The sequence below is a fragment of the Pleurodeles waltl genome, chromosome 1_1, assembly GCF_031143425.1.
Source record: "Pleurodeles waltl isolate 20211129_DDA chromosome 1_1, aPleWal1.hap1.20221129, whole genome shotgun sequence".
In the NCBI taxonomy this organism is placed as follows: Eukaryota; Metazoa; Chordata; class Amphibia; order Caudata; family Salamandridae; genus Pleurodeles; species Pleurodeles waltl.
The window spans coordinates 991213555-991285643 of record NC_090436.1 but is presented as its reverse complement, the minus strand read 5'-3'; positions in this window follow the sequence as shown (position 1 = coordinate 991285643).

Sequence of the window (72089 nt, the reverse complement as noted above, 5' to 3'; positions counted from 1 at the left end):
CTCTCCATAAAAATGGTACCTCACTTGTGTGGGTAGGCCTAGCGCCCACGAAAGGAAATGGCCCAAAACACAACGTGGACACAACATATTTTTTCACAGAAAACAGAGGTGTTTTTTGCAAAGTGCCTACATGTGGATTTTGGCCTCTAGCTCAGCCGGGCCAGGGGGGGGGAAATGCCCTAAAATAAAGTTGACCCCCCACCCCCCCAAACCCCCCCTGCCCAGGTGCGACCCTTGCCTACGGGGTCGCTACCCCTGCGTGACATTGGCGCCAAAAAACAAATTCCCGGTGCCTAGTGGTTTCTGCCCCCTTGGGGGCAGATTGACCTAAAATCGACCAATCTGCCCCCAAAGGGGGCAGAAATGCTCTAAATACAGTTTGCCCCCCAGGGAAGCGACCCTTGTCTGATGGGTCGCTCCCCATCTCTAAAAAAACAAACAAACAAAAAACAACAAAAAAAAAAAAACATTTGCCCTGGCGCCTAGAGGTTTCTGCCCCCCCTGGGGGCAGATCGGCCTAATAATAGGCCGATCTGCCCCCAGGGGGGGGCAGAAATGGCCTAAAATAAATTTGCCCCCCCCAAACCCCTCCCACCCCCCCCACCTCGGAGCGACCCTTGCCTACTGGGTCGCTCCCCCTGCGTGACATTGGCGCCAAAAAACGAATCCCCGGTGCCTAGTGGTTGCAGATTGACCTAAAATCGACCAATTGTCTGATGGGTCGCTCCCCATCTCTAAAAAAAAACAAACAAAAAAAAACCATTTGCTCTGGCAACAAGAGGTTTCTGCCCCCCCTGGGGGCAGATCGCCCTAATAATAGGCCGATCTGCCCCCAGGGGGGGCAGAAATGGCCTAAAATAAATTTGCCCCCTGAACCCCCACCCCCCCTCCCGGAGCGACCCTTGCCTACGGGGTCGCTCCCCCTGCGTGACATTGGCGCCAAAAAACAAATCCCGGTGCCTAGTGGTTTCTGCCCCCTTGGGGCAGATTGACCTAAAATCGACCAATCTGCCCCCAAGGGGGGCAGAAATGGTCTAAACACAGTTTGCCCCCCAGGGGAGCGACCCTTGTCTGATGGGTCGCTCCCCATCTCTAAAAAAACAAACAAACTAAAAAAAAAACACACAAAAAAATTTGCCCTGGCAACAACACGTTTCTGCCCCCCCTGGGGGCAGATCGGCCTAATAATAGGCCGATCTGCCCCCAGGGGGGGCAGAATTGGCCTAAAATAAATTTGCCCCCGAACACCCCCCCCGTCCCCCCCCCCCGGAGCGACCCTTGCCTACGGGGTCGCTCCCCCTGCGTGACATTGGCGCCAAAAAACAAATCCCCGGTGCCTAGTGGTTTCTGCCCCTTTGGGGCCGATTGACCTAAAATCGACCAATCTGCCCCCAAGGGGGGCAGAAATGGTCTAAACACAATTTGCCCCCCAGGGGAGCGACCCTTGTCTGATGGGTCGCTCCCCATCTCTAAAAAAACAAACAAACTAAAAAAAAAAGACTAAAAAAAATTTGCCCTGGCAACAAGAGGTTTCTGCCCCCCCTGGGGGCAGATCGGCCTAATAATAGTCCGATCTGCCCCCAGGGGGTGCAGAAATGGCCTAAAATAAATTTGCCCCCGAACACCCCCCCTGTTCCCCCCCCCCGGAGCGACCCTTGCCTATGGGGTCGCTCCCCCTGCGTGACATTGGCGCCAAAAAACAAATCCCCGGTGCCTAGTGGTTTCTGCCCCCTTGGGGCAGATTGACCTAAAATTGACCAATCTGCCCCCAAGGGGGGCAGAAATGGTCTAAACACAGTTTGCCCCCCAGGGGAGCGACCCTTGTCTGATGGGTCGCTCCCCATCTCTAAAAAAACAAACAAAAAAAAACAAAATAATTGCCCTGGCGCCTACAGGTTTCTGCCCCCCCCTGGGGGCAGATCGGCCTAAAAATAGGCCGATCTGCCCCCAGGGGGGGCAGAAATGGCCTAAAATAAATTTGCCCCCGAACAACCACCCCCCCGCCCCCCGGAGCGACCCTTGCCTACGGGGTCGCTCCCCTTGCGTGACATTAGCGCCAAAAAACAAATCCCCGGTGCCTAGTGGTTTCTGCCTCCTTGGGGCAGATTGACCTAAAATCGACCAATCTGTCCCCGAGGGGGGCAGAAATGGTCTAAATACAATTTGCCCCCCAGGGGAGCGACCCTTGCCTGATGGGTTGCTGCCCATCTCTAAAAAATAAAAAAAAACACAAAAAAAACACAAAAAAAAAATTTGCCCTGGCGCCTAGAGGTTTCTGCCCCCCCTGGGGGTAGATCGGCCTAATACCAATAGGGCGATCTGCCCCCAGGGGGGGCAGAGATAGCCTAAAATAATTTGCCCCCCCCACCCCCCACCCCCCTGGGGAGCGACCCTTGACTACAAGGTCGCTCCCCTTGTGTGACGGCGCAAAAAAAAGATCCCTGGTGCCTAGTGGTTTCTGACCCCCTTGGGGGCAGATTGACCTAAAATCGGCCGATCTGCCCCCAAAGCGGGCAGAAATGGCCTAAATACATTTTGCCCCTCCAGGGGAGCGACCCTTGTCCAAGGGGGTCGCTCCCCATCTGTAAAACAGAAAAACAAAAAAATCCCTGGTGCCTAGTGGTTTCTGCCCCCCTTGGGGGCAGATCAGCCGAATCAAAATAGGCTGATCTACCCCCCCAGGGGGGCAGAAATGGCCTAAAATAATCCCCCCCCCCCCCAGGGAGCGACCCTTGCCTAAGGGGTCGCTCCCCTTGCGTGAAATTCACGCAAAAAAAAAAACTCCCTGGTGTCTAATGGTTTCTGCCCCCCTTGGGGGCAGATTGGCCTCATCAAAATAGGCCAATCTGCCCCCAAGGGCGGCAGAAATGGCCTAAATATAATTTGCCCCCTAGGGGAGCGACCCTTGCCTAAGGGGTCGCTCCCCACCTAAAAAAAAAAGAAAACATAACAAAAAGAAAAAGAAAAAAAAAGATCCCTGGTGCCTAGAGGTTTCTGCCCCCCCTGGGGGCAGATCGGCCTAATAATAGGCCGATCTGTCCCCAGGGGGGGCAGAAAAGGCCTTCCCATAAAAATGCCCCCCCTGGGAGCGACCCTTGCCAAAGGGGTCGCTCCCGTTGCGTGCTCTGCTTCCAGCGTGATGGGGGAGACCCTGTGACTAATCAGCACGCGCTCGCGCGCTGACGTCACAGGGGGGGTTGGGGGGGTCGGGGGTGGGAGGGGAAGGGCTTCCCCTTCCATCCCTGACTTGGGGGGGTGGGGGGGAACCCCACAGAGGGAGCGAGAGCGCTCCCTCTGGGCTCTGTGCACAGGACGTAATGGTTACGTCCTGGGCACAGCAGCACTGTGCCTCAGGACGTAACCATTACGTCCTGGGCACAGAAGGGGTTAATGGAAGAGCAGATTCAATACCATTGTGTCGCCTACCAAGAGTGATGTTTTTATATATTATTTCAGCTACCACTACGATTCAGACACAGAAATTGTATAATAAAAGTACAATATACATTATGTTATTTAAGAAATATAGGTAAAAGAGTTAGGTAAATATTCGTAGAGAGTGTGATGCATAGTAATGTTAATATGAAATAACTTACTATGTACGTATGTTTTTTTTTAACAGTCTATAACTGTTTTTCACCCCACTGTTCAGTGAGGAGTATCTATACACACTTCTTTTATATTGCAAAAGTATAGATGCTGAAAATGGCAGAAAAGGGACCATAACATGGTTAAATTATATAACTGATATACAATGATATCAATTTGTTGTTCCTGCTTTGTTGCCCCTATCTCCTGGTGGGACTGGCTGTCCCAGGAGACATCTGCTTTCTCGAAGGGGCTGGACTCGGACGTGGGCGCTTATAACTCGCCACGCCGCCTGCTGTCGGTTTTTCCTGCTTTGTTGCCCCTATCTCCTGGTGGGACTCGCTGTTCCAGGAGACATCTGCTTTCTCGAGGGGGCTGGACTCGGACACGGGTGCTCATAGCGCGCTGTGCCACCCCTCTGCCAATTGTTCCTGCTTTGTTGCCCCTATCTCCTGGTGGGACTCGCTGTCCCAGGAGACATCTGCTTTCTCGAGGGGGCTGGACTTGGACGCGGGCGCTTATAACGCGCCACGCCGCCCTGCTGCCGAGGGTGGGCCCGTCAAAGACCGTCAGAGGCCGGGCTGGGCAACCACTCTGAATTCCTCGTGGCAATACTAAGCGGGTCAAGAATTTAATTTTTACCACCATGAGTTATGTGATATGCCGGGAAGGAGCTGTCGATTAATATACTTACCTGGGAGGGGTTGGGCTGGACGCACCCTGTGATTTTTCTGCAAATTGTATCACTGTTTCCGGCAAGAGGATTCGATTTGATCTCAGGGCTCGTGCACCATTGTCACCGCCCACAAAAGGCTAGGTAGGGCTAACCAACTCGGTTGCAGGAGAACATACTACGCAAGTAAGGAAAACTGTACAATTGTATCTCGTGGACTTTTGACATTTTGTGATTGCTTGTGTCTGCTTGTGCAACATGGGGAAAAGAAAGGCCACATATATACCAGCCCCAGCTAAGGGAACTAAGAAAGCTAAAAATCGCTTAGGCAAATCCTTGAATCCAGTCTCTTTGAGTGGGCCCAATTCATTTGATGCAATCGACCTCCTCCTTGAGGAGGTCGAACCTATACTAAGTATTAATCCAACAGTCAGAGGCTTCCAGAGAAGGACTCCTCCAGGGATAGGAAAGTTCCTGAAAGATTTGTTAAAAAGGGAAAAAGACCAACTCCTGATACCCTATTAGAGCCTGATCAAAGTGAGGGGTTCCACACTCACAGGCACTTTGTTGTAGCACCTACGCCGCCCTCATCCTGCAGTATATCCTGTCCTCCAATACCCCGAAAGGGGCTTTCCTCTGAGGGAACTAAGCCATCTTTTCTACCACTGAGTCCGGTGATTAAGGTGGCCTCCCCATTATTATGTAACAATCGTTTCGAGCCAATGTCAGGAAAAGGGGATCAGCTTATGTCCATGGGTATGCCTCAATCTCTGCCTGGTTCTGTTATCCCGGTTGCCAGTCTACCTCCCCCGTGCGATTTGAAAGGCCATGAGTCACCAGACAGTAGTATTAATCTGGCCTCAGTCCTCCGGAGAGTGGAGGAAGTCAGGGATCTGGTTTTAGCATTAACAAGATTAATGAAGGAAAAACCCTTGCATTATTGCGGATGTAAATGTCAAGGGGCTAGTGGGGAGGTAAGGGTAAGTAAAGCCCCCACTTGGGTTAGACCATCAACGGGGCCTGTGGAAAGGGGGGTTATGGCCTCCTCTGATGGTGGGAAATTGCACCATATAGGCAGAGAGGGTCACTATCCGACCTATACCAAAGACAATTGGAGACATAGAGGAGTGACCGATAGAGCACCCAGACGCAGAGATCATTCAGGGATCAGGACAAGCAATTCTGACCCTCCTGATGTCAATAGTGAAAGGGCTAGGGGAGATAACTCCCCGAAAATAGTTGGTCAGGAGGGCAGATTTTTATCACTGTCATTTAGGACATCCGAACCTCCCCATACAAGAAAGACCCCTTTATGTAATGATTTTGGTGGCTCAGTCAACAAGGAACAGGACACCGGCATGGAAGGTGGAGATAACATAATTTACCTGTCCAATGTCCCAAAATTGTCACCAGGACTAGTCGAGAGCCATGATTCTTTAATCAACAAGGTAATACACTGGTTACGTTCCAGACGGCACTGCCTTTCTGTCATTTGCTCAGATATATTAGCAGTAGCTAGAAGCGGTATTCCAGATACTAATTTCAACACAATTTCTATCCACCTTGTAGACAAGACATTGGTGACTCAACTTATGGATTTTGACACCCGTACCCATTTGAACAAAGTATTGAATGGGGGGGGGGATAAGGCTTACATTGAATCCATTTCGCCCCTGACAAGATATAGGTTTTGGTGGTTCAAACTGCCCCCGGGGAGGTGCTACATCTAAGGTATTTATTAATTCCTGCCAGCTGCCTGACACTGTGTGACTGGCCACCGACCTGGCAGCTAGTCTGGAGTCCAGCCCTGAGGATCTACATACTAAGGAGAGTGATAGGGTGCCGTTGCTGGGTATTTGTGGTAATGATATGGATATGAGGGATCCAGGTAGTTCGATTCTTGAAAACAACCCAGTTAAAAGTTCATTGTCTTTATTGTCATGGAATATAGCTGGACTAGACAAGAAATTGGTCGATCCAGAATGGGTTGCTTATATTAAAAACATGGACATCTGCCTGTTCCAGGAAGCTTGGGCTGAGGGTCCCAATAATATAGATGGATTCTTCTCATTTTGTGTTCCTGCACTACCTTCAGAGAAGGGACGGGGCCGTGCCAAAGGCGGGTTGTTGTTACTTTTAAATCTGAAATTGCAATGTGACTTTATGTTATTGAATATTGATTCTGCTGACCTAATGGGTATACAAATTAAGTCTAAACAGGATTTTACAATTGTTATTATTAATGTGTATATTTGTTCTGTTTCACGAGGTTCAGAGTCCCAGACATTGGTTTTATTGTCCGACTTTTTGGACAGTCTCCAACCTTCGACTCTCCTAATTATTGCTGGCGACATTATGCTATCCTTAACAGCATTATAGATAGATATGAGGAAGACATAATACAGAGGAAGAACAGGAAGTTTCGCAGAGACCTATTTGATTATCAACACGGGAGAGTGTACACGTTTAGTAAGAAATATGACAACATAAAAGATTCAAACCACCCGTTGGATCTTAAAATCAGTCATGATACTCCTTCCTCATCTGAAGTTGAGTCAACAGATGATTCTTTAACTTGTACTCTGTCCAGACCACAAGTGAATTTTTTAGAGGAGGCAAGACGCCATTGCCTGGGAACTTTAAAGGACTCAAGAGTGAAATCACCAGATATTACTCAAGCAATCCCAAGTACCTCAGGCATACAAACTAGAGCTCGGAGCAAAACAACTCTACCTCGACTATAGAAAACCTGACTGTGAATTTATCCACGTATGAGTTATCTACAATTGATCAATCTATCCTAAATCGGGGATTGTCCTTTTGCCCTACTCACTCTTGGGACATTACTCAAACAAAAATTGACATGTTCAAATTCATTCGACACCTTAAACTTAAATCCTTTTTTGCATCTTTACCCACAACCTCTAGTTCATCACCCTCTATAAATCCTTCTCACGACATTACATTCCAAGATCTATCTTATATCTCTCTTCTCTGCAATCTCTCTAACATTACTGAACCAGATGTTACACCATCTTTCATTGCTCAAGAACTTGATTTCAATACTTGTCAATATGTTTCTTCTGATCTTCGTACTAAATCCACATTTACTCCTGTTCCTCCGGCGGGAAACTCAATTGACTTATTTTCAAAAGCAGTATTATGTGATCTTGACCGTGAGTAGGCTGTTTCTTTCTTTTTGCGCCATTATATTGGATGTTGCTTTCGCCAAAGGAAATGAAGTGACTCTTTTGGAACGTTTGGAAATATATGTTGGAACAAGCAATATAATAAACTTTGAATTTGATAATTTCAAGAACTTTTGAGTGGGACTTTACCTCTTTTAGACATTGCATTGCTGGCGACATGAACTGCACTTTCGAACCTTCCCCCTTGCTTAGTAGTTTAATTGATGAAGAAGATGAGCTATGGGGGATACCACAGTTAACTAGCTCATGGTTCTCTGCATGTTCTCGAATGGCTACACAACTGGCCACATTATTTTTAAAATATGGACTCAGGGCTTGTAATGGTAGAACATCTTCTGATTTAAACACCGCACTGACTTTCAAACTGGGTATGTCTCCAAGTACCATTGATTATTTTCTTGTGGATGTTAGGCTGTGGCCTCCTTGAGGGATATGAGAATGGAAGTGAGATCCGAGAGTGATCATTTTCCATTGCTTCTCACATTGTCCGGGTAGATGTTTAGGAGGACTTTAAACAATCTACATATAGCGGTTCCATTACCTTGCTGGAACAATAATTTTACGAAGGTTGCCTGGCCCAAAGTGATGTCCAACGGCCATTTGCTAAAAGGGATCTACCAAGCATTTTTAGATAATTTGTCGGCATATGAGGACCAGGCTGTTGACAACATTCCAATTCTCAATATACATGACAGTCTGGCCAACCAATTGCAGAGTTTTTTTCTCTGCAATAAGGCTGGCCCTAGGCATAGTGGGAGGAAAGCAGTTGGAAAGGGATTGTTTTGATGAGAGTTGCTCAAGGGCAAAGTCCGGGCTAAAAGCAGCGGTTATCTTAGGCTCCCAGGGGGAGGTTCAACAAGCTAGACGCATATACAAAGACACCATAACACAAGCAAAAAGGTTGTGGGAGGACCACTTGTGGCAGGAATTATTACATGCCTCAAGATCAAATAATAACAAGTACTTTTGGGAACTTTTGACCAAAAGACAAAATGGTGGTAGGAATGCTCCTGATAATTATATACAACCCGGAAAGCTGGGTGGAGCATTTTTCCAACCTCTATGCTCCGCCAGCAGATTTGATGGCATACGATGAAGATTATTCCCAAACAGTAAGTCCAAACTTACGCTCTAGTCTGTCTCTATCCGGGGGAGGTGCCAATGCCGCTGATGATTGCATTTTTTTCACCATCAAAGAAACTCTTAATGCTATTAATTCTCTAAAACCCGGCAAAGCCCCTGGGCCGGTTAAGCTCCCAGGAGATCTTTATAAATCAGAACCAAAAATATGGTCCTGGTATATAAATGCAATCTCAAACAGAATAGCTGTGGGGGGGGGGCAAATTCCTGACACATGGAAGGGGGCTGAAATTATACCAACTTATAAAAAAGGCAATGTAAACCTTCCCACCAACTATAGACCGATTTGCCTCATCGATAATTTACAAAAGATTTTTGCTAAACAACTATTGCAGAGGCTAACCAGCTGGGTCGAAGACCACCAGATTCTTTCCCCACTTCAGGCTGGTTTTCGTTTGAAAACAAGCAAGGTGGATCAGGTCTTCAGGCTGGCTGTTTTGTATTGGAAACATGCCGTTCTTTCTAAACAGCCCCTATATGTAGCATTTATAGATTTACGATCTGCCTTTGAGCTGGTACCCAGGGCTAAACTGTGGGAAGTGTTAGGTAGACTGAGGGTTCCAGCCGACATTCTACTTTTGCTAAAGCAACTCCACGAAAATACCTACGCACAAATGAGATGGAGCAAGCAAGTTGAGTTGACTGGAAAAATCCCCGTAAAAAGGGTAGTTCGTCAAGGTTGAGTGCTGGCCCCTCTATTATTTACTCTTTTCATCATTGAGGTGGTTAAGGATTTAACTACATGCCAGAATGATGCCCCATCTCTGGATGCACAAAAGATCCCTAATCTCATTTTTGCAGGTGACTCATTTCTCATTTCAAAGACACCAAGGGGGTTGCAAACTCTAGTTGACAGATTCAATTTATTCTGTGGAGAACACGGGTTGGAGGTAAACATTGGTAAAACCAAATTGATGGTGCTTTGTACAGGTACCAGTAAAAGATGCACTATCAACATTGGTGGACTCCCCTTGAACAAGGTTAGCTCTATAGATTATTTGGGTGTTAGGCTAACCAGTAAATTATCTTGGGAAAATCAGATCTCGAAGAGTGCGGGGTTGCTACAATATAGAACTGCGCCCATACTGCGTTTTTATCGACGTTCTACAACAAAGGCAGTATCCCCTGCAATTAATATTTATATAGCTAAAGCACAGAGTGCAGCCCTGTATGGGGCAGAAGTATGGGGATATTGCAATTGCAGTAAGATATAAGTGGGCAAAAATAATTTTGCGAGGGCTCTAATTGCATTTCCCTGCAGCACACCTCTGATTCCTTTTTTTTTTTTACTTGGGGATAAATCGAGCAGCCGACATAGTTGTTTTAAGAACTCTTCTATACTAGATAAGAATATGGACTACCCCTGAGTTGGAAATATACAAGGTTTCATTACTTGATCTACTAAAAAGCCAAAATGTTGCTACAATTCCATGAATTAGACATGTGTCCCATTTGTTCCGTTTGTTGGGACTGGGTGATTATTGGGAAAATCCTCATAATCTAGAGAGACGCCACAAAAATGTTTTAAAATCAGTTTATTGGACTTATGTAAGGGACAATCATATAATCTGTAAACCACATGGCTGCTTGACGAAACTCTACATCGATTTCAAATGGCTTCCGCAATATGAACCTTATTTAGATATCATATACGACTTGAAGGGTAAGGGCTTGTATGCAAGATTTCGGTTTGGAACCCTGCCATTGTTGTCCTTAACCAATAGCATTACTTCTGATATATGTCCTGTCTGTGGAGGTGCCTCGGAAACTGTTGATTATTTTATGTATTTTTGTCCTGCATATTTTACCCCACGGTCAAAATGGATTTGAAAAATTTGCAGAGATATGGGATTAAATAATTGTACTTCTGCACTAAGGATTTTAAAAAGTCACAGCTCATATGATCTTATTCTTGCAGTCAGTAAGTTTTTAGTGGCTGCGTGGCATATACATCGATGTTTTTTAAAAATCAAGGATTTATGATGTTGATTCAGATGTAATTTTTAGGTGTATTTTGAACTTATTCATATGTATCAATGTTTTTATTAGATTATAGATGATTGTATGTAATTGTGATTATTTATTGTACTGTGCTGCTTTGATGGTCAATGGACGAAATAAAGCCTCTCTCTCTCTCAAATTTGTTGCAATTTCTTATTAACAATAACTTTTTTATTACAGATTGTAAAGCTTTTTTAATATGAAAAAGTTTGAAACTTTAACTTTAATTTATATTTTCTCTCTTTCAACATAGGTTAAAGAATGTCCTTTTTATACTGTAATATAGGTAACAAATGTTATCTTCCTTGATTGATTCATGATCCGTACATAGAATTTTGTGAAAACAGTTAATAATAGTATAACAGCAATACATACCAAATAAACACACACTAGCATACAAATATAAATAAACTGACACACCTAGACACACACCAGTGCAGAAACTTAGTCAACTGGCCAAACACTGACACACCCAAGCACACACTGATGTGTACACTGCCACACCCAGTCACACACTAATGACACACTGACATACCCAGACACACACTGATGCATACACTGATACATATGTACACATACTGATGGACACTCTGACACACCCAGGCACACACTGAGGTATACACTCAGACACCTAGGCACACACTTATTCATATACTGGCACACCCAAACAGACACTGATGGATACACTGACACACCTAGGGACACACTGATATATGGACTAAATCAAACCCAGACACAAACTGATGCATACGCTCAGACACCTAGGCACACACTGATTCGTACACTGACACACCCAGGCAGATACTGACGTATACTTGACACACCTAGGGACACATTAATGCATACACTGACACACCGAGGCACACATTGATGCACGTACTCACACGCCCTGCTGCACACTGATACATACATTGAGACCCCTAGGGACACATTGATACAAACACTGACACATCTAGGGACACATTGCTGCACACACTGACACACCCAGGCACAATGACACACTGAAACAACCAAGCACACACTGATGCATACACAGACACACCTAGGTACACAGTAATGCATGCTCTCAGCCACCTAGGAACACACTGATTCATACAGTGGCATACCCAGGTAGACACTGACATATACATTCACACATCTAACAACACACAGATGCATACATTGACACACTGACACACCCAGGCACACATTAATGCATACACTGACACACATAGGGATACACTGATGCATACACTGACACATCCAGGCATACACTAATGACACACTGACACAAACAGACACACATTGGTGTAAACACTGACACACCCAGGCACACACTAATACATACACTGACTCACCTAGGGACACACTCATGGATAGACTTACACACCTAGGGGCACACTGATGGATAGACTGACACACCTAAGGGCACACTGATATATAGACAGACACACCCAGACACACACTGATACATACACTCAGATACTTAGGCTCCCACTTATTCATCCACTGACACACCCCAGCAGATACTGACATATACATTGACCCACCTAGGGACTCACTGATGCATTCACTAACATACGCAGGCACACACTGAGGTACACACTGACACACTCATGCACACCCTTATGCATACACTGACACACCCAGAAACACACTGATGCATACAATAAGACACCCAGGCACACACTGATACACACGCTTACACACCCAAGCACAGACTGATGCACACATTGACACACTTATGGATACAACCATGCATACACTGACACACCCCAGCACATGCTGACATACACAGGGACACACTGATGCATACACTGACACAGCTACACACACACTGATGCATACACTGACATACTCAGGTACACAATAATACACATGCTAACACACTCAGGCACACAATGATACATATACTGCCACAGCCAGGCACACAGATGCACACATTGACACACCCAGGCACACACAAATGAATACACTGGCACGCCTAGGGGCACACTGATGAATACACTGACACACAAAGGGGAACTGACATATAGACTGACACACAAAGACGCACACTGAGGCATACACACAGACACTTTGGCACACACTGATTCATACACTGACATACCTAGGCAGACACTGATGTATACATTGACACAAGTAGGGACACACTGATGCATACACTGACACACCGAGCCACATACCGACACACCCAGGCACACTCTAATACATACACTATACACCTAGGGACACACTGAAGGATACACTGACACACCTAGGGGCACACTGATATATGGGCTGACACACCCAGACACATACTCATTCACCTAGGCACATACTGATTCATACACTGACAGACCGGGGCATACACTGACATATACATTGACACACCTAGGGACACACTAATTCATACACTGACACACCAAGGCACACACTGATGCACATAGTCACACACCCAGGCACACACTGATGCATATGCTATCACACCTAGGGGCACATTGATGGAAACACTGACACATCTAGGGACACACTTATGCATACACAGACACACCCAGAGACACACTGATGCATACACAGACAGACCCGGGGACACAATGATGCATACTCTCAGACACCTAGGGACACACTGATTCATACACTGACACACTGATGCACCCAGGCAGACACTGACATATACATTCACACATCTAGGGACACACTGACACATACACTGATACACTCAGGCACACAGTGATGTACACACTGACACACCCAGTGACACACTGATGCATACACTGATACACCTATGTGCACACGGATGCATACACTGACACACCCAGGTACACATTGATACACACTCTAACCCACCCATGCACACACTGAAACATATGCTGCCACATCAACTCACAAACTAATGACACACTGACACACCCAGACACATACTTGTGCAGACACTGACACACCCAGGCACACATTAATGCATACACTGACACACCTAGGGACACACTGATGGATAGACTAACACACCTAGGGGCACACTGATATATAGTCTGACACACCCAGACACATACTGCTACATACACTCAGACACGTAGGCACACACTCATACACTGACACACCCAGGCAGACACTGACATATACATTGACACACCTAGGGACACACTGATGCATACCCTAACACACCCAGGCACACACTGATGCACACACTGACACACTCATGCAGACACTAATGTATACACTGACACACCTAGAGACATCAAAGCAGCACAAACTTACAAAATACAATTATATTTTGTAAGTTTGCGCCGCTTTTGCATCACAAAAATGGCGTACATGCAGTGCAAAAAAGTATAAATATGGGCCCTTATTTATTGGAAAATCGATGGATCAGACTCCGTGACCTTTTTTCAAACCAACACATGATCAGAAAAGAAACATAGAATTTGGTAATGCGACAATCTGCGGGTCTGCAGAAACTCCGCAGCTCCATTTTTTTTTTTAAATAACACATTAATTAATTAATGTACAGTGTAAATTATCTATTTTATATTATTATTGTACCTATCAAATTGTTTCTCTTCCTTTACATTTTGCCCTCATTCTCAATTTTTAGATTTCCATATTTTAACACCACTTGCTATACATTATACTAGCTGTTTTCACATTAGTACTCATTTTTCATTAGGGACATAAATTAATATATAACAATTCACAAAGGTTTTCTTAAAAAAAAGTAGAAATTCACTGTAAAAAAAACAAAGGTTACTAGAGCGTTCTAAGTAGGATATAGAATTAAAAAACCTTGGAAATTCACTGAAAAAAACATAAGTCACAGGGGCGTTATTTTTGCCTCACATTTCACTCGTACAAAGCCATTAAAATTCAGCATTTATAGTTATCTAACCTAGCTATTACTTAGGCCCCAGCAATGCACTGAATATGACCTCACATAATGCATCACTCATGATATCGTCAGTGACAACACTGATGATCACTTATGGCATCTCAAATGACATCACTGATGACATCATTGATGGCTTCATCCCCAGAGGCACTTACACACCCACTCATAACCCTATACACCCTCTCATACAAGCAATCACCTACCCACACAACCATTACATACCCATTCACAGACCCATACAAGAACTTATTCAACCACATACTCATCCATAGAGCCACTGAGTCCAGGCCCTGTGGCCAACCCCTATAGCAACGCAACTCCATGCTGTGCATGGGTTTTAGCCATGTGCAGTGGGGGTTGGCCACAGTTGCACGTGCACCCCTCCTCTGGCCAATTTCAGCCCCGGGAACCCCATCCCCTGGGGGCCCAACCTTCTGAAACCTCTGCTCACATGAAGTGAGAGCTGTTTGACAGCTCTCACTTCATCCGACCAGAGTGTTTGCTGTGACTTGGTGTGAACTGACAGCAAACAGCTATGTCCCGGGAGTGGGCACCTGGGTACATACCAGGAACTGGCCTTGAGGGGTGGTGGTCCCAGGGCCATTAATGGCTCCTTGGGGAGCCTGTGCGGCCCCCTCCAACATCTAAATAGCACCATGAAGGTGGTGGTCCCCAGGGCTGCGGGCTTCTGCAACAGACTCCCTCTCTCTTTTTAAATTAGCCCTGGGGAGGTGGCAGTCTGTGTGTGGCAGGGAGGCCAGGCATATCCCCCTCATCCACTTCAAAACATGTGCCCTGGGGAGGTGGTGGTCCTTGGGACTGCGGGGGGAGAGGTGACTCCCCCCCCCACATTAACTTTAAAACATTTGCCCCCAGGAGGTGGCAGTTTCTTGGGGCTGCAGGGGGCCGAGTGACCCCCGCATTTAATTTGTTTAAAGCCCTTTGGAGGTGGAGGTCCCAGGGGCTGTGGGGGGCCCGGTGCCCCGGGTGTGAGATTTGTTTAAAAATCCAGGGAGGTGATGGTCCCTGGGGATATGGGGGACCAGGAAGCTCCTGCATTTTATTTGTTTGAAGCCCTGGGGAGGTGGCAGTCCCCGGGTCAACAGTGGGTCTAGGAAGCCTCCCATGTGACATTGCTTAAAGCCCCAGATAGGTGGCAGTCCCCAGTTCTACGGAGGGCTGGGCGGCCCCCCTCCTATAATTTGTTTAAAGCTCTCTGAGACCCCACACCAGAACTAAGGGGTCAAGGTCTCCCTACCCTGGTCTCTTGTCTTATTTGTTAATTTTTCTCATGACTGCCAACACTTTCTGGTTGAAGTGTTGGCAGTCAATCATAGCTGTGCATTTCTCTGCACAAGCTTGTTTTTATTTGCAAATTGTAATTCCATTCAGCAGTTTTGACTGTAGTTATTTTCAAAATCCCTATGTGAGTTAACAAGGCAAATGCCAACTTTTTGACCCCTCCTTTTTGTCAGCCCCCACTTTACAAATCACCCTGAAACTTCCCATGTACAAAAAGAATCTTAGGAACACCTTTTTTGGACATTTTTGCGTGAAGATTCATCAATTGGTATCAAAGATATTGGCAAGTCAAAAAGCATGGTTCTAACTATCACGATATATATTTATATATATATATATAGATATATATATATATATATATATATATATATATATATATATATATATATATATTTATATTGAGTATTGAGTGTCCAAAACAGGATTGTTAGTTTGGAACCGAGGAGAGTGGAGTAGAATGCCAGAGAGCAGAAATGGTGGTGGACTGAGCAATGGTGAGACAGAGAGGTTGGAGGCTTCACAGCACTCTTCAATGAAAGTGACAATGTGATAAGTGGAAGCCGTGCGGATGGCGCTTCGATAAATACAACAGGCATTCTATCTTTAAAACAGAACATGTTTGCCATGGTTAAGTTCATGAAAAAAGAAATTAGTAAATGGTGGGAGTTGGCTTCACTGAATAGACAGATTTAAGTGAAAGAGGTTATTAGGGGACTCCGTATTTCCATGTTTTTGACTTATGAGAATCCACATCCTGGATTATTGGGCAGACTTCACTGCAAAATCCAATAAAGGCATGATGCAGATTTTGTTCAAATATGCAGAATTAGACCTCCAATGTATACATGATGAGATAAAAGAGGCTAAAAAGGTTTTATAAGTTGATACAGATAGGGAACAAATAAAGGAATTAATATAGAAAGTGAAGGCGTGGCTGGGGAAACATGAGGAAGCAGTAAAATTGAAATAGCAATCGAAGTTTCAATGTGATAAACGTGGCTATGCTGAAGGGAGAATCTTGACATTTTCTCACAAATATGATGTTTATAGGAAGGAGATGAGACAGGAGTATCTACAGAAAAAAAAGGATGTGATTTCAATGGGATCGAGTTTGGGTGTGAGCATAGACAGTGATGATTCATATGGAAAAGACAAAATAGGAGAAAGGTCAGGATTTCAAGACAAATGCCACCTGCAACGTCAGGTGGAAACAGTGAGATTGAACAATATCCCTCCCAAAAGTGGGGGAAGGGGAGTAGGAAAAGGTTCAAACATAGGAAGAGAAATAGAAGAGGTGGATGGAGGGGGCCCACAAGGAAGCAGATCCAACCATCAGAACAAGAAGAATTGACATTGAGGCTGATAGTTTTGAACTTATCAAATTGAAAGTAGACCAAAGTTGAGACCTCGCTCCTTGAGTTGGGACTTTCCTTTTGTCCTACAATCGATTAGAACTATGCACAGACCAGAATCAATCTGTATTTATTTGTTAGAAAACGGAAACTTATGAAATCACACAAGCCCTTGAAAATGAGAATTCACAGGGCCAGTTCAAGGTTCCCCTATCTGACGATTGCGGACATCAACGGTTTGCTGGCATTGGAATCCCTGCAAAAAGCTAGTGGGAGGTTCTAATTTGGGTGTAATGAATATGCTGGAGACTAGGTGTGGATACTAGTGTACCAAGTGGTAGTGTGTTCAAACCCAAATCAAAAGTGATTCCCTCTCTTCCACATGATAATATTGATGTTTTTCATGATATTATGGTTAAGGAATTGGTGGTGCTGAGGAGTAAACTGCAGAGCCATTATAATAATTTCAAAGTTCCACCAAGGGAAGTTCTTGGGGCATTGCAAACAGATGCCAATATAGTGATTAAACCTTCGGATAAGGGGGATAATGTGGTTGTTATGGATGTGAATATGTATGAGAAGGAGGTTTTGAGACAACTTAACTAAACAGAACGTTATGAAGTTATCAGATAGATATAATCATGGGGGTATCAACATATCAGAATTTATGAACAGATTGGAGAGACAAAGGTGTCTTAAATGACAATGAATATGCCTTTCCTAGAAAAGATCACCCTAGACTTCCAGCTTTTTTTGTACTATCAATAGTTCCCAAAAGTATGTCTGACCCCTGGGTCGTCCCATTGTCTCCCCAAATGAAAGCTTCCTAGAGAATATGGCCTTGTATATTGGCCATTTTGTTACCCCCATTAGTGAGAGCCATACCCTCATATTGTAGGGATAGTGGTGATTTTTTGACCAAAATCTATAATGTTAATTGAGATGAGACGTTCCTGATGATTACTGTGGATGTGGTGTCATTGTAGACCTGCATTGACCATGAATTTGGACTCTATACCCGTAAGCATTTTTTACATATTAGATCAATGAGTTTGTTAGAACACAATCGTGGACTTCTTGAGATGATATAAATTTGCCTCAGGGAAAATATTTTCATATATGATGAAACCCTATACCCCCAGAAGATTGCTACCCCCATGGACACCTGCTTCACCCTCATTTTCACCAATCTGGTGATAAATTTGTGGGAGGACCAGGTGACCTGGGTGGCGGACAACTCAGAGTACATGCAACATGTTTTAATTTGGACCATATGTATTGATGACTTGTTCCTATTGTGGTATGGCCCAAGGCAGAAAGCAAAGTCCTTTGTTCAGAAATGAAATGATAATCCATTTAACCTGAGGTTCACCATGACAATTAGTGACAGAGAGATTATTTTCTAGATGTGAGATTGTGGGTAGACAAGGGGAAAGTACAGACTACTATTCATCGGAAAACCAATGAGGGCAATAGTATCTTCCATTATGATATTCACCACCCGAGTCCTCAAGAATAGTATATCCTATGGGAAATATTATGTTTCAAGAGGGTATGTAGCACTGATGTGGAGTTAAAGAATCAGCTAATGCAAATGAGAAGTAGGCCACGTAATAAGGGGTACAAACCCAAGATTCTAGACGGGGCTGAGAAGAAAGCGGGCACTTTAATGAGAGCAACTGCCATACCCTAATATAAGTTCTAGGCAGAGAGACACTGTGCATACGTTTTATAACCACATTTAGTGTCACCTTAGATAGAATAAGGAATTTGTTGTCTAAGCATTGGGGTATTTTCAAAAAAGACTCTGTCATGGGTCTAGAACTATCTACCCACCCAGCTATTACTTCCAGGAAAGGGAGGACCTTGGTGGATTCCCTTACACATAGTTACCTTGTAGGAGTACATGCTGGCACCGTATGGTTGCCGAGACGTAATGGATTTTGTTGTTGTTCCCATTGTATGGCATGTAAACATATAGCCAACACCTCTGAGTTTCAAACATCTGAGGGATGTGAGAAAAAAATCACTAAAAAACTAACTTCCTCTTCCGATTTTTATGTAGATGTACTACATTGCCCATGTCATCTCTTGTACGTAGGGAGTAATATATTCCCATTGTGGAAGCATATTTTGTAACATCAATGGGCTATTCGTAACTCAGATTTCACTTATCCAGTGGCAAGACATTTTTCCCAAAAACATGATAAGAATGTTTCTCTCTTGGGGTTTTTTGCCATTGACTATGTGGAAAGAAACATAAAGGGTGGCGATATGCTAAAACAATTGAGTAGACTGGAGTCCAGATATATTCTTGACCTTCACACTCAATTTCCATATGAATTAAACAAGGACGAGGAGATGAAAGTACATGTGGGTTACTTGGTTCCAATGTCTTGCTATGATTTCAGTATGTTGTCAAATGAGTTATGGCACCTTATCTGTTGGTTCCAATTTTATTTACTCTTGAGTTGAATATATGAAAGGTCAGTTTCAATTGGATTATTTTTTCCTACCAAATCTCCTCGTGGTCATTGTTTATTTGTTTATTTATTTCATTTTTGCCCTCAGGCATCTAATGATGGCCATCAGATTAAGGGCACTGATCCATAATAGTGAAAAGCTTTTCTCCAACTAATCTCTGTTGAAAATATTTCCCTTAATAAGTATCTGAATGAGGACATGTATATACATGCACACATTTGTCAATGGTTTGATTGCTAATTATTGTAAGTTATGTATTTGAATTTAGATTTATTTTAATTGATGTTGTGAAGATGACTTTTTGATTTGAATGAATTGCACTGTTTATGGTGTCATAGTCTATCTTTAGTGGTCATTATTGCATTCCATTAATTTTTTAAGGGAAATGATGGATATTAACCTTGAGATAGGCTGAAGCCAGCAGAAACTTGTTGGAGTGCCTGGGTCTGCATTTAAATTAAATGATATTTTCTCCACTACTTCTAGAGTGCCCACGTCTTTTCTGCTTTGACAATGTCGGAGTGGGTTGTGTATATATATCCAAGATCAACTTAGCCTCGAGTGTGTGTATATATTTATATACACACACTCGAGGCTAAGTTGATCTTGGATGTTAATATTTCCATGCTATATTAATCACTGGTTACCAATGCCCCAAACCTCCTAAGGCAGCTGAGGCAGCAAAGAGAACTATCCATGGGCGAATTGGAGGATGATGGGTGGTCTAAAACAATTAAGACCCCCTTGAGCCTTGGCCGTCTCCTTCTGCCTTCTCCTTATTCATTACAGAAACCTTCACAGGTTCTACTACATCACAAAGAGACTCTGGTGAAGGGAAAGACTCAGGGCCTGATTAGGAGTGGGCGGTTAAACCTCCACAGCTCCACTACGGCGGTGGTGAGTCAGCCATCAAGAGGCAGCATCACCATCGCTGTAGTACGAAGTTTCCAATGGGCTGACCAGTGGAAACGTCATACTAAGATGTTTCTGACGGTCAGCCCAGTGGAAACAGTGCAGAGGCATTGGCCTCAGCTCCCTTAGGGAGCCAAGGCAAATGGCATCGCATACAGCACCTTCAGAAAGCGCACTGTCTGCCATAGCAGACAGTGCGCATTCCGACGGTGCTGGCAGGGGGACCCCTGCACTGCCCATGACATGGTCATGGGCAGTGTAGGTGACCCCCCAGAATCCCGAGCACTGCCTTTTCACCAGCGTTTTCATGGCAGGGACCACGCCATGAAAAGTAAAGTTGTGATCAACACGGCGTTGGCTGACCACGACTTTGACTGCCGCCAACCCATAGGGATCTGTGATCCCGGCAGAGGCAGCAGTCCAACCGCCAGGATCATAATCCAGCAGTCGGACCGGCAGGATTGCAGCAGCCCAACCACCACCGCGAGTTTGGGCTGACAAACTTGTAATTAGGCCCTCAGATCCCTAATTGCTTTACGTGGTCTTTTCTCAAGGATGACTTTTTCCACATGACATGGTGATGCCTGATGACATTGAAATATTTGCATAATATACTTTCAGTTCTCAGCTATGTAATCAGCAGGCAGTTAGATCCAGATCCTAAATTGGTGTCACTGGGTCTGAAAGACGAATGGGGCAGTCTGAGACATGTATATACCCTGGTAGCAATCGGCTGCTCAGTGGCAAAAAGGGACATTGCCCATCACTAAAGAAATACTATGGCCCCCTCGCAAGGTTGAGTGGCTGATTGGTATGGACTTTTGAGCAATAGCAGAGGAACTAGTTTTCAATGCCAACGGTGCTACCAAAACATAGACAAAATTGGGTTTGGAGGTGGGATTATTCACATCTGTGAATTAATGGGGGTTCTGTGTACCTTCTCCTTTCTCAATATTTTGCACTCTAAAATACTGGTTGATTGACATTGTGGTCCATCGTTCTAGTGGGATGTAACTGTAAAAGCAGGATTATGGTTATTGCTCATTTTTTATCTAAAATACCAATAAAAAAAATTATAAAAAGAAAAAGACATTTTTCGCAAGAATAATTATGACCTTAGATTTACAAATGTGCAATAAATCTTTGTGAAACATAAGGAAAGAAATGGACAGTCGATAAATGTCACATTCATAGATGGTTCTACAGTTCTATGATTGGCATCAATATTATGGTGTAAACTGGATAAGAGCACTCCTAGGATGCCTAAAAAATACCTCTATTTAATGGCATAAAGCAAGGATCCCTGTTAGCGCCTTTAAAATTCCCTATATGCATTCATGATTTGCACAAGAAATTAAATAATGTAAATAAATGTTAACAAATCATCGGAGGAAACGGTCTAAATGTACTCTTTCATGCAGAAGACACCTTAGCATGGAATTACCTGCTATTGATCTCTAGAAAGGCGTGTCTGGTCTTCAATCACTTGCTGAGCTAACCTCCATCATTTTAAAATCAACACACGAGAAGTTTACGATCATGATGTTTTGGAAGAATATAAGTAGTTCTAAATTTAGCACCCTTGCATCATCAAGCTAAAAGTGGAAGCAACAGGAGCCTTTTCACTTCATCTCCTTTTACTCCAATTAGTGTTTGGAGCACATCTCTGCCTTCAAGAACCAATTAAGATAAAGTGGTATCACTGGAAAGGAGATAATTCACCCCTTCAAATTGTATCTACCTCTAGAGGATACCTGCAGCAGTTGGAATTCACCAGGAATGTCATTGTAAGTGGGGGAACAACTCCAGGCATGTCCAATTCCTCCTTCAATCTACATTAGCACCTTTCTTTCTGTCCCACCAAGGTACACAGATTGGGATTTACCCTAATCGAGCTACCCAGGGGGGCAGAAAATACCACTAGGTACCAGGCATTTATTTTTATATGTAATGAAGGGGTGGAGGGCCAGCCTGAACTGACATTTGCACTCCCTTCCACCCATGGAGCACACAGCCTTTATGCCATCCTGTGAGGTGATTGGGAGAATTTTCCCGAATGTGGTGGCCCACGGTGCCAGAAAGCACCACTCATTCATCAAGAGGGAGTTTTGTGTTTTAAGAAAATGGGGTGAAGGCTGGCCAGAATGGGAAACAGGCTGCACCCACACAACTCCAACGACACACACATCAATGTTCTGACCTGTTGCCCCCTATTTGAATTTTTCTTTTTTTATAATAATATATTGGGTTGGGGGCTGACACATATAGGTATCAAGCTTTATCCCTCCTCTCCAGGGGCTGCATACAATCAGTTGCCCAGAAGAGGCAGATTCATAAGTTTACCCAATGTCTGCTCAAGTGGGGAACGGGACGGGCAGAAAGACCGATTTCACCACAGAAGTTTTTTTGTTTTTTTAATGGAATGGGTGATGTTTCGTACATCATGTATCAGGCAGGCTGCTCCCATTCCCCTAGGGATGAAACATTCTTTCTGCTCCCCTGGGAAGTGCAATAGTGGAATTTGCTCCAACCAGCCTTCCCCAGGGGGGCAGAAAGACCACTATACCCTAATTTTTTTTAATAGAATAGGGTGGAGGCAGCCCATCTTGACATTGGGCCATGCCTCCACCCTTAGAGACCCAATACTCCTTCTGCCCCTCTGTGGGGAAGATTTAGGGATTTATCCAAGTGTTAAAGGTCATGGGACAATAGAGTTTTTATTATAGAATGTGTCCCAGTGGATCAAGGACATATGAGCCTGCTCCTTTGGGTCACTTTAGTATTATAAATGGGGCCACAGATGTTTATGTTATAGATAGAGTAATATTTTCTTGTGACCTTCCACAAAAATAGATTGTGTGCCAGTGTGATCATGACCCTTTTTGCATGAGGGCCTAGCCCCATGCTAATGAGGGACCATTTGGAGTCTGTGACATACTGCAGACCTGAATACAGAGGCAAAAGAACATTGGTAGGCACACCGACTGTGTGCCATATTGAAGTAGCACACAGTCAGCGCAGCCCCCAATGGTGCTCAATGGGAGGGAGACATGCGGGGTCCCTCAGAAGCCCCGGGCATCCCACTCATCAAAACAAGCCAGTCTATCTCCAATAAAATACAAGTCAACCCACATCCCTTTCTTTCATCAATGCATTTGCCTCAGCACAGGTGCAAACTGTTTTGCCTGTGCTTCAGACAGCATGTTTTTGTGTTATTGGGTTCACTGTTCCAGTCTATGAGATGTGTGCCTAGTTGAGGGTGTGCCATGGTGCTAACAGGTTCAGTTCTGTAATATGAACTGAGGATTTTTTTTAACTGAATGGGATAGGGTCTGGTTCATCCCGGCATCAGCCCTCAACCCTGTAGCCCAAATAGTAATTCTGGTTCTCTGTGGCCCAGAACCTGATTATCAAGCCCAGGTGGTAGAATGATTTATCTAGTGACTGAGGAAAGGACCAGATGTAAAGAATTGCTAATGTCTCACACAATTCGTTTTTTGTACACAAATCTCTGGTGTCTAGTGGGCTTTCTGTTCACTCCAGTAGGAGAGTCGGAGGTGAGCTTTTCAATCTCCCTCCTACAAGGGCATAAGGAATTTCTGATATCCAGGGCTGAACGCTGCATGCCCTAGAGCCAATTCAGTTTCTCAATTTTTAACCTGATGATCTGGTGAGCTTTCTGTCTCCCCTGGAATGGGGCAAAAAGCAGTACAATATGCCCACTTTGAGGTACAGAAAACACACCAGGCCACCAAGAACAAATGTTAGAAAGGGAATGGTGTGGGTGCTGGGCCTGCTTGAAATTAGCCCCAATTTCTGGGCACTAGACAGCCTTTCTGTTCCCATAGGAGTCAGAATGGGATGTCTATCACTCTCTTCCAGCCCATACGTCAAAACCGCATCCAAAGAAATCTCAATTTCCTCTCATTTGGCATGGGGGATGTCTACAGTATTCAGGCTCTTGGACAGGGGGCAACCAGGTAAGACTACCAACCCTTGGCATTTCTGACACCTAGTACAATATGTATTTGCACACGTGAACAAATTAAAATATAATAAGTACAATAGAAGTAAATTGCTCAGACCTTATAATTATATCCGAAATAGTAACAATTCTTAAATCCAAACATCACAATAATCCTAGTAACATACAGTGAACCAAAAACAAAAAATTCAAAATTTATGTCCTCCTAAAAATAAAGTTCCAAGTTATGTAGTCTATATTCCAAAACATTCATGTCAAGTTCAAATTCCGCTTGATGATCCAAACTTATTCCAAGGATCCTGAATAATCCATTCAAAGTTAGTCCATCCAAAAGTTGGCACTTGTTAGTCCGTCCGTCCGTCAACACGTGTTTCATCCGGGGAGTACCCCTGGATTTCCTCAGGACCTCCTAAAATAATATTTCCATAAATGCTACTTCAGTATATAACTAATAAATTACATTCTTAATTTCATTAATATTGATTATTTTATAGCACACTAATGGACAGTGGAACCATCCCAGACTGTTTTCTAATGATACTTTGTGATAACATTATTCGTGAAATACACCTTATTAGTGATCAAGAGAAAAGACAGAAACTAATGTGTGATTTTTTTATGCTGTGTATCTAAGCATGCACATTCAAAAACATATCACCACAACTGTGATATATTCCCAAAAACCCATAGACAATCTCCATTGAGAACCTGACACCTAGTAACCCAGGGTAATTCAGCTGTGTGTGGTTTGCATAAATCCCCACATGTTTCCATAAATGGAATGCCCTACAAACTTTCAAAATATTCCTAAAATACAAAATGTTCTCTTTCTTTCCTTGGGGGATGGCGTGTCTTGCATGGATCTTAGCATACCGTCTTACACATGATTGCCTGTTAATTTCAAAGTATGGGTCAAAAAACAGTTTCCCCAATATTGTTTTGTCAGAAAATAGCTAAAGTCTTACTGCTCTGTGTACCCAAACCTCTCCTGATTGAATTGCTGCCTCTCACGTATGGTGGACCTAGCGTACATCAGAAGGACGGACCAAAACTGTAGCTATGTGAAGGTCTCAATGACACCACTTTGACTCTACATGGTCTATGTTTTGACCAGTTTCTGTGTGGGCAGCAGACCCATCTACACCAGTGGGGTATCATTTTATTGGGAGAAGAGTGGGAATTCAGAGTGATAGAGATACTGGGGACCTTTGCAGATTCTGGAACTTTCCCTCGCATAATTGTGAGGAAAATCTGTGATTTTAGCCAAAGTTTGATGTTTTAAAGGCATTCAGGATAAGCAAATGTAGTGAACTCCTTGCATGTTACACAAGCGTGGACTCCCTTGGGTGCCTTGTTTTCAGAAATATCTATGTTTGCCGGGCAGTCATTGGTTCATACATCACAGCTACCCACATCACCAGTATGATCCAATATGAAAGGCAACACTGTGATACTTGTGTTTTGGACCTTTTTGTGGGGTAACAGTAGGCCCAGGTACAAGCAGAGTAAAGTTTGTACCAGAAGAAGTGAGGTAGCACCTAAGCTTTCATTTCTTTTACTGTAAAACGTGGAATTGTTGGGAAAAATAGGAAGAACAAATGCAGTTCATTACCACAGTTTGCCCTCCTATTTATACCATGTTTGCACTATTGGCCAAAGCATGGTAAAGAAATCCAATAAAATGTGGTCATTCTGTGGAGAATGTGCAATGAGAAGATGATTTTTTAAAGCACATGTATCTGCAAATTCTGTACCTCCTGCTGATTGAAGGTTTCTTTGATCTTTTCAACTTATAAAAGTAAAACATTTGTTGCTATCAATTGAGCTTTTCTCCAATTTTTTCTTCCAAATATAAGTATGCAGGAAAGAACACACATTGCAAAATGCCATTTGAATTGCATGATATTTTGGGTAAGTCTACATTTAAAGTTGTACAAATAACCAAATAAGACTATTTTACTACATTTAAAAAATGTATGTTACTTTCAAATACATTTTCTTTCATTAGATCTTACCTTATAAATTGCTTTGTTCCCATTACACAATGAGGAATCATTATAAGCTGAAGCTCAATTGATGGCTTCCAGTATTACGGGTTTTAGCACAATCAACATTCACTACTCATCCCTGTGAACTGAAGCGTTTGACTGATATAATGGTATATGACATTTGTAAATGGGTAAAACAAAATCACAGATGAAAATGTGGTCAACTATTTCTATTATTTCTTACTTATTTACAGTAGTTTTTGAATTATTTGATTAGTTTCTTCTGAAAAATCAAGAGTGGTCTACACAAATGATCCCCTGGTACGTTTTACATTTTTGTACTTTTCAGACGTTTTTAGCTTTCCAGATTTCATCCATGATCTTGACACTTGTTTACACCACAAACTGCTAGGAGTTAGAAATCGAAAAACTGGGAAAAATCAACTGTAACTTAGAAAATTGAAAAAAGGTGGCAACAAATGATATTTTGCCAAGTTTTCCTGATTCTGAAAGCCTGGATATGTGTAACCTCAGCACATCAAACCTTCTGTTGACACCATTTTAAGATCAAACATACACTTTCTTGTACAACACGTCTTCCCACTTTTACAATACAAAAACACATTTTGTGCTACATTTTGGCAATTTTCTAGATTTCCTACAGGAGAATTCACACAGCCTGGGTACACAGTTAGATTCCCCAACATTTGAAAAAGGAACTCAAATTTGGCCTGGATTTCTTTTGTAGAAGAAAAGCTCTGACGCCTAAGGCTGATCTACACAAAATGGCAAAAAATGTCTCAGCACTCATGGGGAAAATGCTGAGCAGTCAAGTGGTTTATAAGGTACAGGATGCAACCCAAGATCTGAAACAACAACTGGATCACATAGGACTTTTACAATGTTTTTAAGTTTTTTAACTTAGCTTCATTGTTAAAATTAGTTATTAATTAAATGTAATTATTGTGATTGTTTTCACCGCATTTGCTTGCCTCATCAAACCTAAATAAAGTAAATGATAAAAACTATTAATGTCAAAAAAATGAAGAGAAATATATTGCTGGATTATATGATGGATGGGTGTGCTGATGAGCTCAGTGATGTCCTTAATGAAGGCTTTGTTGGGATAATGTTGGCAGATCTAGTGAGTGGTGGCAGTCTAATAGTTTGAGAAGGGGAGGTGGCTTGTGATTAATTATGTAACATTAACATCAGTGGGTTCCCAGTGAGTACGTAATAACAACGGCATGTGGATAGCTGGGGATATGTCATTTTTACTTCTAACTTTTGCATACACTGCTGAGTGAGAATTCATGGAATAGCAGGAACTAAAATCCTGTGGTTCAGATATATATACTCCTAGCTAGGGCCGGCTTTATTGCTGGTGGCACCCTGTGTGACAGTCTTTTTTAACGCCTTCTCACTCCTTGACCACCACCTCAGATTCACTCACTACCACCCACAAATGTGCCCCTGATCTCTCCACAGCCCCCATTTCACATACATTCATTAGTTTTAAAGCACTTGTAAAGGCTGACTTTACTAATCCGTTCAGCTATCCACATAAAATATAGTTATGTTCTTTGCAGGAGACATATTAACCCTCTGCACTACTTTATGGCAAGTCAAAGTTGCCGCTAGACAAAGTTCCTGTCTCTCGACCTAGCAGAAACAATAATCACAAAAAGTATCTTGACATTTTAATTGTTTCCTGAAGGCTGGAAGCACAAGGAATTTTTGAGCAGGTGCTGTTAAATTGCAAGTTTAATAAATTATTACTTAACACAGTGCCCCCTTGAGGTCAGCGCCCCCTAATCCAGGTCAGCACTCGGTACGGGTATACCGCTCGCACCGCCCCAAAGCCGGCCCTACGCTGACCTACCCAGGCCTTAGGCTGCTGTTATATTTTTGACAATCCTAGCAGCATTTCCAAGAAGGATAAGGGCTGGCTGAAGGCCCGGTTTTGGTCGTTAGGAGGGACAAACAGGAGAGGGTAGAGATCATGAAGCCAGCTATCAGTGACTTTTGTCATGTTCAAACTATGGATGTTGTTGCCCCATTCCTTGTAATGGTTCACAATTCTTGGGAACGGGCCTTACTTATACAGTTTTGAATCGGGTCTATCAGGTGGCAGTTATGTTTTCCACGGGGCCAATTTGCTCCTGCTGATATTCCTTTATGTCCTTGTGATGAAGCCTCTCCCCAGTCCCTATTGCATTTTGTTTTCTTCTGTACATTTTATGCCACAGCCACGAAACAATATTTAATCCCTCTATTATGCACCCAAAAGTTTAAGAGATGTAGATCTGTGTTGATATTTGTTCAACAGCTCCAGGGGCCACTGGTATGTAGTGTGGTTGGATCCTTTTTAAAAACAGCTGTGCACAAGCACAAATCAATGCTTTTTTAAACTTAGTGTTTTTAACTGGGAAGAATGCTTTTGGATATTGTGACTCTATTGCCTTGGGGTGTGTGGCTGTTTTTCTGATAAATCGCTAGTATTGTTAGCTGGTTTTATTTATTTTGTTATACGTTTTTATGTATTTATCTATTTTTATTATGTCTGTATTTTTACAATGTGTCTTTTAGGATCCATATTTATGTGATTGAATAAAGTATTCATTCATTCATCAGTTCGAAACTTTTATGCAGCAAATACAAAATAGATATAAAAGTACATACAAATTAATAATTAACACATTCAACACAACCTCATCCTGATTCATAATACAAATACAGAATGGTCAGTCAAACTCAAATCATACTTTATTTCGACCTTAGGTCATAAAAGTTTACACAAAAATGGAAAGATTTTTTTTTTTATTAACCCCTTCGCTGCCAGGCCTTTTCCCCCTCCTGTGCCGAGCCTTTTTTTGGCTATTTGGAGCAGTTCGCGCTTAGGCCCTCATAACTTTTTGTTCACATAAGCTACCCATGCCAAATTTGCGTCCTTTTTTTCCAACATCCTAGGGATTCTAGAGGTACCCAGACTTTGTGGGTTCCCCAGAAGGAGGCCAAGAAATTAGTTAAAAAAACAGTGAAAATTTCATTTTTTTTTAAAAATTTGGAAAAATGGGCTGCAGAAGAAGGCTTGTGGTTTTTTCCCTGAAAAGGGCATCAACAAAGGGTTTGCGGTGATAAAATCACCAGCTTCCCAGCTTTCAGGAACAGGCAGACTTGAATCAGAAAACCCAATTTTTCAACCCAATTTTGGCATTTTACTGGGACATACCCCATTTTTACGATTTTTTGTGCTTTCAGCCTCCTTCCAGTCAGTGACAGAAATGGGCATGAAACCAATGCTGGATCCCATAAACCGCAACATTTCTGAAAAGTAGACAAAATTCTGAATTCAGCAAGGGGTAATTTGTGTAGATCCTACAAGGGTTTCCTACAGAAAATAGCAACTGAAAAAGAAAAATATTGAAATTGAGGTGAAAAAAACATCAATTTTTCTCTAAGTTTTACTCTGTAACTTTTTCCTGCAATGTCAGATTTTCGAAAGCAATATACCGTTACGTCTGCTGGACTCTTCTGGTTGCGGGATATATAGGGCTTGTAGGTTCATCAAGAACTCTAGGTACCCAGAGCCAATAAATGACCTGCACCCTGCAGTGGGTTTTCATTCTATGCCGGGTATACAGCAATTCATTTGCTGAAATATAAAGAGTAAAAAATAGCTATCAAGAAAACCTTTGTATTTCCAAAATGGGCACAAGATAAGGTGTTGAGAAGCAGTGGTTATTTGCACATCTCTGAATTCCGGGGTGCCCATACTAGCATGTGAATTACAGGGCATTTCTCAAATAGACGTCTTTTTTACACACTGTCTTACATTTGGAAGGGAAAAATGTAGAGAAAGACAAGGGGCAATAACACTTGTTTTGCTATTCTATGTTCCCCCAAGTCTCCCGATAAAAATGATACCTCACTTGTGTGGGTAGGCCTAGCGCCCGCGACAGGAAACACACCAAAGCGCAACGTGGACACATCACAGAAAACAGACCTGTTTTTAGCAAAGTGCCTACCTGTAGATTTTGGCCTCTAGCTCAGCCGCCACCTAGGGAAACCTACCAAACCTGTGCATTTCTGAAAACTAGAGACCTAGGGGAATCCAAGATGGGGTGATTTGTGTGGCTCGGACCAGGTTCTGTTACCCAGAATCCTTTGCAAACCTCAAAATTTGGCTAAAAAAACACATGTTCCTCACATTTCTGTGGCAGAAAGTTCTGGAATCTGAGAGGAGCCACAAATTTCCTTCCACCCAGCGTTCCCCCACGTCTCCCGATAAAAATGATACCTCACTTGTGTGGGTAGGCCTAGCGCCCGCGACAGGAAACACCCCAAAGCGCAATGTGGACACATCACAGAAAACAGACCTGTTTTTAGCAAAGTGCCTACCTGTAGATTTTGGCCTCTAGCTCAGCCGCCACCTAGGGAAACCTACCAAACCTGTGCATTTCTGAAAACTAGAGACCTAGGGGAATCCAAGATGGGGTGATTTGTGTGGCTCGGACCAGGTTCTGTTACCCAGAATCCTTTGCAAAGCTCAAAAATTGGCTAAAAAAACACATGTTCGTCACATTTCTGTGGCAGAAAGTGCTGGAATCTGAGAGGAGCCACAAATGTCCTTCCACCCAGCGTTCCCCCACGTCTCCCGATAAAAATGATACCTCACTTGTGTGGGTAGGCCTAGCGCCCGCGACAGGAAACGCCCCAAAGCGCAACGTGGACACATCACAGAAAACAGACCTGTTTTTAGCAAAGTGCCTACCTGTAGATTTTGGCCTCTAGCTCAGCCGCCACCTAGGGAAACCTACCAAACCTGTGCATTTCTGAAAACTAGAGACCTAGGGGAATCCAAGATGGGGTGATTTGTGTGGCTCGGACCAGGTTCTGTTACCCAGAATCCTTTGCAAACCTCAAAATTTGGCTAAAAAAACACATGTTCCTCACATTTCTGTGGCAGAAAGTTCTGGAATCTGAGAGGAGCCACAAATTTCCTTCCACCCAGCGTTCCCCCACGTCTCCCGATAAAAATGATACCTCACTTGTGTGGGTAGGCATAGCGCCCGCGACAGGAAACACCCCAAAGCGCAATGTGGACACATCACAGAAAACAGACCTGTTTTTAGCAAAGTGCCTACCTGTAGATTTTGGCCTCCAGCTCAGCCGCCACCTAGGGAAACCTACCAAACCTGTGCATTTCTGAAAACTAGAGACCTAGGGGAATCCAAGATGGGGTGATTTGTGTGGCTCGGACCAGGTTCTGTTACCCAGAATCCTTTGCAAACCTCAAAATTTGGCTAAAAAAACACATGTTCCTCACATTTCTGTGGCAGAAAGTTCTGGAATCTGAGAGGAGCCACAAATTTCCTTCCACCCAGCGTTCCCCCACGTCTCCCGATAAAAATGATACCTCACTTGTGTGGGTAGGCCTAGCGCCCGCGACAGGAAACACCCCAAAGCGCAATGTGGACACATCACAGAAAACAGACCTGTTTTTAGCAAAGTGCCTACCTGTAGATTTTGGCCTCTAGCTCAGCCGCCACCTAGGGAAACCTACCAAACCTGTGCATTTCTGAAAACTAGAGACCTAGGGGAATCCAAGATGGGGTGATTTGTGTGGCTCGGACCAGGTTCTGTTACCCAGAATCCTTTGCAAAGCTCAAAAATTGGCTAAAAAAACACATGTTCGTCACATTTCTGTGGCAGAAAGTTCTGGAATCTGAGAGGAGCCACAAATTTCCTTCCACCCAGCGTTCCCCCACGTCTCCCGATAAAAATGATACCTCACTTGTGTGGGTAGGCCTAGCGCCCGCGACAGGAAACGCCCCAAAGCGCAACGTGGACACCACCAAAATTTTGGAAGAAAACAGAGGTGTTTTTTGCGAAGTGACTACCTGTAGATTTTGGCCTCTAGCTCAGCCGCCACCTAGGGAAACCTACCAAACCTGTACATTTCTGAAAACTAGAGACCTAGGGGAATCCAAGGAGGGGTGACTGGCGGGGCTCGGACCAGGTTCTGTTACCCAGAATCCTTTGCAAAGCTCAAAAATTGGCTAAAAAAACACATGTTCCTCACATTTCTGTGGCAGAAAGTTCTGGAATCTGGGAGGAGCCACAATTTCCTTCCACCCAGCGTTCCCCCAGGTCTCCCGATAAAAATGATACCTCACTTGCGTGGGTAGGCCTAGCGCCCGCGACAGGAAACGCCCCAAAGCGCAACGTGGACACCACCAAAATTTTGGAAGAAAACAGAAGTGTTTTTTGCGAAGTGACTACCTGTAGATTTTGGCCTCTAGCTCAGCCGGCACCTAGGGAAACCTACCAAACCTGTACATTTCTGAAAACTAGAGACCTAGGGGAATCCAAGGAGAGGTGACTGGCGGGGCTCGGACCAGGTTCTGTTACCCAGAATCCTTTGCAAAGCTCAAAAATTGGCTAAAAAAACACATGTTCCTCACATTTCTGTGGCAGAAAGTTCTGGAATCCGAGAGGAGCCACAAATTTCCTTCCACCCAGCGTTCCCCCACGTCTCCCAATAAAAATGATACCTCACTTGTGTGGGTAGGCCTAGCTCCCGCGACAGGAAACGCCCCAAAGCGCAACGTGGACACATCACAGAAAACAGACCTGTTTTTAGCAAAGTGCCTACCTGTAGATTTTGGCCTCTAGCTCAGCCGCCACCTAGGGAAACCTACCAAACCTGTGCATTTCTGAAAACTAGAGACCTAGGGGAATCCAAGGAGGGGTGACTGGCGGGGCTCGGACCAGGTTCTGTTACCCAGAATCCTTTGCAAATCTCAAAAATTGGCTAAAAAAACACATGTTCCTCACATTTCTGTGGCAGAAAGTTCTGGAATCTGAGAGGAGCCACAAATTTCCTTCCACCCAGCGTTCCCCCACGTCTCCCGATAAAAATGATACCTCACTTGTGTGGGTAGGCCTAGCGCCCGCGACAGGAAATGCCCCAAAGCGCAACGTGGACACATCACAGAAAACAGACCTGTTTTTAGCAAAGTGCCTACCTGTAGATTTTGGCCTCTAGCTCAGCCGCCACCTAGGGAAACCTACCAAACCTGTGCATTTCTGAAAACTAGAGACCTAGGGGAATCCAAGGAGGGGTGACTGGCGGGGCTCGGACCAGGTTCTGTTACCCAGAATCCTTTGCAAAGCTCAAAAATTGGCTAAAAAAACACATGTTCCTCACATTTCTGTGGCAGAAAGTTCTGGAATCTGGGAGGAGCCACAAATTTCCTTCCACCCAGCGTTCCCCCAAGTCTCCCGATAAAAATGATACCTCACTTGCGTGGGTAGGCCTAGCGCCCGCGACAGGAAACGCCCCAAAGCACAACGTGGACACCACCAAAATTTTGGAAGAAAACAGACCTGTTTTTAGCGAAGTGCCTACCTGTAGATTTTGGCCTCTAGCTCAGCCGCCACCTAGGGAAACCTACCAAACCTGTGCATTTATGAAAACTAGAGACCTAGGGGAATCCAAGGAGGGGTGACTGGCGGGGCTCGGACCAGGTTCTGTTACCCAGAATCCTTTGCAAAGCTCAAAAATTGGCTAAAAAAACACATGTTCCTCACATTTCTGTGGCAGAAAGTTCTGGAATCTGGGAGGAGCCACAAATTTCCTTCCACCCAGCGTTCCCCCAAGTCTCCCGATAAAAATGATACCTCACTTGCGTGGGTAGCCCTAGCGCCCGCGACAGGAAACGCCCCAAAGCGCAACGTGGACACCACCAAAATTTTGGAAGAAAACAGACCTGTTTTTAGCGAAGTGCCTACCTGTAGATTTTGGCCTGTAGCTCAGCCGCCACCTAGGGAAACCTACCAAACCTGTGCATTTCTGAAAACTAGAGACCTAGGGGAATCCAAGGAGGGGTGACTGGCGGGGCTCGGACCAGGTTCTGTTACCCAGAATCCTTTGCAAAGCTCAAAAATTGGCTAAAAAAACACATGTTCCTCACATTTCTGTGGCAGAAAGTTCTGGAATCTGGGAGGAGCCACAAATTTCCTTCCACCCAGCGTTCCCCCAAGTCTCCCGATAAAAATGATACCTCACTTGCGTGGGTAGGCCTAGCGCCCGCGACAGGAAACGCCCCAAAGCGCAACGTGGACACCACCAAAATTTTGGAAGAAAACAGACCTGTTTTTAGCGAAGTGCCTACCTGTAGATTTTGGCCTGTAGCTCAGCCGCCACCTAGGGAAACCTACCAAACCTGTGCATTTCTGAAAACTAGAGACCTAGGGGAATCCAAGGAGGGGTGACTGGCGGGGCTCGGACCAGGTTCTGTTACCCAGAATCCTTTGCAAAGCTCAAAAATTGGCTAAAAAAACACATGTTCCTCACATTTCTGTGGCAGAAAGTTCTGGAATCTGGGAGGAGCCACAAATTTCCTTCCACCCAGCGTTCCCCCAAGTCTCCCGATAAAAATGATACCTCACTTGCGTGGGTAGGCCTAGCGCCCGCGACAGGAAACGCCCCAAAGCGCAACGTGGACACCACCAAAATTTTTGAAAAAACAGACCTGTTTTTAGCGAAGTGCCTACCTGTAGATTTTGGCCTGTAGCTCAGCCGCCACCTAGGGAAACCTACCAAACCTGTGCATTTCTGAAAACTAGAGACCTAGGGGAATCCAAGGAGGGGTGACTGGCGGGGCTCGGACCAGGTTCTGTTACCCAGAATCCTTTGCAAAGCTCAAAAATTGGCTAAAAAAACACATGTTCCTCACATTTCTGTGGCAGAAAGTTCTGGAATCTGAGAGGAGCCACAAATTTCCTTCCACCCAGCGTTCCCCCACGTCTCCCGATAAAATAGATACCTCACTTGTGTGGGTAGGCCTAGCGCCCGCGACAGGAAACGCCCCAAAGCGCAACGTGGACACATCACAGAAAACAGACCTGTTTTTAGCAAAGTGCCTACCTGTAGATTTTGGCCTGTAGCTCAGCCGCCACCTAGGGAAACCTACCAAACCTGTGCATTTCTGAAAACTAGAGACCTAGGGGAATCCAAGATGGGGTGATTTGTGTGGCTCGGACCAGGTTCTGTTACCCAGAATCCTTTGCAAACCTCAAAATTTGGCTAAAAAAACACATGTTCCTCACATTTCTGTGGCAGAAAGTTCTGGAATCTGAGAGGGGCCACAAATTTCCTTCCACCCAGCGTTCCCCCACGTCTCCCGATAAAAATGATACCTCACTTGTGTGGGTAGGCCTAGCGCCCGCGACAGGAAACGCCCCAAAGCGCAGCGTGGACACATCACATTTTTTCATTGAAAACAGTGCCTACCTGTAGTTTTCGGCCTGTAGCTCAGCCAGCACCTAGGGAAACCTACCAAACCTGTGCATTTCTGAAAACTAGAGACCTAGGGGAATCCAAGATGGGGTGACTTGAGGGGCTCTGACCAGGTTCTGTTACCCAGAATCCTTTCCAAACCTCAAATATTGGCTAAAAAAACGCATTTTTCACACATTTCGGTGACAGAAAGTTCTGGAATCTGAGTGGAGCCACAAATTTCCTTCCACCCAGCGTTCCCCCAAGTCTCCCGATAAAAATGATACCTCAGTTGTGTGGGTGGGCCAGGTGCCTCCAACAGAATAAGGCCCAAAACTTGTAGAGATACAGGGGATAGTACTGCGAGTTTATAAGGACATATTCTTTTATACATCTTTAGACTGACTCTGCTTTGGGGACCCACATACGTGAGGTGTCATTTTATTTGGGAGACTGAGGGGAACACTGGGGAGTAGGAATTTTGTGCTGGAGTGGTGATCGTACGAAGAAAAGTCAGGAAAATATGCTTTTTTTAAGCACATTTTGAGGTTTACAGAGGAGTCTGGGTAAGAAAATGTTGGGGGATCCACGCAAGCCACTCCTCCCTAGACTCCTTGGGGTGTCTAGTTTTAAAAAATGTCTGGGTTTGGTAGGTTTCCCTAGATGAAGGCCGCACACAGGACCAAAAACATAGGTGCCCTCTCCCCCCCCAAACACAGGTAGTTTTGTAATATATCGTTTTGATGTGCCCACATACGTCCGTGATGTGCCAAACACTAAAATTTTGAAAAGAAACACACTTAGGTTATGTGAAAAAGACCCCTCACCCACCAACCAAGTTGGTGGCATGCTTCATCATCGGGGTCCCACCTGAGGCACCGAGCTTGTCATAGGTATGCTGCAACGCCTGATTACAGCGGAGCAGGTTTGGTCATTTTTACCACACATACTGGTTGGATTTGGCACGAGGGTGAGTGATGGTTCAGTGGATCAAATTTTACTAACAAGAGCTTTCACAAAAATGAAAAGCACTGTTAGTAACTGAAAGGCAAAAAACTGAACCAATGACTCACAGCTCGTGAGCTGTAAAGCCGCGACAAGGCACCAACCGCTTTACAGTCCATTCACACAACTTTCATACATGACACACACAAGGCCATTCACACCGCCAGCCACGGGCCCAGCACATTACAACACTCACATCGACAGACAGCGCCACTCAAGGGCCCATCACTTACATACGCCCACATGCCTGATACAACAATCACACCAGCTGATGGGAGTGTGTGGACTGGTGTTTGGCTTGCAGTGTGTTGCAGTAGCCAACATCAAGTCAATATGTACAGTCTCAGCCAAGCCCCACTCCACACACAATGGCATCATATTTTTTTTTTTTTTAACAGAGGAACCCCTAACTTAGTAGAAAGAATTACAAAACAACAAACACAAAAGCTCTAACTAACAACATGACAGAAATGCTAACCATGAAACTAAACACATGAAAATACAAAACAGACATGAGTTTACACTCATGGTTGTTCCCAGAAATTCTTCTGGGTGTGGTAATTCTTAAAACAAGCACCGACACACAGCCCAGGCTTTGAAGGACAATCTGGGCAGTACATTCGAGTCTCCCTCCGGATACCTCTTCGAAAACACACTCTACATTTCTTAGCTGGAAAGTCTTTTTTGGGTGTGGAAGGAATGTGCTCAGCAAAGTGGCGATCTTTCAATCTAGCCACATCCTCCACCACTGCTTCTCTAGGAACTCTGGCCTGTTCCACCACAATAAGGCTCTCTATCACTGACTCCTGAAATTTCACAAATGTCATCTTTGAGTCTGGAGACCTATCCCTAAACACAATAAAAGCATTGAAGGTTGCTAAGTGGAAGAGGTGAAGTGCTAACTTCTTATACCAAACATAAGACTTACGAATAGCAGTATAAGGTTCCAACCTCTGGTCAACTCTATCTACACCTCCCATGTGCTTATTATAATCTAAAATGCACACAGGTTTGCGCACTTCAGCAACCTGGCCCCAAACAGTCACAGGGGAAGTACTCTCATCATGGATGGTACTTAGCATGTAGACATCCCTCTTGTCTGAAAATGTCAAAGCTAGCAGCTCCTCGTTCCGCAAGGCACAGCACTGTCCCCTCTCAAGTTTTTTACAGACAAGCTCCCTTGGATAGCCTTTCCGGTTAGAACGGATTGTGCCACAAGCAACTGTGTCCACTCTAAACAATTCCTTGAACAACTGCACACCAGTGTAGAAGTTATCTACATACAAATGGTGACCTTTGTTGAACAGTCGTCTACCAAGATCCCACACTATTTTCTCAGTAACTCCAAAAGTGGGAGGACAACCAGGGGGGTCAATATTGGAATCCCTACCAGTGTACACACGGAAACTATACACATATCCTGTCCTACTTTCAGACAGCATATACAATTTAATTCCATATCGTGCCCTTTTGCTAGGAATGTACTGCCTAAAAACCAAACGACCCTTGAAGAGGACCAAAGACTCGACCACACTTATCTCTTTGCCTGGAACATAGACCTCCGAAAACCGATCTACAAAATGATCAAGGACAGGCCTAATCTTAAAAAGACGGTCAGAATCTGGGTGATCTCGTGGCAAGGCTAATGCATTGTCAACAAAATGCAGCATCCTAAGAAGAAGCAAATACCGATTACGACTCATGGTAGCTGGAAATATAGCTGTTGCCATCAAGGGACTAGTAGACCAATAAGAAGCCAGTGACGGCTTCCTTATCAACCCCATCAAAAAAGTCAAACCCAAAAACTTTTTTAGCTCCTCCAAATTTGTGGGAATCCACTGGGCAGCTCTAGAGTGGGCCTAAGTCTAGCAGCGTTGTCCCTCAAATGCTGCTCCGCATACAAATTAGTCTGCTCAACAATCTCTTCCAAAAACACATCATCCATGAATAACTCAAAGAAATTGATAGGCATAAAGTTCTCTGTATTGGCGTTACACCCCGGGAGACCAGTAAAGGCAGGCAACTCTGGCTGCTCCATGTTTGGGGCAACCCAGACATCAGGTCTTCTAACGGGAAACCTTTCAGCCCCAGGTTGCTGCACTATTGGCACATCAATGTCCTCCTCTAAAACAGAACCTTCATCTGCACTGAGTGTGGCTTCATCATCAGAAGATTCCCCTCCAACAGAAACATCACTGCCAGAATCTCTGACTTCCTCCTCTGCCTCAGATGCAGAGTCCGTCTCATAGTCATGATCAGACTGTGACTCAAAAAGCATACCAACCACTTGCTGAGCGGTCATCCTGCGGCTAGCCATGATCTCTCCTGCTAAAATTAACTGGACAAATTCACCACCAACAACCAGCACTGTGTAAGACGAGTAACAAAGTGTAGCTTTGTTAGTAAGAGTTACAAACTCAAAAACTATACCGCTCACTTGCCTGAAAAAGCTTGATTCACCAGCAACTACACAGCAATCACCAATGATATCCCACTAAAAAGAAAGAAAGAAAGGCAAATTAGAAATAAGACAAAACAAATATCATTGTGCACAAACCTAAGGACAATTTCACACACAATCCTGCATTTAGTACACCCCCTACAAACATGTCATTCATGCATGGCAACAATACTCCTTTGGAGTAAATTGTTTTTACTTACCTAAAACATGCAACTGTGCAAACTGCAGGTCAACCACCGCCAAAACCGCAAGGAGCCACAGCAAATAAAGCAAAAGCTTTGAACTAGAACAAAAAGGAGGAAAACATTTTTTATCACAAATGCAAAGACTTCTTCAGTTGACAAACACCCCACCATCAAACATTTTAGAAATTGGTGCCTAAGTGGATTCTGTCATAGGGGCAGATGGGCCTACTAAAAAAATAGGCCTGTCTGCCCCAAGGAAGCCAGAAAATACCTTTAGTACTGTGTCCCCATGGAGAGCGACCCTTGCCAAAGGGGACAGCCCTCAAACAAAAAAAACACACACAACACTATCCCTGGTGCCTAAGTGGCTTCTGCCCCCTTGGGGGCAGGTGGGCCTAAGAAAATAGGCCCATCTGCCCCCAGGGGGGGCAGAAATGGCCAACAGGTCAATGCCCCCCTTGGGGGGGCGCCCCGTGCCCAAGGGGACACCCCCCCACAAAAATAAACACATAAAAAAAAATCCCTGGCGTTCTAGTGGTTTCTGCCCCCCTTGGGGGCAGATCAGCCTAAAAATAATAGGCTGATCTGTCTCCAAGGGGTGCAGAAATGGCCTGGGTACATGTGCCCCCAAAGTGGGGGGCGACCCTTGCCCAAGCCCCCCCCCATCCACTAACACACACACACACACACACTATCCCTGGTGTCTACGTGGCTTCTGCCCGCCTTGGGGGCAGGTGGGTCTAGAAAAATAGGCCCATCTGCCCCCAGGGGGGCAGAAATGGCCAACAGGTCAATGCCCCCCTTGGGGGGGGCGCCCCGTGCCCGAGGGGACGCCCCCCCACAAAAATAAACACATAAAAAAAAATCCCTGGCGTTCTAGTGGTTTCTGCCCCCCTTGGGGGCAGATCAGCCTAAAAATAATAGGCTGATCTGTCTCCAAGGGGTGCAGAAATGGCCTGGGTACATGTGCCCCCAAAGTGGGGGGCGACCCTTGCCCAAGCCCCCCCCCATCCACTAACACACACACACGCACACACTATCCCTGGTGTCTACGTGGCTTCTGCCCCCCTTGGGGGCAGGTGGGTCTAGAAAAATAGGCCCATCTGCCCCCAGGGGGGGCAGAAATGGCCAACAGGTCAATGCCCCCCTTGGGGAGGCGCCCCGTGCCCGAGGGGACGCCCCCCCCACAAAAATAAACACATAAAAAAAAAACCCTGGCGTTCTAGTGGTTTCTGCCCCCCTTGGGGGCAGATCAGCCTAAAAATAATAGGCTGATCTGTCTCCAAGGGGTGCAGAAATGGCCTGGGTACATGTGCCCCCAAAGTGGGGGGCGACCCTTGCCCAAGCCCCCCCCATCCACTAACACACACACACACACACACTATCCCTGGTGTCTACGTGGCTTCTGCCCCCCTTGGGGGCAGGTGGGTCTAGAAAAATAGGCCCATCTGCCCCCAGGGGGGGCAGAAATGGCCAACAGGTCAATGCCCCCCTTGGGGGGGCGCCCCGTGCCCAAGGGGACACCCCCCCACAAAAATAAACACATAAAAAAAAATCCCTGGCGTTCTAGTGGTTTCTGCCCCCCCATGGGGGCAGATCAGCCTAAAAATAATAGGCTGATCTGTCTCCAAGGGGTGCAGAAATGGCCTGGGTACATGTGCCCCCAAAGTGGGGGGCGACCCTTGCCCAAGCCCCCCCCCCATCCACTAACACACACACACACACACACTATCCCTGGTGTCTACGTGGCTTCTGCCCCCCTTGGGGGCAGGTGGGTCTAGAAAAATAGGCCCATCTGCCCCCAGGGGGGGCAGAAATGGCCAACAGGTCAATGCCCCCCTTGGGGGGGCGCCCCGTGCCCAAGGGGACGCCCCCCCACAAAAATAAACACATAAAAAAACATCCCTGGCGTTCTAGTGGTTTCTGCCCCCCTTGGGGCAGATCAACCTAAAAATAATAGGCTGATCTGCCCTCAAGGGGGGCAGAAATGGCCCTAAAAGACATGCCCCCCAAAGGGGAGCGACCCTTGCCCAAGGGGGCGCCCCCCCATCCACTACACACACAATCCCTGGTGCCTAAGTGGCTTCTGCCCCCCTTGGGGGCAGATGGACCTAAAAAAAATAGGCCGATCTGCCCCCAAGGGGGGCAGAAATGGCCAACAGTTCTCTGCCCCCTTGGGGGGGGCGCCCCTTGCCCAAGGGGGCACCCCCTCCCAACATACCTGCACAGAAAATATAAATCCCTGGTGATCCAGTGGTTTCTGCCCCCCTTGGGGGCAGATCCGCCTAAAAAGTAGGCCAATCTGCCCCCAAGGGGGGCAGAAATGGCCGTAACTAATTGCCCCCACAAGGGGAGCGACCCTTGCCCAAGGGGCCGCTCCCCGCCAGCAAGAAACACGAGCAAACAACAAAAAAACCAAATCCCTGGTGTCTAGTGGGCATTCCTGCTGCCCGATCGCAATGCGATCGGGCAGCAGGAATGCTCAAAGAGACACCGGGGGAAAGGAAAAGCCTTTCCTTTCCCCCGGTGCCTCTTTAGCCCAAACCCCCCACCCACCGGGAAGAGGAACTCACCTCTTTCCTCGTCGCCGCACAGGAAGCAAATGGCTTCCTGTGCGGCGAAATCCCCATAATGAAGTCAGCGCGCGATCGCGCGCTGACGTCATTATGGGGGGCTGGGGGGGTGGGGGGTGGAAGGGGAAGGGCTTCCCCTTCCATCCCTGACTTTGGGGGGGTGGGGAGAAGCACACAGAGGGAGCGAGAGCGCTCCCTCTGGGCTGTGTGCCGAGGACGTAGTGGTTACGTCCTCGGCACAGCAGCACTGTGCCGCGGGACGTAACCACTACGTCCGCGGCACAGAAGGGGTTAATTGTCGTTATTTTTTACAGTACACCACGCTAACTTAAAATGAGATTTGTATAAAATCTAATGCCGCAACAACTGGGATTAAAAGAGCTGGCCATAATCCAGATACCTTCAATAATCCGTTACAAAGACCAAGGCACACGTAAATCATAAACATTAAGTCAGTACAATGACATCTGAAAATAACATAATCATAACAAAAGTGAATATAAAATTAAGATTTCACTGGAGTCTTCGGGATGGGATGTTCATTTTTAATGTGTGAAAACAAAACAGCCAACACGTGTTTCGTCTTGGGTGGGAATGCTCCCTATGACTTCCTCAGGGCTGCAACGAATATAAAGTACATAAAATAACATAAATGTGTTCACAGTATATCGCAAAACAGTACAAACATTACACATAGAACACTTAAGTAGATTATAAACCCTTAAGTGCAAGTGATAAGAACAACAGAAGACCCAAAGTTTAAAAAACCAATGGATATGTGTGAATCATAATATAAATAAGAAATAACATCCATAGAGTCATTAACAAACAAATTCCAAGATATAAGCACCCAATTTGGAGAAGAGAATGCAGGACCGGGACACCAATCATGTGGGGGCAATGGCCAAATATAAATCAGAATAAACCCCAATCAGAGTATAAAAAACCATGAGCTTAGAGGTGTGACCACCACGGAAAAGTGTCAAGCAATTAATTAACCCCCAAAGCCCAATAACAATCATGTGATCCCCGTAAAAATCGCGATATAGAAGAAACATACCTCAAAGAATATAACACTTGACATCATAATGTCAAAATCTCATGAGCAAAGAAAACATCTAGTATATCAGGTACAAAACTGTGAAGAAATAATTCCGTATCAGTACCCAAAATAGAGATAAAAGGAACGAAAATAAGCATAACACACCACGTGTGAATCTCCCTCAACAGGTCAAAACACCTACCAGCAGCTAACATGAATCAATTATTCCATCGTAAATGAATGGTGAGCGGTGTACCACCTATGTTGTAGTCGGTAATGAGATAACGTTAATAAGATTGTCTTAACACCACATGCACATAAAATTAAGTAAAAAGCCTTGTTTGCACACTCTGCGTATAAATATAAGTCCTGCCGCTCACCTCAGTTTAATTAAAATTAGCCCGAAATTTCCATAGCGAAGCCTCCGAGCAGAAGGCTCTGTTCGGCTCCAGTGCCGAACATCCATTCCCATGTCGACATTAATAGACGGAAAAGAAACTCAAATCTCGCGGGGTAATTCCCCTGACGCGCATCCGGCTCTTCCGGTGCGAGCGTAAACACACTACCAGAACGTCGGGCGCCATCTTGAAATGTGCAAATATCTTGATCCTGAACATATTCCCAATCAACAAAGCCGACTAAAAGCCACCACCTTCAAAATAAGAAAAAAACGTGGTGCCGATGTTAGTCATATCAATATTAATTACTACCAAATCCCTAACAGTGAGAATAAACCACCCCCTATTAAAAGTAACTGCCTCAAATTAGTTCATAAATTTCACCTCAATACTTTAAAGAAAGGAGTCTTAATTTAAAGAGAAAATAGTGTGAAGGAATAAACATAAAAAATAATAGTAAATATTAAAATATTGCTCAAGATTATTGTTGTAGATATAAATTCAACCTCAATGGGGAAAGAAGTCATTTATAAGCTATGTAAACTCTAAACCCCAACATAACAATCACCGTGTCCCATAAATTTATGTAATTTACCCCATGTTAATGCCATAGTCCACAATCTCGACTCCAGATTGTATACCATCTTCCAAAATGAAATTCCAAATTTATTGTAATGATACTATATATAGTACAAAGTATACTAAAAAAAGAAGAGTCCTGTTGACCAATAAATTAAAGAAGACTCAAACAGAATAAATCATCAATGACCGTATCGATGTTTGTGCCAAATCCCTGTTGACATTTCTAGTACAATAAAATTTGTGATGTCCTCAAATAATGAAATCACCTAAATATAGTACGACAGAAAGAGAGATAAAAAATATATACAAAAAATGTAAGAGAACAGACCTTAAGCACGAGGTCCCCAAGGTGGAGGTTATTGTCCTTACATATTATACACATTAGGATACATACAGGAAAGTCCTTTAGCTGAAATGATGACATACAGTAAACTAAGTGTGACATTGGAATAATGTCCTTCTGCGATCTCAGTCCAGAAAATACTCCATTTCGTAATTGGTATTAAGACCCATTTCCACTGCCCTCAATTTAAGGATCCAAAAACATTCCCTCTGCCTCAATGATAGCTCCCTATTGCCACCACGTGGGTTAATTTGTACAATCTCAAAACCAAAAAATTTGAAAGCCTGGATATTACCCTGTTTTGGACATTGATATATGTGTGTAACTACGGGATAACGTTCATCCCGCTGTTTCAGAGCCCTATAGTGTTCACCAATTCTTATTTTCAGAGGTCTGATGGTACTGCCCACATAATAGAGCCCACATTTACAAATAATCATGTATATGACAAATTTGCTGTCGCACGTAATAATCGAAGAGATGCGGAATTGATCACCAGTTAGACTAGTAAATGTAGTAATCCCTGATCGACTCCATTTACACATTCCACATTTGTGAAACCCCTTGCTATGACTCGTGAGCCAGTTGTCATGATAATACCTAGTTGGGTAACTGGGACACAAAATATTCTTAAGGGTTCTTCCCCTACGATAAGTAAAAGTGGGTGAATCCAATATGACACCCTTTAGGGTCGTGTCAGCTTTTAAAACGTGCCAGTGTTTATTCATGCACCTACGAAGGGCCGACTAGGCATTAGTGTAATCAACTATACATCTTATATTTGAATCAGTAGTTTTATTCTTGTGTTTCAAAGTATCTTCCCTTGATAAGTGCATGATTCTATTACGTGCTTTGTCCAAAACACCAGAAGAATAACCTCGTGCCTTGAATCTAGTTTCCATGTCCTTAATGGTATTCCTAAAATCCACCTCTAAGCTACAATTGCTCCTGGCTCGAACCATTTCCCCGTATGGAATTGAGTCGATTTGATGTCTAGGATGTGAGCTTCTCGCATGTAAAATTGAGTTGCAAGCCGTACTCTTTCTATATAAACGACTTTCGATTTTATCCCTGTGGATAAAAAGTTCTACATCCAAGAAAGTGATATTAGTCTCACTAGACTCCCACGTAAATTTGATGTTCAAATCATTAGAATTTAAATATTCGATGAATTCATTTAATTTAGTGGTATTGCCTGTCCAGATCATGATGCAGTCGTCGATATATCGACCCCAGAAGAGTATATCTGAATTCCAAGTTTTCCCTGCATGACCCCAAATCACCTTCTGTTCCAGGAACCCCATAAGGAGGTTCGCATAAGCTGGTGAGAAACGAGACCCCATAGCCACACCTCTTTTTTGACGGTACCACTCTCTTTTAAAAAGAAAGACGTTGTTGTCCAAAATCAACCGAACCATCTCCAATATCATATTCGTATGTCCATACAGACTAGCTGATTGACTATATAAGAAGTGGCGTAAGGCAGCCATACCTAGATCATGATCTATGCTCGTGTATAAGGAAGTCACATCCAGGGTCCCTAGCACCATGCCTTGTTCCCAGGTCATATCCGCCAGGGTGCTGAGAATATGTTTAGTGTCCTTGATAAAAGAAGGAAGATTAGTAACGAATGGCTGTAGAAAAATGTCAACATACTCTGACAATCTCTCAGTGGGACCACCCATGCCAGAAACAATTGGTCTACCAGGCGGTGAAAAGGGGTCTTTATGAATCTTGGGTAAGGTGTACAAGCATGGGTATCTGGGTCTGAACACCCGTAAATACATATATTCATCTTCTCTCAACAGTTGTTGATCCAAACATTGTTTCAAAAACTTATTGATCCTATTTGTAAGACCTGGTATTGGATTAAAATCTATCTTCTCATAGCATGCAGGATCCTCTAGTTGTCTTATGATTTCAGAATCATAGTCCTGGGTGTTCATAATTACAATATTTCCACCCTTATCTGCTTCTCTAATAGTAATCTCATTACATGTGCGTAAGTGTTTCAAGCAACCCAGTTCCTCATGGTTCAAGTAGTTACACTGAACCTGATGATGATTTTTTCCCTAATCTCCAGTTTGTTAAGGTCCTGCCACACCAATTTAAAAAAAGTATCTATACAGTTACCCCCACTGAGAACAGGTGTCCATTTGGATTTGGGTTTCAAACCACTTGCTATAGTATCAGAGTCAATATCCAAATCTTCCAAGATCCCTAAAACTGAAGTGGGATCCTGTTCCAGATCAGTGATTAACAAAAGTGTGGCTGTATCCTGAATATCTTTGATGGTGAGAGGGTGATAATCCTTGTTGCAAGCTGATAAAATACCTCTATCCCTGATATCATTATGTATACTGAAGAATTTTTTCAGTTCCAAACGTCTCATATATTTGAAGAAGTCTATTTTAGTTTTCTGAAAATCACCAAAGCTACCCGGACAGAATCCCAGGCCCTTACTCAATAATGTACTCCCATGTGAAGAGAGTTCCCAATGAGAAAGATTTACAATGGCAATTGCCTCCCTACTAGCATCACTCACTTTCGTTTGTGCCAGGACCTGGTCTGCATTCCTGTTTTTTCTACTGTGTGAACCCCCTCTCTTACTCCTCCTTGTTTTGCGGGGTCTTCCATACGTCTGTTCGATTCCCACTGACCTTGCCTGATCCTCCGAACCTCGGCTAAAAAAGATAAATCACCTTGTTGGTTTGTGACATCCTGTCTTGACGTATTGGAGACATCACTGGACTCACTGTTACTAGCTGAAATATTGCTGAGTGATGATTGAGAATCATTTTGTCGTGTTTGGAGACAATCCGCTCCCTTGATTAAACGATCATATTTTCGTGAGAATGTAAAAACTCTACCACTTGTGTAATCCTGTTCATCCCGTTTCAGTTTGCGTGATTTTTTACGTGTAACCTCCATCTCATGTTGAGTTACAATCTCATTTAGAATTGCATAATTTTTAGCGGTTGCCTCCTCTATGTCCAATTCCTTAATTTCATTCTCTAGAACAGAAATATCTGCCTGTAGTTTGCTCACCTTCCTATCGGAGTTCTCAATTAGGATATTTATAAGTCTCATTGAACTCGAAATCAATTCCTGTTCCCACTCTTTTAATAGATCAGGGTCTAAATCATCAAATGTGGGGAATATATGAGATCTTAGACCTCTAGGTATTCTGTTCAATTTGACATAATGTTTCAATGTAGCCCCATCCCACCACTTAGAAACCTCCTGTTTCTTTAGTCTCTCAAGTTTAATAAATTTATCCCGTAATCCCGTCCTACCCAGTCTGCTGCCAGAGGGATTGGATATAAGGGTATCCTTAGTAGACCCAGTGTCACCAAATAGATCTGCCGCCAACCTAGCGCGATCCATAGTTGGAAAGAATAAACGTATAAATGTACAGGAGTTCAGAGCAGCTCACCCCAGCACAATAAATCAAAATTATATGGGGAAGAAAATTCCAGGGCAACAGAGCGCTCACAAAGTCCCCCACTTGAGTATGAGAATTGACCCTATTCAAGGTACGGTGCTCCAGGTCTAGGAGGATGGGGGAGATCCTCCTAGACCTGGAGCACCGTACCTTGAACCTCTGTTTGACTAAAGTAGTAGCGTTAGCTTGGATCGAGACGGACCGAATTTATCCCAGACAGATTTAGGCCCTCATAATGAACACAGCAGTAACAACCGCCGTGTTCATGCTGGCGGTCAAAACACTGACCGCCAGCCAAATAATGAACCTTCCTGTGGGCCGGCGGGCGTAAACATTGTTTCCACCCGCCGGCCCACAGGAAGGCCTGGCCAGGACATTTATGGCGGCTCCACATGGAGCCGCCGCCAATGCATCTGTGTGGCGGGTGCAGCTGCCCCCGTTGTGTTTGATCTGCGCGACGGGGCACTGCATCGGGTCCCCTGCACTGCCCAAGTAAAGTGCATGGGCACCACCTCCACCAAGCAGGAAAGGCTGGAGGATTCCGAAAAATTATCCGAGGGGTAGCACAGCTGCCTTGTCGGATGATGTTTCCACCCACCGCCAGGCTGCCTGACGGAGGAAACCCGGTGGTGAGTGAGGGCTGCTGATGGCTTTCCTGTATTCTATAGGGGTGATGTGTGGAGGGCAATTGTAAGGTTCCCTCTGGCTTTAGTACATGCATGGTGAAACCACCCTCTATTCCTTTCAGTCTGCCTATCCTTTGGTTGGCATGTCAAAAGACCCTTAGTATATGATATAACTTTGCTAAAGCAACTAAGCAACCATAAAGGTTCAATTTTCTCTTGCAAGCAATAGTTAATTTCAGACAGACACCCTAGCACAGTATTCTACTGTAGGTCATCTGGGTCAATGTCTTTCCATTTCAATCTCACCCCATTAATCCTATGGGCCTTAACTTGGTTCATGGTGGTATGAAAAATGGCCTTTAGACCTCAGAATATGGTTAGAAGGATAATTGGGTCATGATCACTCAATGATGACCGAATAATATAGGGGGTATCACATACATTATTAGCAAAAGAAGACACTATGATATGGTCAATAACAGATGAGGAGTTTGTACCTCTAAAGGATGGCATCACTTCTCCATTAACTCCATGTTTACATCTCAATAACATCATGTCATATTTAGATAAAGTTGAGTTAATGGCCTCACCATAATCATTGTGACAGATGTGACCGTAACCTTCACCCTCATGTTTGGTAAGCCCACAGGTCCAGGATATTGGCAAGGGGCATGATTGGATGTTAACATCTCCAGCCCATAGTATAAAGAAGTTTGAATGGATAGGGTGTAGAAATTTGTATAAACACTGATCCAAGGGATGGACTACTCTACACGGTGTGAAATCAGAAACATTGTTGTAATAGTTAATTAATACCACATCGATCATACTCTTATGTTTTAATCACAGAAGTTGAAAGTTAGGAGTCTCCCAAAAGGTCTTTTTAACCACTACAAGAAGTTTGTTTGAGATAAGTACCTTGAGCCCATACTCAGCCCTCCCTGATTTTGAAGCAGTAGCATGTAGAAAGTGTGAGATAAAACCTTGCATATGGATAGGAGAAACGCACCATGTTTCTTGGATGCAAATCAAATCAAGGTAATTAACGATGTTACACCACTCCTTTGACTCGATCTCGTTATGTAGACATTGAACATTCCATGAGGCAATATTATGGCGCTCGCTGTTACTTCTGGTACACTCATTACCCCTAGTTTCGACCTCCAGCGGGCTATTAATACTTAAGAGCTTTTCCATTAGTGCTCCATCTGGGTTATTATTACAGACCACAGTAGCCACCCCAGCTGAACCCTGATTAATTGGAGAGGCACTACTACAACTGGTATACATTGTCTTCCCCGTAGTCATCACCATAGAGGGCCCCCCCTTTTTAGGCTATTAATATGGCCCCTGTAAATGTGTCAATCAATATCTGAGAGTGAACCCAAGCCTGATATCTATTACTTAAGGACACTGGTAAAATATTGTGTGAATTATTGGGTGGCTCGGGTCAAGGGTGTACCGGGGGATACCCTAATTGTACTGATTGCAAGTGTCGGTAAAATGCACCCAATGGGAGCAATAGTGGAGTGTTGCCACATAATGGGCGTAAAGTAGCCTTAAATAAAATGTCCATCACAAGTCCAGGACTCTGGAAATGAATAATTATACACCCCCAGAATCTTTCACCAGAGGCCCAACCCAGCTGACTCTTCAGGTTAGGATAATCTGGTGAGCTTTGTCAAGTGCAAATACATTATTTTGCACCAGCCACTGCATAACTTTTTTTTTCAGAGCCCTTTGGGATTCACTCTGGCCAGGCCATAGAGAAGGGACAGGAACCATACTAACTACAGAAGGGCAACACTCTTGTGGTAAATTAATAATTGGAAGTTCCAATCTCGGGAGCAAAGGGACAGACACATCATTCTGATATAATATGGCTGAGATGTGGCAGTCACCTTTGGTGTTATAGTAGATCTTGACCCACCCAATATCAGGCCATGCAGACTATTACTGGTGGTTGGATGACACCTAATAGATTGACCTGCACCACCGGCCTCCCTTGGCTGCCCTTTAGCGAGATCCCTCTGCCTAGGACTGAACACCTCATACCATTCAGCTACAGGGTCTATGCGCTGAGAAATATCCATAGGGCCCAGCTCATTTTGTGCATCAATAAGTAAAACAGTAGTTTGAAATTTAGGGACCATCATGGGCAAAGAAAGCTTCTGGCACGTAGGAGTTATTTTCACCACCTCCCCTTCAAGTTTATCCAATTTGTCTTTAATTGGCTTGAGCAGATCATTAGTAGCAGATATAAAATTGTTTCAAGATATGGGATCAGGGTTAACTGATACAAGAGGGGCCAAATTGCCGTCAGCCCCCTTTCTGCCCAATTTCCTCCTTTTTACAACAGGTGCACGTGTGACTGGAATAGGGGTAACAGTGGCTATGTCCATATGTCCTAAATTTTCATCACTATTCCTCATTACATCCAACTCTAGAGCATTATGAGTATCAGTTTTTATGTTTTTTGGACTAGAAGATCCCTCTAATACTTCATTCAATCCAGCTGCCCATAGGGATAGACGCCTTTCAGAAAGGTATATTTCTTTAGAAATAACCTTCACCGCCTGTACTAAAAAGGAGTCAATGAAGAAGCAACTTTGTTCAATAACTGCATTCTGATTTCCAATTTTACATTTGCCCATATTTTATACTACATATTAACACCCAATTCGTTAAATCTGTTTGCAACTATAATAGACATGCAGAATCGGTCAACAGTGATAGCACAAATTTAGGTCCCAATTGCTTACTCATTATTACTTATGTGGCAGCCTAGTTACTGTGACCACACAACATTAACTGGGCGGCCAATAATAGCAAAACACGACCAATAGGGCAGGCCCAGCCAATCCTCAGTCTGCCGCAGACGGGCACAGACAGGCCCGCCCTGGCACGTTCTGTGCAGAGGAGGCGGGAGCCTTCGGGTGCAGCAGAGTGTCGTAGGTGGCCTCCTCCCGCCGGTGTGCCTGGGACGTGTGGTCCTGCTGGGCCTGTGACCCCTGAAGCTGTGTGCAGAGTGTTCCGCAAAGCGGAATCGCGAGTCTTCACTTATGCGCCGGCAGAGTGTCATAGGTGGTCTCCTCCCACCGGAGTGCCTGCGAGGTGTGGTTCTGCTAGGCCTGTGACTCCTGAATCTGGGTGCAGAGTGTTCCACCCAGTGGAAGCGTGAGTCTTATTTTAGGCTCCTTCGGGCTTGGCAGAGCGTCGTAGGTGGCCTCCTCCCACTGGTGTGCCTGGGAGGAGGGGTCTTGCTGGGCCCGTGACCCCTGAAGCCGGGTGCAGAGTGTTCCACGCAGTGGAAGCGCAAGTCTTATTTCATGCGCCTTCAGGCGTGGCAGAGCGTTGTAGGTGGCCTCCTCCTGCCAGTGTGCCTGGGAGGAGTGGTCCTGCTGGGCCCAAGACCCCTGAAGCCGAGTGCAGAATGTTCCACCCAGCAGAACTGCGAGTCTTAAATTATGCGCCTTCGGGCGAGGCAGAATTTGGTAGGTGGCCTACTCCCGCCGGTGTGTCTGGGAGGTGTGGTCCTGCTGGGCCCGTGACCTATGAAGCACAGTGCTGATTGTTCATTCATTCATTCATACTTTTAACTCTTCTAAATGAGGGGTAGAAACATGCCTGCACACAATCCTGTAATACGTCAAACATTCACAGAACATGTTACGATTTCTGCCTTTGGATACATTTGCCACCCAAAGTCAAGAGGCAGCAAAGTATTGCATGAGCACAGACCATACAAAATTAAGGCACAAATAAGGCAAGCCTATTGGCTTTGTTAATGGGTCACTGCACGATAAGAACAGTAACCACATTTTGAAAATCACCATTATATCACTGTAATTAATAATCGTGCTCAAACACTATCATTATTTTTAACTAAAGACAGTGTAATGTTTAACATAAATCATTGGGACCAGTACAGTTAAAATAACACATTTAACTCAATATAACAATTGTCTGATGCTTTCTTTTACACTTCAGGTCACATATAGTGCACCAATTGGACCAATGTCTAGAGGTCTCTTCACTCCCAAGCAGTAGAGTGAAAGCTCCAGCCTAGGGAGTACATTGAAAATGCTAAAAAAAAAGACTCCCCAGGTCATGCACTTCTTCCTGGGAGACATAGGGTTCATTTTTAAAGTTACTTCTGGGAGACTCTGCTCTGCCTCCTGCAGCACCCACAACATTTCAAAATTCCAATAGTGGTGCATCTGCCCCTCCTTGGGGCACCATATGGAAAACACATATGCAAAGGAAGCCCTGAATGGCACTATGTGGTGCTCCAGGCCAGGAAGGGTAGGATAGAATATAGAATAGAATATGAAATAAGCAGGTCTCCCACTGTAGTTAGTGTGCATTTGGCCTTGTGCTTCCCTTTTGAGCTTATTTATTTGTGTAATGGGTTCCCCGGTCCCATCTGGCACACCTACAGCAGCGGAAGCTGAGGCAGTGCGGGAAGCCCACTTCCTTGCTGCCAAGCCAGCTCACAGCTTGGCAGAAGTTGTTCCTTTGACAGCGTAGGAGCCAGCAGGTGCACTTCCTTGCCCGCATCCTTGCAGATGGCAATCTTTAGTTAGTGTGCGCCTTGGGGCTGATACCCCAGAGATGATGGTCCTGGGCCATCCAGGAATGTGCTGCCCCCCTGCTGGGCCTGTCTTTTGGGTCCTTTAGACTGGGTTCTAGGAAACTCTGTGATGCACTTGCCATTGGGCTTGTGTATCTTTTGCATCGGGTCCAAGGGGTTGGGGACCACAGAGACAAAGACCTCTGGAGGGGTGGGGCATGCACAGTCATATCCCCAATAATCCAAAGTTGCTCTGACCCCCAGGCACTGGCTGACCTGAGAGTTGTTTTCAGAAAAGCGGCAGAGACCCATAGGCTCCATTTCTTGAGCAGGGTGTCAAAGGCCAAATCCTTTGGGTGTCGCTTCCTTTGTCGACCAAGGCTAGGGTCTTGCTCACTGCCTTTCCTTTTTGTAGGGGTTTTAATAATATTTTTTTTATTTTAAAAACTAATGTACCTTTAAAAGAAATTAGGACCTTGGGAAGGCTGTTTCCAAAGATAATCATTTTTTGCCACAAAGCATCTCTTGTGCTGCACCACTTATCCTTATGAGGCTCTCATTACGAGTGGCCTGAATAGGACAACATTATTTATTGGCTCCAATAAATGCCAATACCCTGAACTCAGTATTTTGTGGCTCTGAAAACCACTTATTTTCCTGTCTAAATGGGGAATAACCTGCATATATATGCGTGCGCTGCAGTTTACCAGACATTTTTTACTAGTTACATTTCAGTATGTTTAACCTGCTGCAATGTTACTCAAAAAACACAAAATGTAATAGTAGAAATGATTACAATAAGTCTAGCCACTGGCAATCACTCAGGGTAGCGTTCCAACTTATCATTCTTCTACTTGCAATAAGTCTAATCACCAGCAATCACTAGGGGTAGCATTCCAACCCATCATTCTTCTGCCCAGCAAGCCACCTCAGTTTGGTCTCAAATATATGCAAATCAGTTTTGGCCCTGCTCCAATAGGAAAAATCCAGCCCAAACTGCCAGGCCAGGTCCTCCCTGAACTGGATCACAAGCAACCACCTGGGGAGGGCACCTCTGGGCTTATACCATGGTGTTCCACCATGGAAATAGGCACCCAGGTCCCCTAATGCCTGCCGTGACCCAGGCATTAAATAATGGTGTAAAGCTTGCTTTGCACCATTATTTGACCCCTCCTCCCCCGGTGCGTTATTTTAGCATGGGGGGATAAATATGACGCCAAGGCCATAGAGTCATTTTTTGCACAGGAAGGCCTACCTTGCTTCTCGTTGACGCAAGGTAGGTTTCCACGTCCAAAAAATGACTTTAACTCTATAACTTTGGCGCTAGATGGGACTAGCGCCAAAGTATAAATATGGAGTTAGTTTTGTGCCGAATTTGTGTAAAAATAGAATGATGCAAATTCGGTACATAACAAGTATAAATATGCACCTTAGTGTCTTGGCTAGTGATTAAGAGTGATGTTATGAAAGTTATGAGTTTTAAATAGACTTTTGTGACTTTCACAAAAGAACCTTACCACGGCACTAACTAAAGTATGATTTCCTGTAAAGAGGTCATTCAGAGGTGTTTTTATTCAATGATCTTTCGAATGTTCAGGGAATGACTTATGAAAAACAATATAATTCATAAACAACCTAGGGACCGACATAGATGAACTCCAATTGTATTATGCAATGAGGTATTTCACTTGTTTCTGAACCAATCTGGCAAAATACCTTTTGGAAATGTGCATTTATTATCTAAGTCATCTCTAGTCTGAGCTCTTTTAGAGGTCTCTTTCTTGTAATGATGAGACAAAATATGGACTGCAGAGTCCTCATTCCCCCTGCTGATGATTCACCTAACCTAGCATGTATTTTGATACATGGAATCTCAAGATGAGTGTATTGGTGGATGCACATATATATAGATATATATTATGACAGGAGCAATTTACACTACATCCTATCACGGCAAGAAGTTTTGTAGCAAAGTAGAAGAAAGACAAATTTTCTGCAAGATCACTCTTTTAGTTTAATCCCTTTTCTGGACCACATGTTTACAGGTATTTGGGCTGTGTGCCAGGTGACACTGCTATTTAGTGCCACAGTGTGTGCTATTGACCTAAATTATATTTGCAAAAATATTTTTACCCAGTTGTTTTATTTAACCTTCCTGTGAAACCATAGAAAATTGCCCAGCACATTCACCGGTGATATTGAAGTTGAATGTCTAATATGGGCTACTGTGTGTATATACACCATCCACAAATATTGCAAAAATGCATGGCTGCCAGCAGCATTCCTATGCTCTAGCTGAGCTTCATTTTAAAGTTACTGCAGTAGAACATTGCAAGGAAAAGTAAATTTGCCATGTAAGAAAACCCATTTTTGCATATTAATGTCATCCTTAAAGTCAGAAAGTTCAGGTGCCTAAAGCATAAAAAAGAGGCACACCATGAATTTGAATAGGTGCCCTCACAGTGACTAAAGTCCTCAAAGCTATTTTACTGTAGGGGTTCTGGGTAGATTGTCCATAGACATGTGTGACATTTATTTTGAATATATGCTTATCAAATTGCTAGTAAAACATTCAAAGTTATAATAGACTTAGGGCTTGATTTAGAGTTTGGCCTGTGAGATTTTCTCTGTCACAAATATGACAGATTTCCCATCCGTCGAATTACGATTCCATTATTTCCAATGAAAATTATAATATGGCGGACAGGCTATCTGTCACATTTGTGACAGAGTAACTCGTCAGCTAAACTCTAAATTAGGTCCTTCGTTTTCAAAATCTGATTTAATAGTGAAGTCAGATTTGTGACAACTTTAATTAGAAAGCTATTTTATAAATATATACAATCGACCGATGGAGTAAGCGATTGGTCTGCTACTCCGCACTCTTTCTGAGGTCTGCACACGTTCTTGGATTAAGCTAACAACATGCCAGCCAGAGGACAATACCCTTTGCTATGGACAATTTAAGATGTGAGTATTGTCAAAAACGCACCACTTAGCACAGATCAGCTATCTGGGAAGAGGTAGGAAAGGAAAGTCTTGACACTGCCTCTTTTGGCTTGGAGATACCAATTGGGGCTATTAATATTAATTCCAATACCATTTCTACACCTCCTTGACATCAGTGACAGCAGGAGGGTGACAAAGGATAGATCCATCCTGCTAGAGGGGAGGGGATATCATCTAAATAATGGAGTGGTTTTGGAGAGTGTCATAGATACTGCTGGGAGACATGTTCAGTCATATTTGATTGAGTATGTCTGGGAAATTTTACTGTAAGGTGAATAGTAAGTGCTACTAAAGGAGCAGGGTATAGAGTGAGAAAGTATGCTGGATTGGGCAGAAACAATTCTCAGATCACTGGTGGAGCATAGACTGGCACCTCATCCTCAGAAAATTCCTGTGCCTGGGAAGAGCACTGTTGAAGAAAAAGGCCCTTCTGGATGGAAGAGGACTCATGACTTCTGTCTGACACACAGAAAATTAACTGCTCTCCCAGGGTCGAGTGGGTGACCTCCTGTTAGCTTGTTCCAGGGACACCAAAGTTAAAAGGACTCCTAACTCCAATAATGTACAGCTGGTGAAAAAGAGTAAGGCAGTGCAGGGGTCCTGGCTTGATAGAGACATGCTGCCTAGAAGCCTGACCTGAGGAACTGCTTGTTCCTGGAGTGACAAGAACAATCTTTTCCAGCAGTTGCAGAAAAGTGGATCTTAGACATTTTTAAATCAATAAAGGGCCGGGACATAGTGGTGAGGCTTGTGTAGGCATAAAACACCCAAGATTGGCAATAAAACCAGGTTTGTCCTACTTGGATCATTTTGCTGTGCTGAAAATGGTTCAGTGAGACCTTACTGGGAAGGTATCCAGTTCTGTGTAGCTGTGACAGGGTACAACTTCCAACCTTGACCTTTGGGACGATTTTCAGAACTAAAAAAGTGACTAAGTTTGAATAAAAGTCTTTGTATTGGTGAAAGGTGATAGAGCCAAACAGCAACAAAGCGGCTTCGGAGGCTATAAAATCCAGCTTTGTCCTGTCCTGAGCATTTGGCAACAACAAATGGTTTCAGCAGGAACATAACAGTGAAATGTCAATCTTCATGTGACCATCACTAGCCTCAACTTGGGATCTTGCTCCATAAGAACATTTTGACTTTCCTTTTATTGACTAAGTCTAAAGAAAACACATTCATTGGTATGATCTGGTTGGAGTATATGACCACTGCTCCACTGTGCCTGAAATCACACCCAAGTCTCAGTCAAATGCAAAATGTTATGTTTTAATGACACTTCACCTTTTATTGGTGTTGTTTGCCTTAAAACATTAAAGAAAATCATAGCACTGGTTCCCCTAACTTATTTTAAACATTTTGATGTTTTTTTTTCTCTCCTTGGTTGGGCAATTTTATTCTTTTATTTACATGACTGTATGGCTTTAAGGCTGTTGTTATAGTTTGAATGTAACACACATTTATCAGAGATAATATCTGCTGCTTGTGCTACAGCTACAAGGGATTCTTGTGTTGATATATAAGCAGTGTCCATTCATTATGTTGATAACTCCTTATTAGTAAGAACACATTTTACATTATTTCCAAAAAGCTCAAGAAGAGCACCCTCACTGCAGAAAAGACTATGGCACAATATCAGTGTATGACGGAGGTCTTCAAACTGGGGGGTGGGCCCCCATAGGGGGGCCTCAAGTGATCCCGTGGGGGGCACCAGGCTCTGGCCAAAATAAATATTTTAAAGATAACAGGGCTCTGTTTTAAGCAGAAGCATGTTATTACATTGTTAAAAAGGTAACAGTACTTAACTGCAATGTTTAAATAGGTCTAGCCATATTTAAATATTGCAATCTTTATAAAATAATTGTGAAGAATTCTGAGGGGGGCAAGGATTTTTATTTTTCAACTGGGGGGGCATAGCATTAAGAAATTTGGAGACCACTGGTTTACAAGCATTTGCACCTCTATTGGATTACCACATGAGACTTGGAACAGCAGCAATATCTGAAAGAGAGGTATCCTAATTGTAGCTACTGTTATGAAACCCTGAGTGTATGACATGCATTCTAAGAGGTTGGATAGGATAAGCATGACTCCCAGAATTTTAGAGAGGCAAATGAGCCTTCACAAAAAAGAAAAACAGGTGTTTGACTTTTCCCATGGTTGGCATTTGGTGTGCTGCATGACAGAATGAATTACAATGCCAAGAGTTGTGTCAAGGCGCAGAATGAATGTCAGTCGCCAAGTGCTATTTCCACTCTCTTTTATTTATTTATAAAGGGCAATGGTTATCCATTAGCATTTTGGCACCTGTAGTGTCAGTGTGTTTTAATGACCATAGACTGACCATACACTACCACCAAAGAGACTTGAAAATATCTGGATTAGGTATAAAGCCATATTTTAGTACTTTTCTAAATTTTAATAGGGATTATTCATTTTCAAGTTCTAAGGGCAGATTGTTCCGTAGTCTTGTTGTGCTACTGAGAAAGCCCCACCATCAGTAATTGTTTGATGGAAACTGGGTGTATTTACTAGGGCTGCCAAGATTCTGATGTGGGTTATTTCTTAAAATGTTTTATGCTTCAGACAGAGTGCTTCTAATAAATTCTTAAATATACTGGAGGCCAATGTAACTTGGCTAAACTTGAAGAAAAAGATTCATACTTTCATATGTCTAAAATCAATCTAGAAGATGAGATTTGTATTTGTTAAAGGCTCTTCATCTGTTTGGCTGGAGGACCCAGCCTGATAGGATTGCAGTAATCCAGCCTCACAGATATGAAGACATTCATAATCTAAATCTGAATCTAAAGCTATCCAAGAACATTGATGGTGTGTGGGAAACCACTCCAGTGGTGCCCAGTACTTTGATGGATACTCTAAAACTGAATTGAGGATGTCACTTCTAAAGAGAAGTGATAAGTGAGAGTTTCCAATGTAGAGATGGCATTGGAGACCGTGATGCCTACCAACAACATCCAGGAGAGATTGAGTCTGATCTGTGCAACCACTAAGAATAAGACAAAGAGATTTAAAGTCGCAAAGATAAAGCAAACTGCCAGTTTCCCTGAGGTTGAGTGTCCAAGGAGCACAGTTCCATTGTTAATTCGGCAGAAAAATGCTGCATCACAGAGTGCTGCCACTGAGAAGAAAGGTCCAGTGGTTCCCACCAACACCAGAGACATAAAGCATGGCCAATTTCTAGCCACCAGCATACAAGATGAATATTCAAAGTGTGGTGATACAGAGGGAATCCAGAAGAATTCCACAGATGCCAGTGCAGTGTATGGCTATGTTGGAAGTTGAATCCAGTGATGAACTGCAGAAGAGGACATAGTTAGGCCTAACAAGATTAATAAAAGACCAAGCAAGACGGATTCATTATTATACTACACAGAGCCTTCTGACCCATAGACTACGTTTGCTTAATCTAAGACATTTCTGCAAGGATTAGGAACACATCAGAAATCTTGTAGATCAACTACCTAGCCCGACTCTGCAGTATGCCTTTACTTAAGTAATCACACCAGCAGTGGCTGATGATGGAGCCACTGTCCTAAGTGTGTCTCACAAATCTGAAGCAAGATCTACCATCAAAGTTTTTTGTTGCACATATTGGTTTATAGCTTGTAGGGGATCAAACAACTTTACCTCCTGACTGTTTACTACAGCACCATGACCGGTGCAGAACTGCAAAAAATGGCAGTTAGGTGTTTGGCCTGAATTAATGGTTTGAAAAAAGGAATATGGCCTGTGTGTACACTGGATGAGGTGTACTTTACAGTGGTAACATCACTTGGAAGGCTGCGGACAGAAAGCAGCAAAAGACAGTTATGGCTAAATCCAGATTCCACAATGGCTTGGTCGAGGGAGGCCCCCAAACCCAAGCCAAAGAATTCCTAAAGGTTTCCTCGGGCGATGTTGATTTACTTTTAACAAGTGTTTAAGATGTGTAGAGAGGCTGCAGCAAAAGTGTAAAAAAATGTAATGCATAAAGCTTACAAGTTGAACAGCAAATTCATAAAAATCAAGGTAAACTTATTATAATAGGCACTAACTGTTAGAAACTGTGTCTCTGGTTGGCAGAGGTATACACCCTGCCCAAGTAGGGACCACAATCCTAGTCAGGGTAAGTCACAACACAACCTAAATTATCCTCTGCTCACCCTCTGGTAGATTGGCACAAGCCAGGCAGGCTTAACTTAGAAGACAATGTGTGAAGTATTTGTGCACTAACTAATACAGTAACACAGTGAAAACGCCACAAAAAGTAATCCATGCCAGTTAAGGAAAATAAGACCAAAATTACAAAAATCCAATATGCACCAGCCAAGAAATCATTTTTTACAGGGTTAGATGAGTCTCATTTCTTAAGAATCTGTGGTTGTATCCTTTTAACACAAAGTACATGGGATGTGTCAAACATAAAGACGCAGAGGAGGAGATACATCAAAAAGTAGAGCAATGTATTATTTTTTCTAATGTGGGAAAGGTGATACATTATTTCTTTCCATGCAGCAAGTTGATGTGTCCGGTTTCGGAAGTGCAGCCTTGGTTCCTCATTGCAATGTGGGGATATTTTGACACCCAGGGACAATGCACGGAAAGTCCAGAGCATGTTGTAAAGAGGCTGTCTGAGGGGAATGCACTGAGGGAGCTGTCAACCAGCACAGACCAGACGTGGATTGGAGAAAGGATGCACGGCACAGAGAGAAGTAAGTTTCAGAGCAATGCCTATTCTCTAAAAGTGGCATTTCTAAAATATTAATGTTAAATCGAATTTCCCCAGTAAGCATGAGTTCTCACTGCCATTCCAACCATATCAATCATGACAATGCCACTCCTTTCAAATCAGAATTTACCACTTAAAAGTATATAAGGGGATTTTTAATGCTGGCGTATGAGAGGAGCAGACTTTACTGTAGTGAAAAATGACTTTAAGTGTTTTTCACAAACTTACAAGTACATGTCCTGCCTTTTACTTACATAGCACCCTGCCCCATAAGCTACCTAAAGCCTACCTTAGGGATGACTTATGTGAAACAAAATGGAAGTTTAAGGTTTGGCAAGTAGGTTTCAGTGCAACAATGAAGTGGAAGGAAATCTGCACGAGCAGACCTTGCAATGGCAGGTCTGAGATAGAGTTTAGGGGTTTCCTATGTGGGTGGCTCAACCAGTGCTGCAGGCCCACTAGTAGCATTTAATTTACAGGCCCGAGGCACATGTAGTGCACTTTACTAGAGACTTACAAGTAAATTAAATATGCCAATTGGGTATGAGCCAATGTTACCATGTTTTAGGGAGAGGGCACATGCACCTTAGCACTGGTTAGCAGAGATAAAGTGCCTAGAGTTCGAAAGCCAACAAAAATGAGATCAGAAAAAGAGAAGGAGGGCAAAAAAGTTGGAATGACCCTTCAGAGAGGGCCATTTCCCAACACTAACAATTTGAGAAACTGCTAGACAATTAAACTTAATGAGAGCATTTTTTAACACGAGCTACCAAGAAAAACGATACATGTTTCTGGAAAGAATTAAATATGCAAGGACATTTCTTAGGGATCTGATTTGGTGTTGAGGAGTAATGGCAAATCTTCCAATTTTGGAGGAAGTGTGAAACGTGGTGGAAGATCCACTGGTGCATTTTCCTCCAGAGACAAAAGCTGTTCGAAAATGTAGCCCTTATTTCCTTTTCTTTTATGCTTCCGGAGATCAGTGTCAAGCTCTGGACACTACTCTTATTTAACTATCTCACTTGCACCGAGTTTCCACTTCTGGGTCCTTATGTGTGCACTGTTAGGGCTGTCTTGCACTGATGAAGGATACTTAGAGCCAGATTTATACTTTTTTAGCGCTGCATTTGCGTCATTTTTTGACGCAAAAACAGCACAAACTTACAAAATTAAATTATATTTTGTAAATTTGCACCGCTTTTGCATCAAAAAATGACGCAAATGCAGTGCTTCAAAAGTATAAATCAGGCCCTTAGACCACCTCAATGTGCACCTTCAAAAATCATGCAAAACTGCTCGTACACTTCTATCCGTTTTTTCAAATGAAGCTGCTGGAGAAGCATAATGTACAGTCTCCGTCCCAATGGTTATAGCTGTATTAAATCTCTGTAAGGAATGTGTGAAGTAAAAGATAAGGCATTAGGCTTTTTGTAATTCATTACATTTTAATGCCAAATTTAATGCCAAATTCTCTAACTCTACCCTCTCTTTAATATGTGTCTCTCTTGGGTCTGTAATGTAGGAAGTTATTTTCATTAATTGTATTTGTATTATTACTAGTTTTACAAGAAACCTTAAGTTATATCGTCAATGTCTTGAAATTTAACGTTGACTTAAATTCGCTCCACAGGCTAATTTTATCAAGGAGCGGATTTTCACCTTTATTTTCTAGCTGAATTATTTTGCCTTGCAGTCAGTACTGTGCACCGAGTATTTTACAGTGCATACCTTACATTCACCAGAAACTGCTGTCTACCCATTTTTTAGGTCGAGCATAGCAGCGCACAAACAATGTTTTTCTGACGTGTTAGTATGTATCTGGGCTTTTAACCATAACCCCCGCACGCCCATCACGATCACACGTTAGTGGGTTTGCCTTTCAAAAATCCTTTCTTTTCATTTGTAACTGCTTTACGTTTGTCTCTCCTTAGGGTGGGTGTGTTACCACTTTGGCCATTGATCCTGTTACATGTATAATTGCACTTTTACCGATAACTTTGACTGCAAGCAAACTTCTTTTTTCTTTTGTGTGTCTCCTTCATGCTCACAGTGGCACTTTGAATTGGCTTGCTTATGTCAACTGTTTTATTTTTAATTTTCAGTTTGTATTGCAAGAAAAGTCGAGCTAGTAATTTTCAACCAAATAGCTCTAACTCGAGCAACCGCAAGACCCATTGCATAGCAAATGCTTGTTTGATCCAGAGATCACTAAGCCACTCCTAGTTCATAGTTTTGAAATACGTGAGGCAGCAAGTTTAATGTACTGGCACTTCAGAAAAAAACATTCAGCACTATGTATGTGCTTTCCAAGCAAGATACAAGTTATTGAATAATAAACGACTTCACACTTCTTTAAGTGAGTATCATCTGTTCCATCACTACTGAACCAGGCAGACCCAAAAAAGCCAGGCTTCTTTTATTGAATGAATCAACACAAAAATTGTTGATGGTAAATAGTTACATCCTTGTTTTTGTAACCCATGAAAGTTAATGTTATAACTTTAGCACTTTAATAGTTGCCTTTCAGAAGGCATGCACTGTCAAGACTTAAGTGGTGATTCAAGGGGTCCTTGCGAATGTGGCTGTCTTACCACCACCACACTCATGGTGGCCGTCTGGACCGCCGCAGATGCAACATTCTGATGGCCACATTACAACAACCCTGGTGGTCCGACTGCCAGAGAATCGCCAGCTCTGCCAATATCGCGGATCCCGTTGGCCTGGCGGTGGTGGAGATCGTAATCCAGCACGGCAGCACTGCATACAGCACTGCCATGTGGATTACAACCTTGTTCTCAGCAACCTTTTCATGGTGGTAACACCGCCAGGAAAAGGCTGGTGGAGAACAGGTGCAGGGAGTCACGGTGGGCCCCTGCACTGCCCATGCATTTGGCATGGGCAGTGTGGGGACCACCTGCCCAGCACTATCACAATGTTCACTGTCTGCTTTGTAGACAGTGAACATTGCAAGGGTGCTGGTGCCACCTGCTGGCTACAGCATTGCCACTGGCTTGATTACAAGCCAAAGACAAGGCTGTAACCTGTTTCCTTTTAGGCCGGTGGATGTAAACTGAGGTTTACATCCGCTGACCTAGATAGAAACTCATAATAACTTTGGCAGGGAGGTCACCATGTAGGGTTTCCCGTCTGCTAATCTCATAATGACCCCCTTAGTGTTTGACGGGCAGCATACTAAACTAATGGTTCACCTATCCTATTCAGAGTTGGGAGGACCACTAGCTTTACGTCGATTGAGTCCCCCTTGGATCTGTTGACAGAAAGCGTTCCTCTGTTGACCGGACGGAGGAGGGTCCATTGGAGTAAAGCTGTCACACTGATGACTCTTTTTGGAGTGGACAGTCTGATGGTTTTTTTTTTTATGTGTCACAGCCAGAAAAAACCTGTTAGTGAGGGACAGAAATAGAAAATAATGACTAGCACTCTGAGAGAAAACTCTGAGGGTATGGGTATTAGTGTTTTGTTTTTCAAAAACCAGCTCTCACTTTGGGAGTTTGTTTTTGAAAAACACAAAATTATATACGTTTGGTGGATGGGCATCAAAACCTATGCGGACTGTCCATCAAACTTTTCGTATCTTTTAAGGTAACCACTGTGATGGCAGTTCCTTTCAAGGTACATAACTAACTGCTGGGCCAACATCAGGGTTTCAAAGGTTAGGTCCTCTGCCACCCACACTGATGGTACTCCATCCTCCAAGTGGTTAATCAGGCCTTTTGTGATTATTCTACAAAGGTTTAGTTCCATGGTTCCAGATTTGAATTATTCATGCCAGAGCTTATATAACATTATTGTTGAGTAGCAGGAGCTATTAAAGGTGTTTTGAAATGGAAGATTGCGGCTAAGTGCAGAGTTTGGTACTGAGCATACACAACCTTTTCCCGCTATGGCATTGTTGCTATTGGTGCTGTATTTCTACTTTCTGAAACCTTCTGTCAATTCCTCATAAAAAACATTATTTTTTATTTGGCTTGTTTAACAAGAAGGCAGGGATTAGTTCATCTTGCATCGAAACCTTGGATCTGGGTGCTGGCAAGCATCACACTAAACTTGATCTCAACAGATATGTATAGCCTCATATTACAAACGTTTGCTTCATTTTATTATAGCTACCTACAGGCTGTATTGTAAAAACCTAATATTGATTATTATGCGTAAACTTCTTTACGACGGCTAACGCCATTGTGACAACATCTTGCAAACACTCTGATTAGGAGTTTGCTACTGCAGAAAATTATTTCTAATTTACAAAACCTATTTTAGGAGTCCCTACACATTTACCGACTCCCAAAATAGGTTTAGAAATAGATAGCGATTTGGTATTTGAAAGGGGTACTTTTTGGTCATCCTTTCCAAATACTGAATGAAAACCATATGTACCAGTGGTTTGCACACGAATTCCAGTTCAAATCATTGAAAAGTTACTGACTCCCAATTTGGGGTGGTAGCTTATTCGCAAAATGAAAGAGATCCTCTTTGGACCCCTTCTCTATGTGAATTGGTTAAATTCAGTAGGAGTAGGCAGTGGTCCTTGCCAGCTTACCCTGAAGGTTTTAAAAAGGAAAACATTTTTCAAGCAGTGGCCCAATTTCCTTTAAGTCATTTGAGCTGCTTAAGAAAAAATGTAGGGGGTTATTCTAACTTTGGAGGAGTGTTAATCCGTCCCAAAAGTGACGGTAAAGTGACGGATATACCACCAGCCGTATTACGAGTTCCATAGGATATAATGGACTCGTAATACGGCTGGTGGTAAATCCGTCACTTTTCCGTCACTTTTGGGACGGATTAACACCTCCTCCAAAGTTAGAATAACCCCCGTATTCTTTATTTTAACACAATCAAAGGATTGGTAGTCTGCTGACCCTTGCATAACACCATCCTTGTGTTTGTCACCAATCAGAGTGAATCGCAATTTGTAACCTAACCTAATGAATATTAATTAGGTAGTTCAGTAGTTCGAGTCCTTATTTTGCAACCTAACATACTAGTAGATAGGTCAGTTAGCAACATAGCTTTCCTGTTGCAAGAAGAAAAAACACAAATCGAGACTGCTTTTGTGACCTGACATTAGGCCCAGAATTGCCAAGGGCTTGCTTCCCTTAAGTCAGATTTACTTTGCCATGCAAAGTCACCTTGTGTAGCTCTGTGTAAGTAAAGTTAGAGTAAAGCAAGGGAGAGAAAGCTGCTGTCTTGAATTATTCTGCACTGGGAAGGCACTCCATGGGAAAGGTATGGGTGTTCCCACTCATCCACTCATGGGCTTAGGTTGATTCCCATATTTACTAAAAATAGTAAACCTAGGAATGAATCAAAATGGTGCGCCTTCCCAACAGCGGTGTTATAATTGTGAAATGTGTTTATTTCTCCTTGCATTTTCCTCTTTCTACTTATACTGCATTCTGCAGCACTCATAAAAAGAGGATAATGACTATGACCGTTGTTTTGTGAAGAAAGGCGTTCCTTCCTGAACAAAAACAATCCTGCCTGTAACACAAGCACCTTTGCACCATGGTGCAAGGGTGCCTGTGTTGGCGCTAGGCAGCAATCAGTGTGCCTGTGAAGAGAGATAGCAGGAATGTGTCATGTGTTAGTAGATATGGCAGATTCCGGCTCTCTCCCTTTCATGTACCACAGCAAATTGTCTTGCCGTCTTGTGTTGAATGACCTTTTAGTAAATCTGGGCCTGAGTACATTTGGCCCTAAACTCTTACCACTACATTAAAAGAATATTTCTTACAGCATGTTTTCATATGGTATTGAGAAGCATAATTTCTAGCAATTGTTTGCTTGAGCATTTTTGCTTCTTTGCACTGCTAGCAGGAATCAGACATGACTCGTGAGAATGTAATTGTGAAAGAAGGCACATTCACTGCCCAAAAGCAGTTCATCGCTTTGTAGCTTTGAAATACTCATCCACTCAGTCAGCCCTCTGCACAACCACACCCCATTTGACCCAAAATAAAGTTATGGGAAAATGGAAATGTATTTTTGTACTTTTACGCCAAAAACACAACCATCAAAGGCTGTTGAGAGGAAGAAAACACATAGACAACAAGGTTTTGCACAATAAAATATTCATTTTATGAAATTAACTGGTTTACTTGCCAAGGAAAATTTCTACATGTTGCATTTTCTTTCTGTTGAGTAATTTTCTAAGGATTATATGATCTGCTTAAGGCTCAATGTGTTTTCGAAATGCTGTCCAGTTTCTTCGTTTCGTTCATCTATATAATTTAGAATGATTCATTCTATTGTACAACAATAGATAACGTTGAAATGTTTTTCAAAATTCCTTTGGCTTGAAGGAATAGTCAACAAGGACCAATAAGCACTTAGGATTTGTGTGCACTCGGTTGAGAAATAACCAAATAGACATCCTGCTCTGCAGATTTTCCACCAGGTGTCTGGTCCCTATCTAAACATTTGTCATAAGACTTTAAAACTTCTACCACGCATGGAGAAGAAACCAAAATAAGCCGTGACAAAACTGTTCAGGCTAGTCCTGCAATGAAGAAGGAAAACAACTAGGCTGGTGTCGTAAGAGCCAATGTAGTTTGCTAGGGCTTCCAAATCTAAAATAGCAGAGTCCCAGTGGGGCTCAACAATCTATGCTTTTTGGCACACTGCTTAATCTCCTTGTGTTTTAAAATGAATATTATCATATGAGATGTGCCTGGTGCTCATGTAAACCGCCCCACATCCCTTGGGCCCAAGGTGCACAATATAAAAACTGCAAAAATGTAGGAAAGGCTCTAGAGAACGCTCATCCAACTCTTAAAACGGGCCTTTAGCCTGTAGTCCACTGGGTGAAATACAAAAGGGGCAGAATGTACCAGAACAGCTCTCTCTTTTGTAAGTGGATTGACACAAATACAAAAAAAAACACAAACCACCGTGTTTTGAACCCACAGGTATAACAGGGTCATCACCCCTCCACTTTTGATATACCATTTGTGCATTGTAAGGTGTAAGGTGTCATTTTTTGCGTCTAATTTGCTACATTTGTAGATTAAATGAAGAATAATGGATGGCACAGTATTTGCAGATGTTATTGTGCAGTTTTGCCTTCATTTAAAGAGGAAATTGCTCGTGGAAAGCCTAGGGATGAGTACAATTTGCTCTACTCTCATAATCAGGGACCAGTAGAATCAGGTGCAAAATGAATTTCATTTCTCAGATTTTCCCCTAAATCAGTGTTGTGTAAACTGCCGTACATGTTTGTCACCTTTGCTTTCTATGTATTGCTGACTGATGACCATGTTATCAGTAATAGACATCTGTCTGTTGGTTGTGGCGATGCATTTTGTTAATTGATGAATGAAAATGAGAAAAAGAGGTTTAAAAAAATTGTCTGACTTTCCCACCCAGATGCCTGAACTTAGTTCAGTGCACCAACACTTGAAGGTGAAAGTCCATTTTGTTGAAGCCCCACAACTGCACTTAACTCTCTGGTTGATGCAGTGTCATTGTTTTCTTGGTTACTCACAGTCCTGAAATTCAGGGATGCAGTGGTAATTTAAACCCAATTCCAATCTTTAGAATATCACACCCAAGCTCTACAGTAAGTTAGAGACACTTTTCGGTCTGATTTATGAAAGGTTAGCACTGCCTTTATTAAATTTTTTGACACAAAAATGGTGAAAATTTACAAAATGTATACTTTATAAATTTGAGCTGCTTTTGCGTCAAACAAAGACGTAAGGCTGCGCTAACTTTTCATAAATCAGGCCCACTGTGTTTTAAAAAGAGTTTATTTCAACATTGTAATACTTTTGCTTAGCACATGAAAAGTTACCCCACAGAATATGATTGAGACACTTTATGGTTAAAAAGTGTTTATTTCAACATTGTAATACTTTTGCTTAGCACATGAAAAGTCACCACACAGAATATAATTAATACATCACTGAGGTACATTGCCAATAATGAGAATAGCATGAACATTTCCAACATAGTAAGAAATTCAAGAATCAGCCTAGCAATCTAACACCTACACATCCACACTATGAAAGCATGAAGTTGAATAACTTGCTTTTAGAATTTCTTAGGAAACATTATACTGGATACCTGTTTACAGGTGAATACTGTGGTTATTAGGAGTTCTGAAAGTGAGTGTTCTCTCTGCTTCGCTCAGCTTTGCTCCTCCTGGCGCATTATCACCATCCAGCATGGGACTGGAGGCTGCAGCAGCATACTGATCTGGCAGGTTCTGTTGGGAGATTCTCAGCCCGCATCGAGTCCGATAATCTGGGGCAAATACCTCTGAAATGTGATAGTGATTCAAGAGGGTTTTTATAGTAAATAGGCCCTTATTATCTTTCTAAAGGAATGTTTTGACATAATCATATACATCACATAGATGTACTAATGAGGTAAAAATACCCCAATACAGACTACACTGTGTGGGTCATGGCTTTTGTTTGATCTTGGAAAAGACATCTTTCTCAGACTACTGTCTAATGAGAAACTTTACTTTGTCTCACTACTGGGAGGATAGGACAACTTTTGTATGTCACTGCTTGGGGAAATGACGGTTTTATGTGACTACTGTGAAAATGTTATAACTTTATACAATAAGGTCAGAAGGATGTGACACATTTACTGGTCAAATTGAATGCCTATGACAAAATAGAGTCCCAATTGGGGATAAAATGGAGTAGGGCCTTAGGGTGTACATGATATCAGAATGAGTCCCAAATTGTTTTGAAAAAGAGCACTCACTTTTTACTTTTTTCTGATTTCTCCCTGCTGTTTTCTTTGGGGCAAAAAAAGCACAGCCAGAATGGCACGAACAAAAGGCAGAAAGTGAATAGAAAATATTGATGTTAAATCTAGCTTGAGTCTGAAAATCCGAAAAATGTGTACACAGTATCAAACAGTAACAGAATCATTTTCACCTACGTTTTAGTAGTTTATAGGTGCAAGCATGCCTTGGGCCTTTTTAGCACTAGCACTGATTAGGAGTTGGGAGCAATGATTGCCTACAATTGTACCACCAGGCTTTACCTGGTGGTGACTACCCATGCAAATCTGTTCTCAAAGAGTAATGATGCATTCAAAATGTGTCAATTAACATTTGCAAGTGTTATTCCCAGTCATGGTGTGTAGAATTCTAATTTAGAAACAAAAACACAAACACGCCTGAAGGTCGGTGAGCCACTGTAAGCTTGAGCCTGGCTCAAGCCACAAGACTGAATCTGGCTCAGCTCAAGATCGTCTTGAAACCTGGAGCCCAAGACATGCCAAGCTCTCACAGGAGGTTGCATGGCATAATGGTTACATCTGCCAACCATGCAATACAGGGAATTTCTCAAATCTCTTTGTGCTGGAAAAAATGGTGCTGGGTAAATTGTGTCTCTTGTGACGCACTCAAAGTAAAACTTCTAAAAATAAAATATGAATTCTGCCTGTCACCAATGTTCCAAATGTATCCTAAGGAAAAAAAATAACTTTTGTTGTCAGAAAGAAATACCCATGTAACAGCTGTTGCAGTGCAACACACTACTATGAACTTTGTGAACATTTTAGACAAGTTCTTGAGGGTATTTTTAGCAGTGACTTTGAATTGTCCGACAAGCCAAAGTGCCAATGTTGTGCAACTGGCTAAACAGCTACACTTCTAAGTGTACATTCTCCACATAAACATTGTAACCTTTATGAAGGAGTGATTAAGCAAGACCCACATAATATTTTCAATAGATCCAAATGCAGAACGGTAACCAACAGGATACTTACTGGGGTCCTTCACAGTATACACTCTCAGGCTGAATGCATAACAAGTGCAACTGTTACGCTGTAATTAAAGCTTGATGCTGTACTAAGCACTCTCATTTGGTATATGTCGCCTGAAGAGCAGCAGCCCTTTGTAAAAGATCAAAGATGCATCAACCACTACATTCTTCCCTGAAGTATAATTCTCTGGTAACTTGGCAGAGAAATGATACATGAGAAGCCAAATTTTGAACAATCTGTATTGACCTGAAAGGTTCAGAGCCAATGCTGCAGGGGTATCATTGTAAGGCAGCATAAGCAACAGAATCCAAACACAATCTCTGCTTAAAACAGATGGGAAGTCTTTGCTTAAACTGTAAGAAAACACCAGTAAGTCTGTATTGATTGTCTGTGTGTGATTGTCTGTGTAATATGCCCCAATGGGGAATGTTTTCAATTCCCCAAGTAAAGTGGAAGTCAATGAGGTGCCAGAGTGAAGCCACAAGGCCTCAAAAGCTATAGCAGGCACATATACTAGCTGCACAATTTCTTCAAGGAATAGAATATCCACAAAACATTTGGAAGTAGCCAATGGACAAAAAATGCAATATTCACTTTACATCCAGCATCTCCAGTAAAATTGGTATTAAAGGCTGGGATCCATTGGGAGGCTGCCAAATGGGCACTATTCCTGTAGAATGCACAGTACCTACCTTTACTCCTGTTTGTGATACACTGTCACTGCCTCAACATTGGTTATGTTAGTGAAAGCGCATCATCACTGCCTTGCTATGCTGCATGGCCTTGTTCTTCAGAATCACCGGAAGAGCAGTAATCATCCACTAACTGAAAAAGTCACCTTTCATCCTCTCCCTCAGATGCAACCTCAGTATCAGAAACAACATCAGAGTGCTCCTGTATTATTTAACTCTGGGCTGAGGCAGTAGTCATCCAACAAAACACAATAGTTTCTTAAGTAAAAAAAAATTCTTAAGGACTGTATGCTAAGTTAAGCAGGATGAGATAGTCACATAAATATGTATGCCCTGATAGTGCTGTTAAATGTGTGTGATATAAGAAGAAGTTAAACCCAAAGCAGTGGAAGGGGAAGATTAGAGGGAAAAAAACACTACCACTTACAACACACATATCAACAGGGAAAACTGAAATGCCAGTACAGTAACAATACTTAAACAACAAAACAAGCTGTGAAAATGATGGTTGTGATTGGACTACTAAAAACACAAACTTTCATTTTCTTTCAAAATATGATTACAATTCATAAACAACATTCAACAGACAAATGGCTACCACATATCTATCTTTCATGGGGGAGCGGGGATGTTGGGGTCATTCCAATGTCACCTTTGTGTGCTGTGTTTTCTGATTGTAGTGGCACTCTTATTTCACAACTTATTTTTATTTTTATATTTATCTTTCCTAATAGACCTACACACAGAGAACAAAATGTTCAGGTAGGCCTGCATCTACCCCTAGCATGCCTTATGCACTATGCTTTAGATATAGGGATCCTTGAACCTGACGAATGCCCCAGACCTTCCAGTTTTCATTATGAGCAGAAACATGTTGGTCCCTCATTTTTAGACTCAGTGAGTCATTAA